We start from the raw sequence: 72,089 nt of genomic DNA on the forward strand, positions 1-72,089 counted from the left end.
ATGGATTATCTTGGCAAAGGTGAAATACTCACTAACAGGGCTGTAAACTAATTTGTGCACCAAATTTGAGAGAAATATGCTTTTTGTGCATATGGAAAATATCCGGGTTCTTTTATTTCAGGTCATGAAAGATGGGACCAACACTTTACATGTTGCGTTTATATTTTTGTTCAGTATACATGTGTAACTGAGTATTTTCAAATAATGTGGCCGGAACCAACTACTTCAATTGGAAATATTTGGAAGTATTTTCAAATAATTTCCTATATATAGCCAACTATTTGAAAGTATTTTCAAATACTTATTTCAAATACCTAGGTTAAATGCATGGAAGTGTATTTGAGTCAATGTATTTGAGTATTTTCAAATAAATGCCAATACTTTCCAAGTTTTTTTCGAAATACATTCCAATATTCAACTACTTGTCTGAATTTGAAAATATCTGAATACTTACTTTGAAATGTATGTGAAAGTAATTTAGATATTATAAATAGTATTTGAACCCAGGTCTCATTTCAAAAGCATGAAATCAAAGCAGAAATGTATCAGTTGCCTATTTATGTATTCAGCATTTGTCTACTTTTGCAGATAATCCACAATAGGGTAGGATTGACCTAATTTACAGATGATCTTGCATGGTGGGTGCTGGTTGCTTTTACAGTTAAACGCATTTCAGTTAACCATCAGATAAAAGCATTACTAAAAAGACTTCAGCAATCAGCTGACTGACACAGGGAGGACCCTGTCTGTCAAAGGATTCTTTGAGTGCTCTTTTCAAAGAAACCACTGTCTGCAAACGAGGCTCATCCCATCCTTCTGTCTGTTCTCTTTAAACCAGATCTGACTTCCGTCCAACCCCCCCAACCGACCCACCCACTGGTGCGGGAGACATTCCTACAGCAAGACGGTTGAATGGCAGCCCTGTTGCATGTCAGCCTAGACGGCAGCAACAGGCAATTTACAAGGTCCCTGCTGTGTGGAACTGTGACCTGGCCCTCCGAGCAGGGGTCCCAGGTGACAAATAAAACACTATCCCCCACAGGAGCAGGCCAAGCCCTAAAGACTTCACAATGCTAATCTAATTGTAGCTCTAACTCCAAGTGGCCAGCTAGCACTATAGTCCTCCCCATCTCTCTCTCTCTCTCTCCTCCCCCCCTCCCCCTCTCTCTCTTTCCGCTAGCCATTCAGAGGACTAGGTACTGCTAATTGGGTAATAAAGGTGTGTGATAAATAGTCTGGTAGAAGGTGGTTTTAATGTGGGGCCTTAAATGGCCACTTAATGTTCATGATGTTTCTCACACAGACATTGTTTGGTAGAAAGATAAAACGTTTTGGCCCTTTTTGAAATGTTACTAATTAAACACTACACAACACATAGGTTGTTCAACACCATTGTTGTGTATAATTGTGTTCCTATGTGTTCTGTTTGACTGCCAAAAGGTGCCTTTACCAAAACAATACAGCACAATTACATCTAACATTAATCAAGTCAATCATGTGAAGAAAAAGAAATACATTCTCGAACCAGATCAACAATTAGGTCGACAAAATGGTCCCAGTGTCCAATGAGAATAATTGTAAATAGGGGCTCTGTCCCTTGGATCAAATGGGCAGGTTCTCAGCAGGCTATCAAGGTTGTTAACGCAGGCTGTAAACCAAACCTCCCTGGGGGTCAAAGGTTGAAATGTTTGGGCTTCAGAGAGACGCCAATGGGTGAAGCATGGCCAGGATTTACAATGAAGCCTGACACACAGTTACCGCCAATGAATCAATGACCTCTCCCCAGCCCCAACCATCAGGGAGTTCCATTCTCAGGAACACACACACTACACCACGCACACACATATAACAAACAGACACACACATGTACGGACACACACAACGTAACAGAAAGCGGAGAAAGCACAGAGATGATAAGGAATAATCTAAAGACTGATGTGGATTGTTGTTGTCAGACTAAATCAAACATACAGTCTGGAATGATAATAACAAACTAATTTGGTCATGACATTTAAAACCATGACCACTGAAAGGGCTGGAAGGAATACTAGTGCCCCGACTTCATAATGACACACAATGATGTAATGCTGTTGGTGAGTTAGAGTTGTCATTTAGGATGCTTAGTTATGTGATTACATTTTATGTAACAGCAATGACGTTTGAATGTATGGGTTAGCCTATGGATTTAATTTAAAACAATCTGTTTTTGCGTGACCCTTATCGAGCTATGTTGTGTTTCACATACTGTAATGTGAACTCAACTTACTGAATGGTTGTCCATTTAGTCCTATGCTTGCTTGGTTGGGACCATGTAAGTCTGGAACTTGTGAAATTACTGTGAGAAAAGAGTAATGAAATCGAAATGTAATTACATTTGATCAATAGTATTTTGCCTCAAAATAAGGGAGGCAGTAATCCCCTGGGCAAATGCTAGATTACGGAGTCTGGCAAAGGGAGATATGTGTCTACCTGAGGTAACCTCCACCTGTAGAGCCAGACAAGACAAGCGCAGCTACCATAGAAATAGAATGTAATTCCTGTTCTGTGGGCCCAGCCATAGTAGGTGTTGATGGAATGGTATAGCATAAAGAGATATTCTAGACTAGAGACTGTAGGCTTACTGTACTGTAGCGATCACAGTCTCAGTCTGTTCTAAGATTAGACCAATAACAATTGCCAGAAACTGTAGAACAAATAGAAAATAAATGGATGTCAACAACATGCCAGTCCAAGTGTATGAATTAGAAACAGCAAGAATTTAGTCTGAGACAGCAGTGTAAATGATAGATGGTGAATGATCCCGTCCATGTTATCCAAATTAGAAAAGCCAGAATGACTTCAACAGGAACTACGGCCGACATAGAGGTTGAAAGGGGAATTTCAAATAATGGAAAGCACAATAGCCACTGTGTGTGTGTCTGAGATGCAGACTTGATAAGAGAAAATGCTTTATGAGAAAATGTGTTTGAAATACCATTATAATAAAGCTCTACAGACTTTTTCAACAGATGGGCTGCAGTGATCAATGCCCAAATTAAAGCAATACATTAATCTGACGTTCCCTATAACGTTTTATAAATGAAATTCCACACACAGACACATAGATAAGAAACTTAACAAGCTTTCCCTCTCAACTTCCTTTTTAATCATTTGGCAAGCAGCAGACTCTGGCAAGCACCTCAGTGTGCCTCTCTCTCCAGTGTGGTCCGCAGGATAAGAGAGGGATGATGATGATCTAGCAGCAAAGTAAAAGAACATTAGGCCCAGACCTTGACTGCTAGAGTGACGTGGGAGAAAGAGGAGAGAGAGAGAGAGAGAGAGAGAGAGAGAGAGAGAGAGAAAGAGAGAGAGAGGAAGAGGAAGAGGAAGAGGATGAGACAGCCTCTTATCAGTGCATGGCTGGGAGCAGAGATTACCTGAAACACACACCTGCTGCGTCAGGGAGTTCTCACTGAACTGAACGGCTGCCCAACCAGGCACCTTGAATGGCAATAACACTAGGAGTGAAAAGAGTGATTACAAAGCACCCGCCATGTAAATACATCATAAATACACAGAGAAGTTGGATTTAGTTCACATCATACCAGGGATTTGATTCCCCCATCTTCAATGGCGAGTCAGGTACACTCAGAAAAAAAGGTGCTGTCTAGAACCAAAAAGGCTTCTTCGGCTGTCCCCATAGGATAACCCTTTGAAGAACCCTTTTTGGTTCCAGGTAGAAATATTTTGAGTTCCATGTCGAACCCTTTCCACAGAGGGTTCTACATGGAACCCAAAATAGTTCTACCTGGAACCAAAAAGGGTTCTACCTGAAACCAAAAGGGGTTCTCATATGGGGACAGCTGTTGAACCCTTTTGGAACCCTTTTTTCTAAGAGTGTACTTTCGAATGCTCATGTTATGGGACTCCTCAAAGATATTGACTCAAATGCTGTCACTGTGGTTCTATGCTATTTGAACATGTTAGAACCATTTACTGCTTGTGTGTATATTCATTGGTTTATTTCCCCCATGTGACAGCTTCATCACAAAATTGGTATGATCTATCGTCTGTCTGACTTGTCTAAGTATTTCAGCACATATTGTAGCAAATGGCAAATATCTAGATGTCAAATTAGTCCACTAATTTGACATCTAGTAAGCTGGTAAGCTGGAACAGTTAACAAGTAAAACAAAAACACAGACTGTTATGTAAGCATAAAGAGGGAATAGTCAATCATTTCTGCTTTAGGATTTAGTATCAAATAATGTTTCTGGAGGGAATGATTGCCCTCTCGTCCCAGTGAGCAACGGCAGCGGAGGGAGCCCCTAGATGAGAGCTATTGTAAGAGCTGCTAATACGAACCAGATGTTAAACTTGTGTCCTCAAATGAATGGGCCTATTGGGAAACCAACGCTGGGTCTCAGGGGACATTCTAGTGAATGCTAAGCTGATTGGTTCGTATTGAAACAACATGGCAAAGATAAACGAAAGATTTTCAAGACAGGGGGTCTCTGGACTCTGAGTCTAAAATAAATCGTTAGTGCTAAAGAAGGATCTTAGCTCATCCTCTAAGGAAAAAATTTAGTTTTGCAAGTGACTGACACACATGATGACTGTGGCGCCAGGGAACCTCGGTCTAGGGCCCAATGTGGGCTGCTGCCTGGGCTGCATGGGAAGTGGAGAGCATCGGGGGTCCAGGCCATGCTTCCTTTGTGCTGATGTCACATAGCATAGAGGCTACAAGGCTGCAGGGTATTACTTTTTCCAAATTGTTATATTTATTTTCCCCTCACGACTTGGACTGACTGTTTTTGGAAGAGAACAGAGCTCAGCTCAACTCAAATGGTCTTGTAAAAAGAAAGAGTAGCAGCAGCATAATACTTTTGTTAATTCAATCTGATAGAAAATATTTCTAAATCTGTAATGGAAAGCATAAGTACAACAGCTTCTCTGATGATACATCTTCTCTTTATATGTTTATTTTCCAACCTAAATCCAGACAGTATGTGAACAATGGCAACAGTGTCATAGGGTAAAAAAATATATAAAACCATAAAACATTTGTTTTTTAAAAGTTTAAACTCCATTATTCCCAACATTTCATCATCCATTTGCATACTAATGTTGTGTATTGTCTTTTAACAATATGAATAAGAATAGAAAGTAAATACATTTGACAATAGCTATTTATTTTCTAGGATCACGGGTAACAAACTAAAATGACTGCAGAATGATTTTTTATTAAGTCTGACTTTCCAAAATCAATGTGTTTGTGGAGCCTCTCTTTACAGCCCATTGGCAACAGGAGTTTGGAGGGGCTTTTTCAACACAGGAAACAGCTCTGTGGTCACAGTTTGCCCCCAAACTACCTCTAGCAGACAACAGTCCTCCCCATATTATACACATTGCAGTTGTTGACATAAGCATAAATTAAATTATTATATACAGCCTATGAATGTGTTATGTATAGGTTATGAATGTGTTATGAAGTCCTAGGTACCCTTCAAATTATCACTGATATTACAGCAAAGCTTTCTGTTCCAGTGAATTAGGGCAGTGATTTTACTGTACCATCTACAGTTAAAATGGTAAAAAATTAAATAAAGTCAAGGTCACAACAGTGACATGTTAATTAGCTTGAGGCAAGCATGTAGCTACAGTAGGTGAGGTAGTTACCGCCGGTGCCATGTCTCTTCCGGCTCTCATAGCTGTGTCGGTGCTTAACAGTACAAATGCGAGGTTCTAAAAAGAGAAGCACACTTCTACACAATAGCTGGAAAGCAGGAGTGCGGCGGTGCTTTCCTCCGTCAGTGGGGCTGGCCCGTCTGTTTTGTAAGCACTTCCATCCTGTGAAAGCCCCTGGTAGACCTCCACCTGCTAGCTAGGCCCAGGGAGGGAGGAAAGGAGAGAGGGAGGGAGGCGCCTGCAAAGCCAGCCTCTCCCCCTCATTTCACTGGCGCCAGCTCTCAATGGGCCCTGCACTTTGATTATTTGTGTTAACAGTTAATGTAGCACCACAGACACATGTGCCAAAGCTGGCTTCACTTCCTCATGCATCACCAACAAATGTGACTTTTATGAGTTCCTTTACACAGGGCCACCCCCTCTTCTCCTCTCGCCGACTCACTCTCTCTCTAACCCTCTACCACTAACTCCTTCCACCCCTCTTTCTAACCCCCCGCCTCCACTTGCTCGCTGCTTGGTTAAGTCCTAATCTCTTCCACATCTTGCATGAGAGAGTTATTTCTGGCTCCTCTGTTCCCAATGTTTGCATTATCAGGAATACATTTCATGTCAATTTATGGTCGGTTAATACCACAGAGATACTTTTTTATTGAGATTTTCTCTCAATCCAGTTGAGAAGAAAAAGCTTAAGCCCCCGCCCCTGAAAAAGAAAAAGCTTCCGTCACATTTTCGGAAAAACGTTTTTCCCCATTTGGATCATGCAGGGCTCACGAAAATAACTGCTGGAAGAATTAAAAGAATAAGTGTTTCATAGCCCTACTTATAGTCAATTACAGGCAGTAAAAGTGCAGACAGTTTAATTCCAAGTTTTATATTATAATAATCATAAGGACTACTGAACCCTTGAGGACCACTGTACTCTGAGAACCAAAGTTTCTAAACCTAATTTTGATACTCTGGTTGCACATGTTCAGTTTCAGTGTAATGGAACAACTACTGTATGTAGGCCTTCTCACAAAAAATCCCCACCCTCGGTTCTCAGTGGAACAACACTCCCAAGGGTGTTTCACAGGGAGAGAGTGAGTAGGGGAGAAAAGCATCTTGAATGACAATGTAGATCAAATTAAATCAAATCAAATTTTATTGGTCACATGCGCCGAATACAACAGGTGCAGACATTACAGTGAAATGCTTACTTACAGCCCTTAACCAACAGTGCATTTATTTTTAACAAAAAAAGTAAAAATAAAACAACAACAAGATGCCTAGTTGAGCTCAGACACTAATACTTAAAGGGACTGGGAAGGGAACAGTGCTGAGATAGCTCAAACTAGCCACAGCACACATGAGCTCATGCCAGAAATATGCTAGCAGAAGGCCACAGGAGCCATGGAAATATTTGGACATATTTTTTCGCTCCCTCTGCTCGTCTGCGATGGTACCAACTGCATCATCTTTTATGGTTAAGAGGCGTTTTCATGTGGCTCGAGGGAGGCAGAGCGTTCAGAAGTTTGGTCTCGTGTTTTTGTCTTATGCCATTGCATTTGAACCGCTCAACATGAGAAAAATGTGACCCATCATGTCCCATAAGGCCGACCCATATGCCTGTTGGATTTCTAACTCTCCATCCAACCATGATACCATGTCCTTTCATAAGTGTCAATAATAAACATTGATTCAGCATATACCATAATGTTGCACAATGAAACAACAGTAAAGAGCTACAAACTGTAAACATAGCATCTGTTTGACCTTGTTTGGTGTTCTCTAGTGTGCAGAGACTCCCGCTAGAGTTGGTTATGAAAACATGAGAATTACTTTGACGTAATCCACTTTGCCCCCTTCTGTGGCAGATGGGGTCTAGTCTGGTCGGGCATACCACTCCTCTGAGCACATGAGAGGTACCATGAAAAGCAGTGCTCCATGTAGGTTTATTTATTTATAACCCGTAATGATGCAGATATGACAGATATGGGCCTGTTACTAAATGACAGGTGAATTCCATTGAAGAGAACAACAACAGCTTAATGTTGTGATGATGTCAGCTCTGTGTCAATGCTTTGGAAAAGTATGTTTTGAAAAGAATAAAGGAACAACAAACCATGAAACATTAAATCAAAGACATTGGGAGGAACCAGAGACAGAGAAGCCTTTATTATCATTCACAGAGTAAGCAACAAGACAGGCAGAATGATGACCAAGCTAACTCAAGCCAAGCCCCGAGGGACAGTGAGGAGTCATTCATGGAGGAAAGCTCTTCTCCTCCTATCCTTTCTTCACTTTTCTCTTCAAGACAACCCCATGGGGACAGTGAGTAAGGAGTCATAGGGGGGAGGCTCTTCTCTTCAAGACAACCAGGGCTGATGATGACTACCAGGCTCCATCCAACACAAAGCCCAGGATTCCCACCTCTTCCTTCCCAGCATTGTCTGACATCCTGCAGGGCCAGGCTCCCTCTCTGTGGCCCTGTGGACGCTGCCTGCCACAATAGCACCAACCAACCAGCCAGTAGGCCCTGGGGACAGACAGCAGCAGTCAGCTCAGCTTGACGGGATGTAACCAATGACTGTTGGGTATGTGACATACTTATTTTCCTCAACAATTAACTACACTATAAAGCCAAACGCCTGACACGACATGACAGTCTAACGTGACATCCTAGTCATGATGTACTCCGGCTGACAGATAGACCTACAGAACTATGAAAACAAACTGTTTATCACACAGTATGTAAAAGTGGCCATATACTATTACCTATGTTGGTGCTGAATATGAACAAAATGTGCTCCCCTTATAAATGTCCTTAAAACATTTTTACGACACAGGTCAATGCGGATACAGAATAACAAACATTTGAAACATAAGCTACATTATATAACATTGAGGGAAATGACATGATGGACTGAACCATCTCAACATGTTGCACATTCCATGTGACGGTAGGGCTAAGAGAAAAGCAGGCTGGACAGTCAGTCTGACTCCTCCAGAGTTTGGTTACCGTTGCACACAGTCCTCCTCTCAATATTAATAATAATATTACTGATGGCACCGTGCTGAGAGAGCAGGATTAGTCTTTATACTGCAGGATGAGAGTCGCCGTCCGGCCACAGCGCTCCCTGCTGTGGCTGCTATACATATGGGATTTGACTTTACTTTCTTAAACACAGCAAAATGGGAAGTCAAACATATTTTTCATTTAAGAGCAATTAAGTGGATACCAGTCAGAATCACTGGCTCCAGCGCGCCGTGGAGCGAGGGAGTTTTTCTTTTTCTGGGTTTTATTACCCATTTCCTTTCCCCTTGCGCCAGCAGCAGGAATGCTCACTTTTCTCTCACTTAGCCACATTTCCAATGCCAGAAACACACATACAGGGAGCATCATGAGCCAGTGCTTCCCTAAACATGTGAGGAGACAATATAAGGGCCCTCTCACACTAGAGAAGTGTTGTGTTCCAACATTTATAGTGAGGTAATTAGAAACATCCAGCTGTAATTTAATAGTTCTCGCAGAGTAGAGACATGAAGTCTACTGACTTTTCTCTCCTCCGTATAAATAGCTTGGAATGCAATAATTATTTAATTTAAAAGTATATATTTTTCAAAATTCAGTCAGTTGATGTGGTGCCCATTTGAATATCACATTGGCCACATATTAAGTGGCAATAAATAGGCCATTTGAATTTATGTTTCAGACAGTATGTTTATTATCATAATACAACATTGGTCATAAGATATCAGAGAACTTCCCCTTGACTAGCTGATATATCATTCTATGGATCTTGTATTCCAATAGCCGAGAGTGGTAAGCACAATGGGTCAGAGTATACACAAGCTGACTGAAGCCTAGCTATCTGCATGATTATTGCACTCTGTCTCTGAAGTGCATGTCAATTGCCCAGGGAGCCAAGAGTGCAAGCAGACATGTGGTTCCAATCTGTCCCTTTTCTCACAGTGAGAAGAGGCAATTCATGTACTAGCTCACTGTAAATACAGCACTTAAAACACACAACAGACCTTCCTTGTTTTCACAGAACCACACATTTTATAAGAGAGCAATTCCCCCATTGGGAGCAATGCCATTTTTTGTTATCATCAACAGCATTTTTTCGCATCTAAAAAATAGATAAACAATTACCCTAATACTGGAAAATATCATGTTCTCTGTTTTTCCACGTTGCCATTGTTGAAACAAATACAGTCTGTGCATCCATTCTTTGAAAATGGGCCTCAAATTGCTTCAAGCTCAGAACAAGTAAATTATCTTTATCAATTTTGTTTGTTTATCCATTTCAACTAGGCCTATTATATGTTCAGACTCAATTTGCACAAGCTCAGCCTCAGACAATCATGGGTAAATCCTGTGAAATGTATACAAAAATGTGTTTCCGATAGACAGACATTCTCCATGACATTCTCCATTTCCATTCATTCCTCCTGTCTTGTGGGCTGTAAAAGAGCCAAAGCTTTTACAGTACTGACAGACGGAAGACGTGACCTTTTGGCCCCGGGGGGCAGAAGGTGAGATCTCTGGGAACCCACTAAGGAGGGCTGGCTCCAGTAGCCAGTCTGTAGACTAGCCTCATGTCCTCCTCACCACATTCCTTCCCAACTTAGATCACTGAAACACTCTCAGGCTGCGTTCAGCTCAGTCACTCAAACCCAAACCAACATTTACTAATTTCACACGCTTTTGAACGGTGGAGACTGGTTGCCTGACTGCATGGGTAGAGAGAGTCTGACAGGACAGAGACACTTGGGGTGTAAAAAGTGAAATAATCTCAGTATAAGCCTCCATTTGAGTTTCCTGCAGAGAAAGAAAGAGCCTTGAGAAAATAAGAAAATGGATTAAATTGATGTCTTTGTTCAGGTGTTCAGAGCTGAAATTCAGATTAGCATGACGGTGCTGGTGGTTAAAGAGCCAGGTGTGGATTTGCGGCTCCTATTATTAAGATGAATCTCTCTTAGGTTAAATACTTTATTATATGGAAAGCATGTTGTACGACAGGTTAAATGGTAAATACAATGCTGTATTTCTTCACATTGCCATTGCTGCCTGTGCCACAGCTATCTCAGCGGGGACCCCATTTTTCCCCAAAAAGTTTATTGCGACACCACCCCAGCCCAAATCTAAGGGCACAACCATAAAATCAGTGAATTTTTACATCAACAAATAACCTTCAATTCGTAGCATTTTCATCTCTTATCAAAATTAAAAGAAACCAATAAATACATTTACTCAATGAAATTGTATTTTTCAAATTATCTTTCTCAAAAACATTTGTATATTGTCCCATACAATAATCTGTACTGTTAATTTTTTATTCCTACATTTATTTTTATTTTCAATTGGCAAACCCAACTTTGAATACCACTGCTGTAAATCAACACATTTCACTGCACCTATACTGTGTATGTGACAATAAAACATATTATTTTTATGGTGAATAGTATGCATGAATATATTCCTGTGTGTGTAACTGGGAATTAGTGGAGAGCTCTTCAGATTTGGGTCAAGTAAATCAGAGTTACAGTAAAGACTTCAAATGAATTACTTATAGTAAATGCATGGTTCTTGGGTCAAAAGAAAAGGTATGCTGGTTGTCCCTACCTTCAACTAGTATATTTAAAAAAGAAGCGTCTAGTCATCCAGCCTCAGCAGCACATCCTGTACCTGTCCAGACAGATAATGATTTATTGCATGTTTGAATAAAGTACAAATAGTATTGTATTGTAATGGCAAATAACTAGTAAAAATACATGATGACCTTACTCTGTTCCAGTGATTGCTAATCCATATACCAACCAACAGCATATAAATCAAATCAAATCAAATCTTATTTGTCAAATACACGTGTTTAGCAGATGTTATTGCGGGTGTAGCGAAATACTTGTGCTTCTAGCTCCGACAGTGCAGTAATATCTAACAAGTAATATCTAACAATTTCACAACATATACCCAATACACACAAATCTAGTAAAGAATGGAATTTAAGAATATATACATACAGTGGGGGAAAAAAGTATTTAGTCAGCCACCAATTGTGCAAGTTCTCCCACTTAAAAAGATGAGAGAGGCCTGTAATTTTCATCATAGGTACACGTCAAATATGACAGACAAAATGAGGAAAAAAAATCCAGAAAATCACATTGTAGGATCTTTAACGAATTTATTTGCAAATTATGGTGGAAAATAAGTATTTGGTCACCTACAAACAAGCAAGATTTCTGGCTCTCACAGACCTGTAACAACTTCTTTAAGAGGCTCCTCTGTCCTCCACTCGTTACCTGTATTAATGGCACCTGTTTGAACTTGTTATCAGTATAAAAGACACCTGTCCACAACCTCAAACAGTCACACTCCAAACTCCACTATGGCCAAGACCAAAGAGCTGTCAAAGGACACCAGAAACAAAATTGTAGACCTGCACCAGGCTGGGAAGACTGAATTTGCAATAGGTAAGCAGCTTGGTTTGAAAAAATCAACTGTGGGAGCAATTATTAGGAAATGGAAGACATACAAGACCACTGATAATCTCCCTCGATCTGGGGCTCCACGCAAGATCTCACCCCGTGGGGTCAAAATGATCACAAGAACGGTGAGTAAAAATCCCAGAACCACACGGGGGGACCTAGTGAATGACCTGCAGAGAGCTGGGACCAAAGTAACAAAGCCTACCATCAGTAACACACTACGCCGCCAGGGACTCAAATCCTGCAGTGCCAGACATGTCCCCCTGCTTAAGCCAGTACATGTCCAGGCCCGTCTGAAGTTTGCTAGAGTGCATTTGGATGATCCAGAAGAGGATTGGGAGAATGTCATATGGTCAGATGAAACCAAAATATAACTTTTTGGTAAAAACTCAACTTGTCGTGTTTGGAGGACAAAGAATGCTGAGTTGCATCCAAAGAACACCATACCTACTGTGAAGCATGGGGGTGGAAACATCATGCTTTGGGGCTGTTTTTCTGCAAAGGGACCAGGACGACTGATCCGTGTAAAGGAAAGAATGAATGGGGCCATATATCGTGAGATTTTGAGTGAAAACCTCCTTCCATCAGCAAGGGCATTGAAGATGAAACGTGGCTGGGTCTTTCAGCATGACAATGATCCCAAACACACCACCCAGGCAACGAAGGAGTGGCTTCGTAAGAAGCATTTCAAGGTCCTGGAGTGGCTTAGCCAGTCTCCAGATCTCAACCCCATAGAAAATCTTTGGAGGGAGTTGAAAGTCTGTGTTGCCCAGCGACAGCCCCAAAACATCGCTGCTCTAGAGGAGATCTGCATGGAGGAATTGGCCAAAATACCAGCAACAGTGTGTGAAAACCTTGTGAAGACTTACAGAAAACGTTTGACCTGTGTCATTGCCAACAAAGGGTATTTAACAAAGTATTGAGAAACTTTTGTTATTGACCAAATACTTATTTTCCACCATAATTTGCAAATAAATTCATAAAAAATCCTACAATGTGATTTTCTGGATTTTCTTTTCTCAATTTGTCTGTCATAGTTGACGTGTACCTATGATGAAAATTACAGGCCTCTCTCATCTTTTTAAGTGGGAGAACTTGCACAATTGGTGGCTGACTAAATACTTTTTTCCCCCACTGTATATGGACAAGCAATGACAGAGCGGCATGGACTAAGACACAGTAGAATATTATAGAATACAGTATATACATATGAGATGTGTAGTGCAAGATATGTAAACATTATTAAAGTGACTAGTGTTCCATTTCTTAAAGTGGCCAGTGATTTCAATAGGCAGCAGCAGCCTCTAATGTGCTAGTGATGGCTATTTAACAGTCTGATGGCCTTGAGATATAAGCTGTTTTTCATTCTCTTGGTCCCAGCTTTGATGCACCTGTACTGACCTCGCCTTCTGGATGATAGCGGGGTGAACAGACAGTGGCTCGGGTGGTTGATGTCCTCACCTCCATATGTATTTGGACAGTGAAGCAAACATTTTAAAATGTGGCTCTGTAATCAATAGCATTTTTGATTTGAGATCAAATGTTTCATATGAGGTGACAGTACAGAATGTTACCTTTTATTTTAGTGTATTTTCATACATATGTTTTACCGTTTCTAAATTAAAGCACTTTATGTACCTAGTCCCCCCTCCATTTGAAGAAGTCATAAGTATTTGGAAAAATGCACTTATAGTGTATTAGAGTAGTCAAACATTCAATGACTACATCAAGCTAAAAACTAGTTGGATGCATTTGCAATTTGTTTTGATTGTGTTTCGAATTTCCCACAGGGCTACTGGCCTGGGACTTCCCTTAAAGTACTGTCAACCACTCCACAACCAGCAGGTCACATCAGGTCAGACATTATATACTAGCAATACTTTCAGTAGGTTACCATCCCTCTAATACTATTGTACCATACTTCCCTTGTTTCCCCATGCAACCATCACAGCCTCTATGGACACAAAACCTGGTAGATAGAGATATATCAGCACACTACACCAACACTACATTCAGCCTCCTGACAAAATTATGGAATAATTGTGTTCTCTATGTGGTTGCATTTAAGTCTCCACCAAGGTCATCTTTTGAGAGAACTAATCTCAAACTTTATTTGGATAGTCTAGATGTTCCATCTTTAGATGCGCTAGATGGTTATACTATAAACAAACTATCTGTGGATAAGCAACTACTTGCTAAGGTTACGGTTAGGTTTAGAATAAAGATTAGGGTAAGGGTTAACGTTAGAGCTAGTAGATAGTTAGTTGAAATGTTACTGACAGTCTGTAGAGCATCTACAGATGGACTATCTAAATAGTGTTACCAAATAATCACTTGCGGGTGTCCAGAATGATGACTTAATCACATAAATTAATAATTTATAGCTTGTACTTTGGACACCAATTCAAAGTCACAATGAGGAGGACACATGGTGACTGCTGGCTAACAGGCCGGCTGCACTGCACAGCACGAGTAGCTAGTGCAATTTGTTATTTATTTTTTATTTAACCTTTATTTAACCAGGTAGGCCAGTTGAGAACAAGTTCTCATTTACAACTGCGACCTGGCCAAGATAAAGCAAAACAGTGCGATAAAAAAACAAAAAAAACAACAGAGTTACACATGGGATAAACAAAACATACAGTCAATAATACAATAGAAAATCTATATACAGTGTGTGCAAATGTAGTAAGTTATGGAGGTAAGGCCATTGTGCAAAATAATTATAATTTAGTATTAACACTGAAGTGATAGATGTGCAGAAGATTATGTGCAAATAGAGATACTGGGGTGCAAATGAGCAAAATAAATAACAATATTGGGATGAGGTAGTTGGGTGGGCTAATTACAGATGGGCTGTGTACAGGTGCAGTGATCGGTAAGCTGCTCTGACAACTGATGCTTAAAGTTGGCAAGCAGCTCAGTCTAAAGCATGTCTCTTTCTAAAGAGTAATGTAAACATGCAGCAATGGAGGCCCTGGAGACAAACCTAAGCAGAATCACACTGCTGCCCCTGGCTTTTAGAACCGTCATGGCCCCTAGAGCAGAAACCACAGCCAGAATAGAAAGCTCTCAGAGAGAATACCCAGTAGTATGATCTCACAGGCATATAGCTCCCTCTAGGGGATAATGATGTCATAGCTGATTTATTATAAAAGGGCTGAAGCTACAGTACATAACAAGAAGGGGTGAATCTTTAATCGTATTTCCTTGATTCGTCAAGGAGAATTTCAATTATTTCCTTGATTCTGCCTTTAGCTCCGTCTCAAATCACACCAGAGGGGAAGGTCCAGAATGGAGAGGACAAGGAATCAAGGAAGGTTCATTGAGATTCAGTCCATCAGGGAAAAGAGATCCTTCAACAGGTCTTCCCACAGCACCTTTTCAAAGCTGGTTTCTTCCCAGCATCAGTACAAATGAACCTTCAAATTATAAGTTGTACAGTAGTGACTTCATGATGTGTAAATCATACCAAAATATGGACTCAAGACATTGCTGACATTTTTCCTGTGTGCTCCTCCAGTAGATATTTCCTTTGTATATTTAGGTTGCTTTAATGAGTTATTATGCTGTTACTGAGATGACCATGCTGGTGTATAGTTCAACACCAGTGTTATTTACAATAAAGAAAATATTCAGAAATGGGATATTGCTTTGTTTTCTTCCTCATCTTTTGGGATACCATTTATCCTGCGTTTTTCTGCTGAGAATATATCCTTTGTTTATGTAAACCTATCAGCCTGAGTTGAGATCTATAAACAAATACAGCAGAGGGAATGAATTAACACGTTTAACAAAGGAAATGTTTGTGGTTATGCTGACATTGAGCTCTCCCATACTGAGGTTATGTGGTGTGTGCGTGTCCTATGTGTATACAATGTGTATGTGTGTGTGATGTCCAGTCCACAATGATATGGGCGGTCTACCCTGCAGTGAATGTGATGCTCAGCCCCAAGACAGTCAAGCTGCTCTCAGTCAGGCCACTGCAGTGGGGGAGATTTATGGTGGTCAGGTCATGTGGAGGACTTGCACGGTGGACTTACAGTCACTAACCATTACAGTCACCCCGGAGTCTCACGTCACAATCCTCTGTAACATGAAAGCTGAACTGTACTGTACTGATACTGACCCTCTCCTGCAACCCAGAGTTCTGACAGACAGTATATGAAAAAGGTGTAAAACAACTGTCCAAAATCATGAATTAATCAGTATTGTTAATCATAATGAATTGCCTTTAACGCATACAACTCATTATTGTATGAAGACGAAAAAGGAGCAAGTAAAAACCCAAGCTAACGGATAGTTTTCTGATTATCTGCTAATACAATGACTTGACTATGGCTTGTCAAATGGCTATTATACACTGTCCAAATAGCCTGACATCCCCATTGTAATTGTTTTGGTGCCAATTGCTAGTGGTTAATCCCTGAACCCCATTTAAAGCATGAAAGCAAATGTCTAAAGGCTAACAAGTGCCAAACCATTCTATAAAGCATTCTATACAGCATCACAGATGGAGATAAAAAAGCTAGAAAATATATTACTGATCTATGACAATCATTGATAGTCCAAGGCATTATTCAGAATTTATTCCATATAACTGCTGCTGTATAATCTTCATCCTCCACAGATATTTCATTATAGATCGAGTAAAAATGGATCCAGTTTGCAACATACAGTATTTCTTAAGACAGTGATTTTAATGTCAGAGAAATCACAATGTCATAAACTTGTCATTTTCACTAGAAGTTAAATACAACAGGTATTTTTTCAGAACAGAACAGGCTCGAACATATGTTACAAGTCAAAGAGTTGCAGAACAGAAACATTATTGGACTCATGTCAAATACAGATAGATATAAAAAAAATCCTTCAAACCTTGTGACACTACTTCTGGCCTAAAGCCATATTTTTAATCTTCATCTATCTGCATGATATGTACCTACAAAATTTGACTAAATTACAAATTAAATGTGGCTTCTGGTCAACTATTTATTAGTTAAAGCATGCCATCATACACACATTTCAATTATTTATTTTAGTGACCTGCCATTCGAAACATAAATTGTTTGACTTGGGTATCCACTTGGTGCCATGCTTCTCTTGTAAAGCCAACTTGATACATCTCACGATCATACAGTTTATGGTCACACTAACTTCAATAGAAGAGGAATAACTTTGTGCACTTGTGGTCTTAAAAAGATAATTTCACTCGCAGTGGGGACATTCTAGAATGAGCGTAGGCTAACTAAAAGGAATGTCCAACCTTGCTCAGTCTAAATTCTTAGAATAGTGCAGTGAGCATCATCACATGATGACTTAAAGGCCTACACAATAATTTCTAAGAGAATAAGGTTTAAGACAGTAGGGGTCAAAAGTAAGCAATCCGTGAACAATTAATTACTGTAGGTTTGTCCTTCTGGTGGTTGTGGAAGTTTCATATTCTCTTTGGACATCATTAGACGCCTTAACTCTTGAAGAACAACTTTAATGCTATAAGAAGTTTGCCATTTAGAAAGAATTGGTATGCTACGTGTATCCACCTGAGAGAGAAAGAGAGGAGAGAGGCAAATTAGTGATCATCCTTTGATGAGCACTATGCACTAGGTTTACCAAAAACATATGTACACTAATAATTCAACAACATATTTAGGCCTATATCATTTGTAAGAGCGAAAAATGTAAATGTGATATTACTTACCATCCCATTGGAATTATTTATGCCATTCATGCTAATTTTTGTTACAAATCTAACAATTGGAGGTGATTCAGGATATTTAGGACCACATTCCACTTTCAGACTGTATATCCTGTTCTCATAATTAGTCTGGAAAACAAAACACAGAAACAAACATTGCTTGGTCCGGGTAAGGGTAAAGGTGATGAGCTATGTTCATTACTGTGCCTGTCTTGACTTACTGGTTATTTTTTTAAAGCATTTTCAACAACAACATTTTGCCAAAGCGTGGTCTTAGAACACACAACTATTACATGTCCACTTCATGGTGGAAATGGCATGGCGAGGTGCTTATGTAACAGAGGTGGTTCGGTAATCAAACCTTGAGTGCTGTGTAACCTTGCCTGAGACTTTTGTTACTTTAGCTCAGCTGGCTAACACAGTCATGTGGTGCGCAGATGTCTCTTACTTACTCCTGCTGCAGTCACACTTACTCGTGCCGGTCCGATGATCATGCCCGTCCACCGCGTTAGCGTCATATCTTCATCGTCTTCAAGGCCCCAGCTGACTGTCCCATCTCCGACACCTTTCTGACCCTCTTCAAGTTCTTCCAACAAGCGAAAATTACGTGGAACTTTAACTCCTGAAATAAAAACAAGACAAGATTTTTAAAACTAGATGAGGCAATCCTGGGGAGGGTTTGTCCATGCTACCCTCAACTGCTAAGGCCACACATTTCACAACAATACCATATCAAACTGCTGACAAGTTAAAAGCAACAAATTCTTAGAACGTACTATTTGCTTGTGGCTGAAAACAAGCAACCAACCAACTGTCACCATCCTTTGTGCTGTATGTCACTGGAATGAATAAGTTTTTCTAATGGATGATGTCAATGTAGGGTACCATTTCAACTGTACACTGATGGTAAGACATCAATCTGACCCCATGAAAGTTCATAATTAAGAGATCATCCTAACACAGTCATGAACCTTATCTATATGTAGCCTATTGAACACTGGATAATTAGTGATGATGGAACAGGACTAACCTCATCCTACATGAATCCAGAGAGGGAATGGTGAGATACAAAGATGTCTATGTGCAATTTTGAGTGGGTGTTTCAGTGTGGGTGTTGTGTTCTGGATCATTCTGCATGCCAGGGTGGAACCAGAGATATGGAACTCTGTGCTTGGCTATGAAACTAATGGCAGGCAGCCGTCATGATTGCTCAAAATCCACCACTGCAATATCAGACCTGGCAGGGGCCAAATTCCTTTATTCTTACAGGTGCAAGACAAACAGCCGACTGCGAAGGGTCATGTGTTAATAAAAAGGGTTGCATAGTAAATGTGTGATATGACGTTTCCTTCAATTAATAAGAAACTTTGGTCTGGCATGCATAATAAACTGCAGCAACTTCACGCCCCACGGCTAGTATATACTCATCTAGTTAGCTAGCTAGTACAACAGTTGCACGAGCGCTAAACTAGCTTCCCCCCTTCTTGGTGCATGTGACGCGCGTGGGAGTAGCTAGCAAACTATTATGAAAACCAGTGGTCTCTTCTAAAATAGTGCAAGTTCTATCTGTTTGCTACTAACTAGCAAGCTAATTGTAATATCTTGCAACTCTAATCCAAGTTAGCAATGCACCCGAGCTAGCTACCTTGCTAACCTTACCCAACTCCTGTACTGTAAGGTTTCTAGCTAAATGTATCAAAGATATGCTACTGGGTGGTAGGCTAGCTAAGCGTTGTCCTACTCCTAGCAAATCATTATGCCAGTGTGTGACCAACTTTGTATAGTTAATGAAAATATACATATCCCAGATAAAAATGATTTGGCTAAATTACAGAGTAACGTTAGCGAATACACCACTGAATTTAGCTAACAAACTAGCCTAGCTAGCTAACGTTAGCCACCACTCGATTGATGGCTAGCATGCTGCAAGCATTTCAGACCCCAGGTTTACCTTTTAAACATTGTTTTCAAGTTAACAGTACACAGTATTTTTTATATTCTGACTCAAATTATATAAATAATACTTAAATCGTTAAATATTTCCCGGAGTGAAGCAGACAAACCTGAGGAGGCCGCCATCTTCTTCAGCCAAATCCAGAAGAACACAAAAAGTGACATAAACGAGGGGTGTGTCAGGTTAGGTATGTCTGCAGAAAACGCTCCCACCGGTTCCTTCCTCGTATTCGACTATACAACTACTAAATTATTTACAATATTTGAAGATACATGTGGCTGACAAGGTGGTCAATCGGAGGAGGTGCGCATTACACCAATTGCATAGCTACGAAATAAACTCAAGAATAATGCTTTGAATATATACACTACCTCAGCTGGTACAGCCAGAAGAGGACGGGCCACCCTTAGACTCAATTTAGGGAGTTTTTGCTTGCTCTTTTTGGTCTAGGTCGGGAAACTAACGCACAACTGCTGAAAAAGGTATTTATAAAATAAAATTGGAATACTGTATATCAATAAATCAAATTAAAAGTGCAGACTGCCTGTCACCATGGCACAACCTGTCATAGTTGTGCATTGTGGCACTGGCATGTTTGTCATCAGCATTCGTCCATGATTAGCATGAGCAAAACGGAGTCACCTTTCTCTGCTAGTCCGATGTTCATTTAAATATTATACACAAATCAATTTATAAAAAAAGGGGAAAAAAGCAACCCTCAAAACATCCCAAATGACATACAAAAGCATTTATTTATTGCTCACCATAATAACATATCAAAGCCACCACACACTAACAGGAATCACAAAGCTAGTCCTGACTTGGAGTAAACATTAACATGGTCAAACATTTTTTACATTTATTCTGTAGAGAGAGAAAGCTGTTGCTACAGGGAAATAAGTGTGAATTGAATGACTGTACAAGGACAGAAGAGCTGTGTTTCTTTACAGCAGGCGAACAGTCTTTCCAGTGACGGTCAGATAGTCTTCATCTGCCAGGGCACGCAGAGCCTCTTCAAACATGTCCTTCGTTATTGCCTGAAAAAGGTAAATAATTGGGGGGGGAAACACAGGGGTCAGATATACACCATATTCAGAAGAAATATGTATTTTAATTGGATGGCAGGCATATCTAAATATTTTTTTAGGATTTTCCTATATAGTTAGTTCTCATCAATAGGAAAAGCAGAGCAGGTAGATACTACTTACGGCTTCAGACTGTCCTCTGAGGTCATCAAACAGTTGCTGGTATTTCATGGCAGGGGTCTTTCCCCTGGACTGGATCATTTTCTTCAGGGCCTGGGCCACTTCCTCCTTACGCTTACGGGCCGTGGCACTCATTCCTGGATTGAGTAAAAACAAGACAGGTTAATACTTGCACCATACTGGGGGGAGGGGCGTTGTAGACAAAGGCTTCCATACCAGTTGTGAGAATGGAGATGTCCACGAAGCCAGTCCTGGGGTCTGTGGCAGACTGCTTGAGGGCCTCACGGTGCAGTCTCTTGGCCTCCTCCACATCAATTGTCTCCACCTTGTCAGAGAAGCGCACCTTGGCATGGGCCTCGGCCAGTCGAATCAGAGACTCCAGCTGCCTGGGGTAGGCAGACACCATCCCCCGCCCGCTGCCAATCTTCCTCATGTCCACATATGCCTGGGAGAGAGAAAGATACCCATACAATCAATCCCATTTCTTTATAAAGCCCTTTTACACTGTTGAATGCTCCCGCAGGATATTTTAGTGCAACGTTTTGATCAGAAGGTCTTTGTCTGGCCTAAACCTAGAACCAGCACATTCACAGAACTCAGGGCCGTAAAATATTTTTCTCCAGCAGCCAGTGTGGATGATGGATTACATTTTTTACTAGCCAGTCACTCAATACTTTTTTAAACCACATGTATCTGGTGGTATGGTGCTAATGTCAGGCCCTGAAGTTACATCTACATCACAACAACTTTTAATTTGGAGCATTTTATTTAAATTATATCATACTTCAATGAGTGCCTGGCTGGCTTCTTCGTTCAGTCTGGGGTTGATGTAGGTGCGAGCATATGCAATGTAGTCCTTCAGCACTGCCATGTCCAGGAACTCTTCCTCGATCTGCTCCTCGCTCTGGTAGTACAGCGCCACCAGGTGGTGAGCCAGGCGACGGTCGTACGCCTCGTCTTGAGGATCCAGCATCAGGAAGATCAGATCAAATCTGTAGGGAAGAAAATGGCATTTCGTTTTTATACACTGCTCAGAAAAATAAAGGGAACACTAAAATAACACATCCTAGATCTGAATGAATGAAATAATCTTATTAAATACTTTTTTCTTTACATAGTTGAATGTGCTGACAACAAAATCACACAAAAATTATCAATGGAAATCAAATGTATCAACCCATGGAGGTCTGGATTTGGAGTCACCCTCAAAATTAAAGTGGAAAACCACACTACAGGCTGATCCAACTTTGATGTAATGTCCTTAAAACAAGTCAAAATGAGGCTCAGTAGTGTGTTTGGCCTCCACGTGCCTGTATGACCTCCCTACAACGCCTGGGCATGCTCCTGATGAGGTGGTGGATGGTCTCCTGAGGGATCTCCTCCCAGACCTGGACTAAAGCATCCGCCAACTCCTGGACAGTCTGTGGTGCAACGTGGCGTTGGTGGATGGAGCGAGACATGATGTCCCAGATGTGCTCAATTGGATTCAGGTCTGGGGAACGGGCGGGCCAGTCCAGTCCATAGCATCAATGCCTTCCTCCTGCAGGAACTGCTGACACACTCCAGCCACATGAGGTCTAGCATTGTCTTGCATTAGGAGGAACCCAGGGCCAACCGCACCAGCATATGGTCTCACAAGGGGTCTGAGGATCTCATCTCGGTACCTAATGGCAGTCAGGCTACCTCTGGCGAGCACATGGAGGGCTGTGCGGCCCCCCAAAGAAATGTCACCCCACACCATGACTGACCCACCGCCAAACCGGTCATGCTGGAGGATGTTGCAGGCAACAGAATGTTCTCCACGGCGTCTCCAGACTCTGTCACGTCTGTCACATGTGCTCAGTGGGAACCTGCTTTCATCTGTGAAGAGCACAGGGCGCCAGTGGCGAATTTGCCAATCTTGGTGTTCTCTGGCAAATGCCAAACGTCCTGCACGGTGTTGGGCTGTAAGCACAACCCCCACCTGTGGACGTTGGGCCCTCATACCACCCTCATGGAGTCTGTTTCTGACCGTTTGAGCAGACACACGTACATTTGTGGCCTGCTGGAGGTCATTTTGCAGGGCTCTGGCAGTGCTCCTCCTGCTCCTCCTTGCACAAAGGCGGAGGTAGCGGTCCTGCTGCTGGGTTGTTGCCCTCTTACGGCCTCCTCCACGTCTCCTGATGTACTGGCCTGTCTCCTGGTAGCGCCTCCATGCTCTGGACACTACGCTGACAGACACAGCAAACCTTCTTGCCACAGCTCGCATTGATGTGCCATCCTGGATGAGCTGCACTACCTGAGCCACTTGTGTGGGTTGTAGACTCCGTCTCATGCTACCACTAGAGTGAAAGCACCGCCAGCATTCAAAAGTGACCAAAACATCAGCCAGGAAGCATAGGAACTGAGAAGTGGTCTGTGGTCACACCTGCTAAACCAGTCCTTTATTGGGGGTGTCTTGCTAATTGCCTATAATTTCCACCTGTTGTCTATTCCATTTGCACAACAGCATGTGAAATGTATTGTCAATCAGTGTTGCTTCCTAAGTGGACAGTTTGATTTCACAGAAGTGTGATTGACTTGGAGTTACATTGTGTTGTTTAAGTGTTCCCTTTATTTTTTTGAGCAGTATATATATATATATGTTTAATGCCTAACATACTCAAATCTTATTGATTTACAACAGTTCATAAGAGTGTTGAGCCAGTAACCAGAAGGTTGCCAGTTTGAATCCCCGAGCTGACTAAGTGAAAAATCTGTTGATGTGCCCTTGAGTAATTGCTCCTGTAAGTCGCTGTGGATAAGAACGTCTGCTAAATGATTAAAATGTAAATGATATGCATGTTCTGAGTGCAATATTTATTTATGCCCACAAAGTGGAGAAGACATTGTTTAGGGTTCAGTGGCCGTCAGTGAAGCGACCTAAATAAGATATTATTGACAATCAATACCATGTACCAACAACAGTGTTCAGAGCTGTTAAGCCATCAGGTAATATTTACCTTGAGAGCAGTGTGTGAGGGAGCTGGATGTTCTCGATGGTCGTCTTCTTGGGGTTCCACTGAGACTCCACGGGATTGGCTGCTGCCAGGACGGAGGTGCGCGCATTGAGCTGGCAAATAATTCCAGCCTGCACAAAGAGAAGAGCTTTGTGAGAAACTACCCTAATTAGATGTTAGCAACACCACATTCAACAGAAGCCTATACGTTTCTCAGAAGTGCATTGGTCATTAGGACTAGTCCTGAGTCTTGTGCTGAAACTTCAACATCAAACAGTCAACTTGTTTTGTCCTTTTCTAAACCCACCTTGGCGATGGAGAGAGTCTGCTGCTCCATGACCTCATGCAGCACAGAGCGTGTGCTGTCACTCATCTTGTCAAACTCATCAATACAGCATATCCCGTTATCACTGAGCACCAGGGCCCCAGTCTGCAGCACCAGCTGCTTGGTCTCTGGGTCCTTCATCACGTAGGCGGTGAGGCCCACGGCGCTGGAGCCCTTCCCAGATGTGTACTGGCCGCGGGGCACCAGGTTGAACACGTACTGCAGCAGCTGGGACTTGGAGGTACCGGGGTCTCCACAGAGCAGGATGTTTACCTCGGCACGGAAGTTACCACGGCCTGTCTGGCTGAAGTCTTTACGGGTGCCCCCGAACAGCTGGAGAAGAATACCCTGTGGAAAAGAGAAAGATTATAGTCCTGGTCATGACTTAAATTAAAGTCAAATCTAAACTCAGGCAAAATTAAACAATTGCTGCTGTAAAATGCCCTGGGAAAAGAATTACAAACTTTATAGTACTGTTCATAGATGTTGAATAAAAGCAAAATCCATAATATGAAAGACTGCAGTTACACATCCCTGGCAGCAGAGGACGCCACACTGCTATGGTCATCTGAAGGGATCGATGGGACAATTGTCCTGTGGCGAGTTTCCCAAAAGCGTTGTCGCACAAACATCTTATATCCATAGCAGGCAATGTAGAAAATATAATCTTAGTGCTGCAATGTTGCTTCCTGGAAACTCATCCTTGACTGATAGTCGATAACCATCCCCACTGACCTTCTTGATGTCCTCTTGTTCGTAGATACTGGGGGCCAGGGCGGAGGAGAGACGCTCGTACACGTCTGGTTTGGCGGCCAGCTCCTTCAGTGTCTGGACGCGCTCCTCAGTGAAAAGCTTCTGGTCTGAATCCTCATCCAGCCCGTGAAGGCGCTTCTCGTCCGTCTTACGGAAGTGGATGACGTCGATGTGGGTCTTGTACACAGACTTCACGTTGCTCTGGCGAGGGTTCTCACGCATAGGCACCGCTCTGTAGATACCTGTGGTGGAGTTGAGGAGTTTAGTAATGACGATAGTCATTTTCTGTTTACCATCAAACGTCACGTTCCAGTGATGTACGCGCATCCCGAACATCAAAAAGCTCTGTAGCTGGATTGCTAACGCTGATGTTGGGAGTCTCAGGACCGTGACAAACTTAACAGTGAGTGAGTGATGACCATAAAAACACGCAAGGCTGATGGCTAAAGCCATGTTCAACAAGTATATTATCCTTCTGGCTTTATCTAGCTCAATTTGGGATATTTTACCTTGCCTTGCTAGGTAATCAATCCTCTGATGACATCTGCGATGTTGTAGATGATAACCATCTAATTACGTGTTTGTTTAACTTGCACAAGCTGCATTTTATGTTGCATGTGATCATATCCACTGCTGGGTAAACAAAGAGGTTTCTGATGACGAACTGTGCGCGCAACTTTTCATGACGGAAAATGGGTCTATAGGACCAAACTGCAATAAGGCACAGCAGCAATATGCATGACTAGGGCCAATAGTTTTTCCTGACCCGTGACCGGACCAGGAAAACTAGGCCCATGGTTATAGGCTTTAAAGGGGCAATCCGCAGTTGAATCAATAAAGTGGGCACCCCACCTCTGTTTTAGTAAAAAAGCTGAGGGATGGGCCTGGAGAAATGTAACCACTTAAAATCATAGACAGAATATTAATGCAAGGACTGACCATCCAAGATATAAAAATGATAGCTTTAAGCATACTGAGGTTATACAGTGTATACAAACACTGAAGTAAAACAAGTTTATATTTTGGTTTCTGACAGTTAAACTAAAGCTCATGAGGCACTTATAAGTTATATTCTTCAAAAATCAATGAGTATATATAATTAATTTATAAGTCCAAAAATGGGTGTAGCAACTGCGGATTGCCCCTTTAACTAGAGCACAGAGTCTTTCCTGGTCAGGTCACATTGAAAGTTAAAAATCCTAGCCCTTCATAGCCTGTGTGACCATGTCACCAACAGCAAAGCTATACATCCATCGATTCACAGCAATTTCTTCTGCGGGTCAAACAGCTCACCAGTGATGTTGATGCGGTCTCCTGGCTGTACTTTGTCGACCAGGTCGTTGTGAGCATACACTATGGTGGTGTGAGGGGTCTGCCCAGCAGGCATGTCATCAGGAGACTCCTGAACTTTGATCTGAAAAAGAGAGAGGAGAAAATTAATCAGAGTGAGAAAACAGGAGCTCTGCTTCTTTAGAGGTGTGGCTGGGAATACACACTTATTTTATTTGTGTACGAACCCAGGAAGATAAGCTCCAATGGGTATCTAAACTAAACCACTATCTCATCAGTTCTGTTCAACAGCATCCAAGAAAATGATATCTTCTATTGAAAGTAAGCAGACTGTCGTACAGTATAAAGACATCCCCCATGCCCTCTCCCTGATAGAGGTCTTCACGTATCCACCTGTACCCAAATATCTAGCGGGCCCGGATCAACAATTCTAAATAATGTCACAGGTCTGGGTTGTATCTGATTGTCACGTGTACGTGTCATTTTAACTGGCTTGTCTGGAAGGACCTGTACAGAGCCGAACGAGACTGCTGAGACTGCTGCAGTAGAGAGTTTGTATCATTTATGCTCCTGCTCTTGCTTTTCACAAGAGTGGCGCGTGTACCTTGTTGTTGGCCAATCATAAGTCGTCAAAGCGGCAATAGGCTACAGTCATACAGCCTCTGTTTGTGGTAAAAGTTAGGAGATATCTAATCAATGGAAGATGGAATTAAAATGACGGAGTTCAAAGTTAAAAGGAAGAAGGATAGGCTACAACGACCAAGAGCCAACAGGCAGGCTGCTACTTTATATTTTCAATGGACTTGTTATTGTGTAGGATGAGAAAGCGCATGGCTCGATTAGCCTAGCTAGCTTAACTAGCTTCTCCTGGTTTGATGCAGTAAAGACAGGTAATACATAATCATATTGGCCGGCAGGGATGTAGCTCAGTTGGTAGAGCATGGCGTTTGCAACGCCAGGGTTGTGGGTTCGATTCCCACGGGGGGCCAGTATAAAAAATCAAATAAAAATAATAATATAATGTATGCACTCACTAACTGTAAGTCGCTCTGGATAAGAGCGTCTGCTAAATTACTAAAATGTAAATGTAAATAAATAACCTAGCTATGGCAGCTATTAGTCTACTACAGTGGCTTGCAAAAGTATTCACCCCCCTTGGCATTTTTCCTATTTTGTTGCCTTACAACCTGGAATTAAAATGGATTTGTTTGCATCATTTGATTTACACCACATGCCTACCACTTTGAAGATGCAAAATATTTTTTCTTGTGAAACAAACAAGAAATAAGACAAAAAAACAGAAAACTTGAGCGTGCATAACTATATAAGTTATTTTTTTCATTCCACTTCACCAATTTGGACTATTTTATGTATGTCCATTACATGAAATCCAAATAAAAATCCATTTAAATTACAGGTGGCAATGCAACAAAATAGGAAGAACGGCCAAGGGGATGAATACTTTTGCAAGGCACTGTATAGCACGAGTCGACTTGGTTGGTTGCAGTCTCTCCCTCCCTCCTCACTGGGTCACTTGCTCACACTCACAGTAGCCTACACACACAGCATGGCCCCTGCTAGAGCGTCACTTCTCTCTACCTCCTCTCACACTCACAGTAGCCTACACACACAGCATGGCCCCTGCTAGAGCGTCACTTCTCTCTACCTCCTCTCACACTCACAGTAGCCTACACACACAGCATGGCCCCTGCTAGAGCGTCACTTCTCTCTACCTCCTCTCACACTCACAGTAGCCTACACACACAGCATGGCCCCTGCTAGAGCGTCACTTCTCTCTACCTCCTCTCACACTCACAGTAGCCTACACACACAGCATGGCCCCTGCTAGAGCGTCACTTCTCTCTACCTCCTCTCACACTCACAGTAGCCTACACACACAGCATGGCCCCTGCTAGAGCGTCACTTCTCTCTACCTCCTCTCACACTCACAGTAGCCTACACACACAGCATGGCCCCTGCTAGAGCGTCACTTCTCTCTACCTCTCCCTCGCGCTTTATCAGCTCCGGTTAATAAAGTAGCTTAAAAATTTGACTTTGCTGCTTCCCTCACTCGGATCAGACCTGGATCCGACCAGGTCTATACGGAACGGGTCTAGTTGTCCTCGGGTCCGTATATTTAAATGTATTGGTGTCTTGTACTACTATAAAAAACAACTTCTGGTGCCTTCTACCTCTCCCCATAGCTCACCATCTGTTTGTCGGAGAAGGCCGAGCGGTTGTGGATGAGGGCCAGGCTGTGGGTGGTGTTACAGTTGCGGCACACTGCGGGTTCTGCTATGCGGCCACGGTCCACCTCCACGCGGGTAGAGAAGGCACACACCTGGCACTGGAAGAAGGCCTCCTGCATCTCTGGGATCAGCTGGGAGGTCCTGATCACCATGCCGCTGATAGTGATCATCTGATCAATGTCTGGGAGGAGAGGCAGCGAGGCAAGATTAGTTTTTAATACAATCAGTAAGCACCAGACCTGGGTTCAAATAGATCTTGTTTTTGTTTCAAACATTTTATAGTTGTACTTGATTGAGCTTGCCCAGAGCAATGGAACCAATGGAATAGTACCAAAAGTGCAAACCATCTGGCACTCTAGGCTGCAGGCTCAAATGCTCGAAATTGAAAGAAAACAAATACATGATTCACTCTTCATATGGTTGTGCAATAGATCTGCATGGGTTGTTCAGGGAATCTAGACATCCATAATATGACATGACCTAGACCAGGGGTCTCCAACAGGTAGATCTTGAGCTCCCGGCTACTATCCAATCAAAGCCACATTGACATTATCCCACCCCTGGTTAGCCACTGTTGGTTAAAAAGCCAAACGTAACAACATCTGCCAATTAATTTCCAGCAATATTGCCAATCTGTCTGTCTGTTTGGTGAACGCGTTTGTCTATCACTCTACATGTAACCAGTTAGTGATGATAACAGTCTTGTGGGTAGACAGAAAGACACTCTCCAAAAACCTTCTCAATTAAATGACATAACTACAGTGCATTCGGAAAGTATTCAGACCCCTTGACTTTTTCCACATTTTGTTACAGCCTTATTCTAAAATGGATTAAATTGGTTTTTTTCCCCACTCATCAATCTACACACACAATACCCCATAATGACAAAGCAAAACCAGGTATTTAGAAATTATTGCAAATGTATATTTAAAAAAATTGAAGTTGAAGTATTCAGACCCTTTACTCAGTACTTTGTTGAAGCGCCTTTGGCAGAGATTACAGCCTTCTTGGGTATGACGCTACAAGCTTTGCACACCTGTATTTGGGGAGTTTCTCCCATTCTTCTCTGCAGATCCTCTCAAGGTTGGATGGGGAGCATCACTGCACAGCTATTTTCAGGTCTCTCCAGAGATGTTCGATCAGGTTCAAGTCCGGGCTCTGGCTGGGTCACTCAGGGACATTCAGAGACTTGTCCCGAAGCCACTCCTGCGTTGTCTTGGCTGTGTGCTTAGGGTCATTGTCCTGTTGGAAGGTGAACCGTCGCCCCAGTCGGAGGTCCCACTCTGGAGCAGATTTTCATCAAGGATCTCTCGGTACTTAGCTCAGTTCATCTTTCCCTCGATCCTGACTAGTCTCCCAGTCTCTGCTGCTGAAAATCATCCCCACAGCATGATGCTGCCACCACCATGCTTCACCGTAGAGATGGTGCCAGGTTGCCTCCAGACGTGGCGCTTGGCATTCAGGCCAAAGAGTTCAATCTTGGTTTCATCAGACCAGAGAATCTTGTTTCTCATGGTCTGAGAGTCTTTAGGTGCCTTTTGGCAAACTCCAAGCGGGCTGTCATGTGCCTTTTACTGAGGAGTGGCTTCCGTCTGGCCACTCTACCATAAAGGTCTGATTGGTGGAGTGCTGCACAGATGGTTGTCCTTCTGGAAGGTTCTCCCATCTCCACAGAGCAACTCTGGAGTTCAGTCAGAGTGACCATCAGGTTCTTGGTCACCTCCCTGACTAAGGCCCTTCTCCCCCGATTGCTCACTTTGGCCGAGCGGCCAGCTCTAGAGTCTTGGTGATTCTAAACTTCTTCCATTTAAGAATGATGGAGGCCACTGTATCCTTGGGGACCTTCAATGCTGCAGACATGTTTTGGTATCCTTCCCTAGAGCTGTGCTTCCACACAAGCCTGTCTCGGAGTTCTACGGACAATTCCTTCCACCTCATGGCTTGCAAAGCCAGGGTTGTGGGTTCGATTCCCACGGGGGGCCAGTATGAAAAATGTATGCACTCACTAACTGTAAGTCGCTCTGGATAAGAGCGTCTGCTAAATGACTAAAATATAAATGTAAAATGTTTTTGCTCTGACATGCACTGTCAACTGTGGGACCTTATATAGACAGGTGTGTGCCTTTCCAAATCATGTCCAATCAATTGAATTTACCACAGGTGGACTCCAATCAAGTTGTAGAAACATCTCAAGAGTGATCAATGGAAACAGGATGCACCCGAACTCAATTTCAAGTCTCATAGCAAAGGGTCGGAATACGGTAAATAAGGTTTTTTGTTTTTGTTTTTGTAATGTGCAAAAAAATCTAAAAACCTGTTTTTGCTTTGTCATTATGTGGTATTGTGTGTAGATGATCAAATTTTTTTTTTATTCAATTTTAGAATACGGCTGTAACATAACAAAATGTGGAAAAAGTCAAGAGGTCTGAATACCTTCCAAATGCACTGTACATCATGATTATTTGTATTAATTGTGTGGCAATTGTTTTGCAAACTCTGCCATGACGTGCTGCAGCAGTAGGCCTAACAGCAGAAACATCGCTAGACTACCACATTAGTCTCTTGCTAGATGCGCAATTAAAGGGCAATTACACTCAAATCTACAAATGTTTTCCTTTTTCTTCCTAGTCCTCAAATTGTCTTCTGTGATTTTAGCTCAGAACATCAATTTTCGTTGTTTGTCTATGAATAATTGTAATATTGAGAGTAAAAAACAGAAGAAAAACAATCATAAACCAGGAAAGAAAATACATCTAATTTTATGGGCCCCACTTAAAAAGTAGTTTATTACCATTATTATACCAGCTATAGACAGAAAACACACCTCTTGTACACCAATGACCCAGGGAAGAGTTGCAGGGTAGAGGAGAAGAATGTACCTATTTGAAAGCTATAAAAAATATATGCAGTAGCTCACGATATGTTTAATTTTTTTAAGAAGCTCTCATGCAAAAAAAAAGGTTGGAGACCCCTGGTCTAGACTCTTACCTTCAGGGTTCAGGCTCCTCATGTTCCTGGTCTTCAGGGCGTTGTATGGCCGCACCTGGATCTGGTGTTCCAAGATGGAGTCTGGGAAACGTTCGAAGAACAGCTCATTGACTGCCATGTCAAATGTAGGTATGACTTCCTGCGATAGAGATATAGGAGAAACGTTATGAATCACCATTTTTATTGGTATGCCCACATCATTAAACATATTGTATCTCTATGGGTAGGCCCATGGTAATAAATTGCAGACAAAAATGTTGCAGATAAATATTACAGAAAACCACCTGTGCTTGCCGTCACAATTTGATTTAATACGGTCATAAGCGAACATGTTTTAACTTCGCATTCATAGCTCACTATCCTCCATCAATATTAATGTTGGAGACCGTCTGGCACGTGTATGCGTGTGTATTTACCTGGGGGTAGGAGATGAGCTGCCTGTACAGGTCTGCATCAAAGGACTGCACATGGCTGCAGTTGACATTCAGCACAGGCTCACCAATCACACTGATCTAGAGGGACGACAGAAATGATAAGCAAAATGTTGAATTGCTAGTCTCAAGAATACCTCAAGAACATCAAATAGAAGAAATCCAGCAAAGGACTAGAGGTAAATGCTTGATCACTGTTCTTGGTGTCACACAGATGGGAGACCCTACCTCCTCCAGCTTCTGCATGTAGAGAGGCTCATTCAAGTCCAAACCAGCATTCTCATCCTCATTAGAAGTGGGGTCAATGAACCTCTGCAGGAATCGCTGTAGGAAAATGAACAACAGAAGCATTCAGATAACTTTATCTTCTATAGATCTAACAATAGATTTAACTAAACTTTTCTTTATCAATTACATCTTATTTATTTTTCTACACCAATGAAAGCACAGGCTTAACTTCCATACCTGAAACTTCTCCTTGCACGTTCCCACATTGACATCAGTGCCCCAGATAACCAACTTCTGTCCCGCTGCCTGCTCACTGGCTACTGCACCATCTGCACTTGGCTGGTGGAGTAGAAAATGTCCTAAACTGTTAGAGATTTGCTAACGGTATCATTCAATATCTAAATAGCATTAGCTATTACAGATTTGCTAATGGTATCATTCTACAGTGGGGAAAAAAAGTATTTAGTCAGCCACCAATTGTGCAAGTTCTCCCACTTAAAAAGATGAGAGAGGCCTGTAATTTTCATCATAGGTACACGTCAACTATGACAGACAAAATGAGGAAAAATTTTCCAGAAAATCACATTGTAGGATTTTTTATGAATTTATTTGCAAATTATGGTGGAAAATAAGTATTTGGTCAATAACAAAAGTTTCTCAATACTTTGTTATATACCCTTTGTTGGCAATGACACAGGTCAAACGTTTTCTGTAAGTCTTCACAAGGTTTTCAAACACTGTTGCTGGTATTTTGGCCCATTCCTCCATGCAGATCTCCTCTAGAGCAGTGATGTTTTGGGGCTGTCGCTGGGCAACACAGACTTTCAACTCCCTCCAAATATGTTCTATGGGGTTAAGATCTGGAGACTGGCTAGGCCACTCCAGGACCTTGAAATGCTTCTTACGAAACCACTCCTTCGCCCGGGCGGTGTGTCTGGGATCATTGTCATGCTGAAAGACCCAGCCACGTTTCATCTTCAATGCCCTTGCTGATGGAAGGAGGTTTTCACTCAAAATCTCACGATACATGGCCCCATTCATTCTTTCCTTTACACGGATCAGTCGTCCTGGTCCCTTTGCAGAAAAACAGCCCCAAAGCATGATGTTTCCACCCCCATGCTTCACAGTAGGTATGGTGTTCTTTGGATGCAACTCAGCATTCTTTGTCCTCCAAACACGACGAGTTGAGTTTTTACCAAAAAGTTCTATTTTGGTTTCATCTGACCATATGACATTCTCCCAATCCTCTTCTGGATCATCCAAATGCACTCTAGCAAACTTCAGACGGGCCTGGACATGTACTGGCTTAAGCAGGGGGACACGTCTGGCACTGCAGGATTTGAGACCCTGGTGGCGTAGTGTGTTACTGATGGTAGGCTTTGTTACTTTGGTCCCAGCTCTCTGCAGGTCATTCACTAGGTCCCCCGCTGTGGTTCTGGGATTTTTGCTCACCGTTCTTGTGATCATTTTGACCCCACGGGGTGAGATCTTGCGTGGAGCCCCAGATCGAGGGAGATTATCAGTGGTCTTGTATGTCTTCCATTTCCTAATAATTGCTCCCACAGTTGATTTCTTCAAACCAAGCTGCTTACCTATTGCAGATTCAGTCTTCCCAGCCTGGTGCAGGTCTACAATTTTGTTTCTGGTGTCCTTTGACAGCTCTTTGGTCTTGGCCATAGTGGAGTTTGAAGTGTGACTGTTTGAGGTTGTGGACAGGTGTCTTTTATACTGATAACAAGTTCAAACAGGTGCCATTAATGCAGGTAACGAGTGGAGGACAGAGGAGCCTCTTAAAGAAGAAGTTACAGGTCTGTGAGAGCCAGAAATCTTGCTTGTTTGTAGGTGACCAAATACTTATTTTCCACCATAATTTGCAAATAAATTCATTAAAAATCATACAATGTGATTTTCTGGATTTTTTTCCCTCATTTTGTCTGTCATAGTTGACGTGTACCTATGATGAAAATTACAGGCCTCTCTCATCTTTTTAAGTGGGAGAACTTGCACAATTGGTGGCTGACTAAATACTTATTTCCCCCACTGTATATCAATCTAGCATTAGCAGTTATAGATTTCCTGACTATCATTCTCCATATAGGAGTGTTTCCCTACTCACCGGCTCGGAGAGGAGGTCCACCTGGGGGGCCTTCCTGACGGAGCCCAGGTCAGGGCGCTGTCTGACTGGGGTGCCACGCACGCCACTGCGGGGGGTCCCCTCCACCCTGGAGCTAGGGGTCCCATACATCAGAGGGGAGCTCATGTCCACCTCACTGGGGAGAACTGGGGAGAAGAGGATAGGACATTGACATGACATTCAGAGTGATATCACAGTCAGCATCTCAGTTCATTTGTTTTTTTGCAGTTGTGCTGCACAAATGATCTGTGCCTGTATCCACAAAGCATCTCAGAGTAGAAGTGCTGATCTAGGATCTGTCCATATAATCATTTTCATTATGACCTAAAATACTAAACTGATCCTAGATCAGCACTCCTATTCTGAGACGCTTTGTGGATACGGGCCCTGATGTCACAAAGCCTGGAGAAGTGTTTGTGTACCAGAAATGGCCATTTTTGCAACTACAAAAAGGACTATCTCAAATAGCATCCAGCAGCATTCTGTGTGTCAATGATGGTGAGGCGGTTACCTGAGCGACGTGGGCTGGAGAACAGAGAGGTGTCATGGACTGCAGGGCTGGCAATATCTGTGGCTGGAGATGTGGGCATGGCTGGCAGATCCCCGTTGGATGAGTCCTGACCTCGTCGCCGCTGGGAAGGAGGAGAGACCAGGCCATCACTGCTTGCTACAGAGACAGAAAAAATACATATATCCGAGTCAACAAATCAACATAATCACTGTAAATATGGGTTATGGGACTCAGATAACGTTTCTGTACAACTTACGAGTGGCTGGAATGTTGTCCCTGCTGCGCTTGCTTCCACCGGGAGTTGATGTTGGTGAAGACATCCTGAATGATCACAGGTCCTAGAAATTAAATCTGGTTGATTAGCTAGAACAGTCAACAAAAACAAAAAGTTAAATACATACATGCGTCATTGACTCGTACAATAACATTATGCAACCAGCATGTAACATAGCTGAGTTGAGCTACAGTTAGCTAATAATAACAACGCCAGGCTAGTTATTGGTACTTGCATCTTTTTGACATGTGCAATGAAAGTGAAACAATGCATCCTACCCAGCTAGCTAACGTTAGCTAGCTAGCTAGCTAGCTAGCTAGCTAACGTTAGCTAGCTAGCTAGCTGGGTAGTTGACTAGAAACTTCCGAAAAACGTGTAAACTATAAAGAAAATATTTATTCTAAATCCTTAACTAGTTACTTCCTCTAAATACAGCATCATCATCCTAATCATGTTTAATTAAATACCATAATAGCTGGCATGTTCAAGACAACTGTAAACAGTAACGATAACTAGCTAGTAACGTTATAGAGTGCAAGACTGAGACACTCAGCCGAGGAAACCCAGTATAGTACTGAGCGATTTTACTTTAAGTCCCAAACACATATAGGTAATCTGAATTCGCTTTAATAACATAAAAGATTCAATACGAAATGACCCATGTAGTTAATTTAACTTTTGATACTTTAGAAATATCTTATAATTACTTTTCTTACCTTCTGTAGGATGTAGCTTTGTCGTGCCGCTGCAATGAATTTGGCGCGAAATTGTGGTTAGTACGTAATATTCCCGGGAAAATTTGCACCAATAGCAAAGCAAAACTATTGAGCGCTAACCATTAGCAGTTGCACATCGAGGGGGTTCAGGTGTTAATGTCTTAGATCAGTAAATACGGTTGTTAACATTTTTCATGAAGTAAATGAATAATTGTATTTGTTGTAGAATTTAATTATTATTTTCAAGACTAGACCCATTATTTTCATTGTAATAACTGTGTGTGTACCTAAAATGGCTGGGTAATCACACCCATTCTGATTTCGTTTCGCCCTACATATTTCCCAATCAGGGGCCATAGTGTCAATTTTTGCCAGAAGGTTGCATATGTGCCATGAGAAATGTCTACGTTTTCTGAATATCATCGCTGGAAAAAGACAGAATGCATATCCGTAGTTTTTCATGGGAATGACATGAAACATACATTCTGGGAACACATCAAACATGCAGAATTGCTCTTATAAGTAATGACTTTGCATTCCCTGCTATATAGTAATATATCAAATGAATAACAATTATAATTTCCAGGGCCATCATGGACATTGAATTTCATTCCCGTAGACAACTGCGTATTTTGAACAGCAATTGTTTAACACCAAATTTGTGAATACAAATATACTGAACAAAAATATAAACGCAACATGCAACAATTTCAAAGATTTTTTACAGTTCATATGAGGAAATCAGTCAATTGAAATAAAATAATTCGGCCCTAATCTATGGATTTCACTTGACTGGGCAGGGGTGCAGCCATGGGTGGGCCTTGGAGAGCATAGATCCACCCACTTGGGAGCCAAGCCGACCCACTAGGGGTCCAAATATAATCCAAAAGTAGTGTGAAATGCACTCATAAGCAACATGTAAATAGATGTTTTTTCTGCTGGCGTTCTATAAAAACTCCCCCGTGTTCTGCCACCAATTTGCTCGCATCGCCCTCGTGCGGCAATGTTTGCAAACACAGAAAGGGTCTATAAACTCTGGCTTGGTAAACACTCGTAGTAAAGAGGCGACCACGTGATTCAAACTCGACTCTACTGGTTTGTCAAAGGGGGAGTTAAACCTTTGACGTAAGCAGGGGAAAGATACAAAATACACTCCGCGAAATACAGACGCTTCAGAGAAGTTAGATACAGATCATAACCTACAGTGACTATACAGCCACTATTTTAGGATAAACCTAAACACCACTTGAAAGAAGCAACGGTGTGGAAAAGGAAGATAAGCTCCAGTAATACAGAGTGAGCGTGATACATTGTTGCATTGTATCAAGCTTGTTACAACTACCTGGCTACTAACGAAATCTATTGACGTCTGATCCCACGACGGCAGAAAGCAGAGTCCATGTGCGACATATACAGCCTGGATTATCAGTGCTTGTCTCCACAATGCAACATGAGTTGGGCGGTGGAGCCTACCAACTTCTACGACAACAATCAGCTGTGCAGCGGTCTCCAGGGGGTCTGCAAACCAGGTAGAGGTGATCATGCCACGGGCGAGGAAAGCACCATGGCCAAGCTAAGTACAGCCCCTGCAATGTACGACGACGAGAGTGCCATCGACTTCAGCTCCTACATCGAGTCGATGACAGCAGTGCCACATCTGGAACTCTGCAACGATGAACTTTTCCTTGACTTATTCAACACTGTGAAGCAAGAAAAGACCGACTTATGCATGCCAGCCTCGACTACGTCGTCCAGCAACATGCAACATATGTCAAGTTGTTCAACCAACGCATACGCACTTGGAAGCCAAAAAGAGTTCGAGAGGAAGCTCAAGGGGGGATTTGAGAAGGGGGGCATCAGCGCACCGATCAAGCAGGAATCGGACTGGAGCGAGAGTGACATGTCCTCGTCGTTACCTTCCCAGATAGAAACCTGCGAAAAGACCTCCGTGAGCCGTCTCATGGGACAACCAACTCCGCCAACAACCCCAGAGCCCCTCTCAAGCCACTCCAGTGTCAGCTCAGCCCAGTCTTCCCCTCGGAAGGTCGGCAAGGTCAGAGGGAAAAATAATGTTGACAGGTACAGTCATGAGTACCACCAGAGACGCGAGAGGAATAACGTTGCTGTGAGGAAAAGCAGGGACAAGGCAAAGCAACGCAACGTGGAAATGCAGCAAAAGATGCTTGAACTGGGTTCAGAGAATGACAGATTACACAAAACCATCGATCAGCTAAACCGTGAGCTCACTGGGCTGAGGGATTTCTTCAAGCAGCTTCCCAATCACAACTCCTCGTTTGTGGGGACCACGGGTGGGGACAGCCGGTGACAAATTGTCACTTTCTAATGAACTGAACTGAACTTTTGAAATACATACCTCAACACACTTTTATTACCATCTGTGTAACAGATGCATTACAAACAAGCTTACATTTATGGCACTGGAAATGTACTGGAAACCGGATGCCTACCCCCATATTGCTGCCGTAATCTTTTTTGGGAAAAATGTTTTTGTATATTAAATTATTTTACCACTTCATTTACATATTGTTATAGCAGATATGATACGTTTCATAATTCCAAACTTTGTATAAGACCCAGAGCATGCTCGAATTTTTATATAGTTTGTATAAAAAAAAAACGTGAAATATGTCTATATGGAATCTCTAATAAAAGTGCTGAAAAGTCATACAAATCAACTGGTCTATGTGTGTGTTTGGGATGCAGAGATTATTAGTACACATCAGTGATTATAAATGACTTGGCATGGTTAAAGTGGGTTTTATGTGGATCTGGTGGTGCCAAGAATCTACCTCAGTTGGAGTTGGGCCACATCTGTAGAATGATATTTTCACAGCTATTTGAATAAAGTACAGAAAAAGGATAAAACAAATAACTATATATACACTTTAACATAATACAATGTTTATTGACTGAGTATAAGCACCATTCATCTTCAGAGATATATTAGGAGGTAGATATTCTAGGAAACACAGAGAAACGTGTGGCTATTTACAGCAAACAGGCATATTTTACAGTCACCAGTTGGACCCACGTGGGCCAAGTTTGACATATGTTGCTCCTCTGGTCTGTCAGTTCTAACCTTGTGCTATCACGTCCTGGGTCCTAACGTATCAGTAACACACAAACAGATCAATTTTTTCACAGATTATTCACATTCTGTACAGAGAGAGCCTGTGGGGCAGGGGCCAGGCTGGTCTGGGCTGAGGAGGCCTCAATCTTACAGATTGATTTAATGGGGTCCCACTCCTCACTTTGACAGCCTCAGAGGCAGATGTCTTCCAGGCAGACGCACAGGGCAGGTTTCCTGGTGATCACACAGACGTATGCGATGAGGGGGCCTACCTCCCTCCCCAACACATTCTCCACCTCGTAACCTGGAAACTCCAGCACATGGGCAATCAAAACCTAACCATGGATCTATAGTTAGGCTATGGTCTTACATACAAGTTAGACATGCTCAATGAGAACAACAGTTGGGGCTAAGCTAACCATCAAATGTCAATGTTACTCTTATCATATAGTTTCTGACGACAAAACACAGTATTGTTATTATTAGATTGGCGGGGGGAAAACACCCAATGCAAAAATTCAATACACAATATATGTATTGGGTACTGTATGTGGTGCTGATCCACTTCAGTTAACCTGGATTATTGGGTTGCCCTGATTCTCAATAATGGATGTAAGCCAAGAATATACCAAGAATGCTGGATGGTATTTGATGGTCAGAGCCATACATTTAGATATATGGCTTTGATGGTGGTATGTGGTGATACTGGTGGTTGTATATTAGAACGCAATATAGATCCAACTTCAGCGACACTATTATCATGTGGCTTCTCTTACAGTATTGATCTGTGTGAGTGAGTCAGGCCATTGTTCTAAACAGATCGCTTATCACAGTCTAACTATGAGATATTGGACAGATGACAATGATGTCACTGTGTCAGCAAACATACTGAGTCTGTTCTGACACATGGGAGGATCCAGATGCTGTACAGGTGCACTTACCCACACTTAACTGAAAGATAAGCACTGTCTACATCAATAAAAGGAAGGTAATGTACCGTATATTACATAACAGGTGAGCGAGAGAAAACTCACCTCATGGCCAGAGGCTGCAGAGTTCAACACAGACTTGATGGTGCTCTGCTGGAACTAGAAAACAGCAGAGAGAGATGATAATCGCCATACTAGGTATTTGAATGGTCTGTACTGGACCATCAAACTACAGTTCTTCATATATTACAGCACATGCATTATAAGAATGTTATAAGATATTATAAGCATGGACTTTATTTCAGAGCGTTTTTCAACAGTTTCACATTCCCATAACGATATGATCGAAGACTTTATTTGACAGCGACACTGTAAGAAAATACAGAAGTATGAGGATACCCTTCAAGTAATAAGATGTTTTGAGCTCACACCTTGATTAAGATTAGATTTGATCAACCTTCCCTTTCTGCTACTATATGCTTATACACTGCTATCACACATTGAAATACAGACATTTGCCGATACACATTCACATAACTAAAACTCTAAATCCCAGACTCTCACCAGCGAATCACAAGCCACACCATGGAATGCTTGACTGGAGACAACACAGACATAAGGTGTTATAATGCAGATGACTTCAAATTTCAACCATAATACCGAAGTTCCCTCTGGGAAAAATTAAGTTATTATATTCTATTATATTGGTAAACCAATAAGATTTAATCAGTTTATTAGGCTTATCCACAATAGCTCATCAGCAGGTGCATTGAAGACACAGCCTTTGGGGTGCCATCTCCAAGCGGTCGCTCCCACACAAGCTGCAGACTGGCCAGGAGTAGGCCGTGTCTTCATCCACACCAACTATCACACCCTGCAAACACCAACAAAACCATCAGCACCAGCCAGAGAAACAAACCACTACAGGACACCACACTGACTAACCTGGCTCACATAGGCAAGGAACATAGGCGGAAACTGAGACTTAGTGGTGTAAACATCTTATCAATATTCCACAGTGGTTTGGCTTAAAAACTAAAGATATAACAAGCTCTATAAGGAAATACATGTTTTATTCTTATCTGTGAGATGATCTGGATAGCAAGCGTTTACTCCCTTAACCGAACTGACACAATTTCAGTTAACGACCCGAGATGTGGCCCAACACACACAAACACTCGTACACACACGCACACCACCTTATGTAAGTTACAGTGCCTTCAGAAAGTATTTTCCCTAAAGAATTTGTCTTAGAGCCTCAATTTAAAATGGATTAAATTGAGATTTTGTATCACTGGCCTACACACAATACCCCATAATGTGAAAGTGGAATTATGTTTTTAGAAAATTGTACAAATTATTTAAAAATGAAAAGCTGAAATGTCTTGATTCAATAAGTATTCAACCCCTTTGTTATGGCAAGCCCAAATACGTTTAGGAGTAAAAATGTGCTTAACAAGTCACATAATAAGTTGCATGGGTTCACTCTGTGTGCAATAGTAGTGTTTAACATGATTTCTTGAATGACTACCTCATCTCTGTACCCCACACATACAATTATCTGTAAGGTCCCTCAGTCGAGCAGTGAATTTCAAACAGATTCAACATAAGACCAGGGAGGATATCCAATGCCTCACAAAGAAGGGCACCTATTGGTAGATGGGTAAAAACAAAAAAAAGCAGACATTGAATATCCCTTAGAGCATGGTGAAGTTATTAATTACACTTTGGATGGTGTATCAATACCCTAGTCACTACAAAGATACAGGCGTCCTTCCTAACTCAGTTGCTGGAGAGGAAGGAAATCATTCAGGGATTTCACCATGAGATCAATGGTGACTTTAAAACAGTTACAGAGTTTAATGGCTGTGATAGGAGAAAACTGAGGATGGATCAACATCATTGTAGTTACTCCACAATACTAACCTGAATGACAGAGTGAAAAGAAGGAAGCCTGTACAGAATACAAATTATATACACTGGAGTTGCTTACCAAGACGACACTGAATGTTCCCGAGTGGCCTAGTTACAGTTTTGACTTAAATCTGCTTGAAAATCTATGGCAAGACTTGAAAATGGCTGTCTAGTAATGATCGACAACCAACTTGACAGAGTTTGAAGAATTATAAAAATAATAATGTGCAAATATTGTACAATCTAGGTGTTCAAAGCTCTTAGAGATTTACCCAGAAAGACTCAGAGCTGTAATAGCTGCCAAAGGTGATTCTAACATGTATTGACTCGGGGGTGTGAATACTTATGTAAATGGTAATAATACTGCATTTCATTTTCAATAAATTTGCAAACAATTCTTACAAACATGTTTTCATTTTGTCATTATGGGGTATTGTGTTGAGATGGGTGAAAAACAAATCAATTTAATCAATTTTGAATTCAGCCTGTAACACAACAAAATGTGGAATAAGTCAAGGGATATGAATACTTTCTGAGGGCACCGTAGATCATTTCCAACTTGATTAAAAAAACTCTGAGCCTTCCCACAGAGCCAGGCAAGCTGCCAGAAGTTAGAAGTTACTTACGAGTGTAGATAAAGATATATTATACCCTATTCAATACTACAGAGCCAAGCAGAGCTGTACCGTGCTGGCCTGGTTACCATAGTGGCTGGAACCGTGCAGGAAAGGAACATTTGAAGAAGCAAAAAACGATCTGAGCCAGGACAGCATGGTTCGGGTTGGTGTAAATGTGCGATTCAGGCATTGGTGTTTGTTGTATTATTCAGCCAGCTGATCAAACATGGAAGACCAGTGAGGGAGTCCTGAACTAATCCAGAGGGTTCACAGTTTCACCTTTGATCTCTCCTGTGACACAGGATGTTAACAGATGCTTCTTATCGTGATTTACTCAACTTTCCCTACATTTGCATTTAAAATAGACTGTAGTGTAGACAGACAGTGAATGGATTTTGTGCCAGTATCTTAAGGGCTTAAGTTATTCTGTAGTTTGATTTGATCACTTAAAGGAAAACTCCACCCAAAAACTATCTTTTGGTATTTGTTTCATCAGTCCATTGTTGATATAGTCCCAAAATGTTTTGCATGTCAGCATTCACATTTTCAAGATATGTAACTGTCAAAATACAGAAATCTGGCATCATCACATGATGCAAAATGCATCATACAGGCCAGATTTGAAAACTTGATTGATGACATACAAAACATTTTGGGACTATATCAACAATGGACTAATGAAACAAACACCAAAATATAGTTTTTGGGTGGAGTTTTCTTTTAATCAGATTAATATCAGCATCATTGGAAGGGTGTCTATTATCTCTTAATTACCGTTAGTAAATAGAGAAAGAGCAGCTTCTCCTGAGTGATAAGTCATTCAATAAACACATACCAAAACATATTGGATTAACCCAATAAAAAGAATACAAACCAAGTCAATTTTACTCACAAATGACTTTGCATTTATACCAACAAGGTTTGAGTGTTAAAAAGTACATTCCTTGAATTATTTGTTATTCAGTCCACAGCTAGCTATATTGGTGGGCCTTAAAAGTTTGTCAGAATCAGTGGCTCAACTGCTTGAGGGAAACTGTGAATAACAGCGGAAGAACACAGTGCATTCGACTAACCACAAGAACGCCTCTCTGTTTCTCACAAAGCAACACATACAAATAGGCTACAGCCACAAAACACTCAAAATAACAACTGTTTGTCTTTCTGTAACAAAACAACATCTGGGCCAACCCTGACAAATAATTTATTAAGGTGGAGAGCATGACTTTCAAGCCACAAAGGTGAATGACGTGTACAGTATATACAGTGGGGGAAAAAAGTATTTAGTCAGCCACCAATTGTGCAAGTTCTCCCACTTAAAAAGATGAGAGAGGCCTGTAATTTTCATCATAGGTACACGTCAACTATGACAGACAAATTGAGAAGAAAAATCCAGAAAATCACATTGTAGGATTTTTTATGAATTTATTTGCAAATTATGGTGGAAAATAAGTATTTGGTCACCTACACACAAGCAAGATTTCTGGCTCTCACAGACCTGTGACTTCTTCTTTAAGAGGCTCCTCTGTCCTCCACTCGTTACCTGTATTAATGACACCTGTTTGAACTTGTTATCAGTATAAAAGACACCTGTCCACAACCTCAAACAGTCACACTCCAAACTCCACTATGGCCAAGACCAAAGAGCTGTCAAAGGACACCAGAAACAAAATTGTAGACCTGCTCCAGGCTGGGAAGACTGAATCTGCAATAGGTAAGCAGCTTGGTTTGAAGACATCAACTGTGGGAGCAATTATTAGGAAATGGAAGACATACAAGACCACTGATAATCTCCCTCGATCTGGGGCTCCACGCAAGATCTCACCCCGTGGGGTCAAAATGATCACAAGAACGGTGAGCAAAAATCCCAGAACCACACGGGGGGACCTAGTGAATGACCTGCAGAGAGCTGGGACCAAAGTAACAAAGCCTACCATCAGTAACACACTACGCCGCCAGGGACTCAAATCCTGCAGTGCCAGACGTGTCCCCCTGCTTAAGCCAGTACATGTCCAGGCCCGTCTGAAGTTTGCTAGAGTGCATTTGGATGATCCAGAAGAGGATTGGGAGAATGTCATATGGTCAGATGAAACCAAAATATAACTTTTTGGTAAAAACTCAACTCGTCGTGTTTGGAGGACAAAGAATGCTGAGTTGCATCCAAAGAACACCATACCTACTGTGAAGTATGGGGGTGGAAACATCATGCTTTGGGGCTGTTTTTCTGCAAAGGGACCAGGACAACTGATCCGTGTAAAGGAAATAATGAATGGGGCCATGTATCGTGAAATTTTGAGTGAAAACCTCCTTCCATCAGCAAGGGCATTGAAGATGAAACGTGGCTGGGTCTTTCAGCATGACAATGATCCCAAACACACCGCCCGGGCAACGAAGGAGTGGCTTCGTAAGAAGCATTTCACGGTCCTGGAGTGGCCTAGCCAGTCTCCAGATCTCAACCCCATAGAAAATCTTTGGAGGGAGTTGAAAGTCCGTGTTGCCCAGCGACAGCCCCAGAACATCACTGCTCTAGAGGAGATCTGCATGGAGGAATGGGCCAAAATACCAGAAATAGTGTGTGAAAACCTTGTGAAGACTTACAGAAAACGTTTGACCTGTGTCATTGCCAACAAAGGGTATATAGCAAAGTATTGAGAAACTTTTGTTATTGACCAAATACTTATTTTCCACCATAATGTGCAAATAAATTCATTAAAAATCCTACAATGTGATTTTCTGGATTTTTCTTCCTCATTTTGTCTGTCATAGTTGACGTGTACCTATGATGAAAATTACAGGCCTCTCTCATCTTTTTAGGTGGGAGAACTTGCACAATTGGTGGCTGACTAAATACTTATTTTCCCCACTGTATACTGACTGAGAACATGCAAAGAGAGTAAGGTGGTGTTTCTGGGCTCAGGGGATCCCGCCTCACAGGCTGTGGTAAAGCCTGGGGCTGGGCTTGAGGTTGAGGCTGAGGTAAGTACTGGGTCTGGGACAATGGTAGTGACCATGGGCCCACTGTGCTCTCAGTATCTGGGCAGCACACAGATACCAGAGGCTGTAGCTGCACAACTGACTGCTCCACACACAGGATCACACCTGAACATGGAGAGAAATAATGGCATAGCATCATAAAAAAGTAGTTTGAACCTGACATTGGAGGTGCTAAAAGACAACAACCTTGCACTTGTCTTTTCCTAATAGCAGTGACTTAGCAGATATTTTCTTTATTGAGAAAATGTACTTACTACGACTGTGATATGTGGTTGTCTCACCTAGCAATCTTAAGATGAATGCACTAACTAAATTGCTCTGGATAAGAGTGTCTGCTAAATTACTAAAATGTAAAATGTGCTGCATGGTGCCCCACCCGGGCTGCTGCTGCTCCTGCAGACTGGGCTCAGTTACCACCAGCCAAACCTCCTCTGGGCTCTGATCCACATCACTACTTTGAGAATGGAGGGGAGAGGGATGGGTGGAGAGAGAGAGAGAGAGTGGGGGATGGGGATAGTGGGTTTCATTCATATATCAGCCAAGATCATAATAAAGAGAGCAAGAGAAAAAGGGAGAGGGGATCAGTCATTACTGCAGATTAATAGTGAGAGAGATAGACAGAGAGAGACAGAGAGAGATAGACAGAGAGAGACAGAGAGAGATAGACAGAGAGAGACAGAGGGAGAGAGACAGAGAGAGAGAGAGGGAGAGAGAAAGAAATGAGCGTGAGAGACTATGAGCTTACTTGGAAAGTACAATTCTAAGTGCGCAGCACTCCCTTATGTGCTGCCTCAATACACACACACACACACACACACACACACACACACACACACACACACACACACACACACACACACACACACACACACACACACACTGCTGACTCCAGTCCCTTAGGCAGTGTAAGACACTTATTAAGTGTCTTAGTGAATAAACACGTTTCTGTCTATCTGTTTGTGCATCAAATAAAAAGCATGAGGCTCTGCTGGCTCAGTGTGGTTGCTCTGATTCATTTACTTGATGACTGGCATGAAAAACAGAGTGGTATAGACAGAAAGCGTTTTTCTCCCTCCCAGAGGTCAAAGTGTAAAGGTTTCACTGATCAATGGTAAAGAATGCCTGGTAGATAGGTTAGTATGCATACAGATAGTGAAGGCTGCTCTCTACGTCAGTTGTTGCCTCTTGTCTTATCAACAGTCAGTTCAAATCACAAGCGTCTGTCCACCACAGCAGGACGTGATCATATTCCTGTAAACTATTCAGTTGATTTACATCTACACATCTCTAATATGATACATATCACAGATGACAGTTTCTCAGTGATGTCTATACATTCTTATTGAATTCCAAGATGCATTTGAAAGTACCTGCATTCTTTTGTGGATGACAGCTACAGCGATGGCTGCTGAGCTCACACTGAAACATATAACAGGTAGTTACTTACTACAATTCATATTTGATTTCTACTGGTTCAAGAAAGAGTCAGAGTAAAGGAAAAATGTGTAATCTGGTGTTAACAACTCAATACATGTTTGGAGGAATAATACAGGAGGTAAAAACAAAGAGGAGAGATGAAAGCATCTCAAACTGTTGAGTTGGGTTAGACTTCCGTTTTGTGTGTGTACAGTTGAAGTCGGAAGTTTACATACACCTTAGCCATACATTTAAACTCAGTTTTTCACAATTCCTGACATTTAATCCTAGTAAAAATTCCCTGTCTTAGGTCAGTTCGGATCACCACATTTAAACTCAGTGTAACGATCCCGGCTGTCTGAGTCGGGGTCTGGTCGTAATCTCCAGTTTCCCGAGGGTTCGGGAACGCTCCGGGGAGCGCTCTGGTTTCCGCACCTGCTTCCTATTAGCAATCTGCACACCTGGGCCTAATCAGCACCTTTCTTAGGCTCTGGCCCAACATCCAGTTCCTGCCGGATCGTTAGCCATGAACAGTAGGTGTACTGTGTATCAGTTCAAGAGTATCTTGCGTGAGTTTTGGTTATTTTGTACTTTGTTGAGTTTTGTGTTCTTACCTCCGTTTTTGTTCCACCTGCAGTCACACGTCCGGAACCTTCACTCCACCTCTGCCTGATGGTCGGCGGCTGCCGAGCCATCACTGGACCCAGACTGCACCCCCAACTACTCAACCACGCCGCCCGCTCTGTCCCTGGATTATACTGCACCTTTTTGTCGTATCTAATAAACCCTCACCTTCGTTTCAACTCTCCTTGTCCTGGTCTGCTTTTGGGTTCTGGCTGAGGGAACTGTGACAGAACGATCCGGCCAATTATGAACCCAGCGGACCTGGACTCTGTTCGCCATGCCATTACCCAGCAGGAGAAGATGTTGGGCCATCATGGCATGGTACTACAGGAGATCGCGTTGTCAGTTCGGAACCTTTCTACCGGCCTGACGGAGGTCCAGAACCAACGCCAGTGTCCGGTGGAGGACTCACTACCGGTTTCACCCATCTCGCCTGCCGCTTCTGAAGTTGTGTCCCTCCGTGAGCCCAAGGTCCCGACGCCGGATAAATATGAGGGGGAGCTGGGAAGATGCCGTTCCCTTCCTTATGCAGTGTGGATTAGTGTTCGATCTACAGCCCTACTCTTATGCCACTGACAAGGCTAGGATAGCCTTTTTGATTGAGTTGCTGCGTGGTCGAGCGCTGGAGTGGGCTTCAGCCGTTTGGGAACGACAGGATCCCTGCATGGCTTCATACCAGGGGTTCACGGCCGAGATGAGGAAGCTCTTCGACCATTCCGTCCGAGGGGAGGGACGCAGCTAGGCGTCTGTTTTCTCTTCACCAAGGAACTCGCAGCGTGGCCGACTTCGTGATCGAGTTCAAGACGTTGGCTGTGGAGAGTGGGTGGAACGAGGAGTCTTTGCAAGCGGCCTTTTACCAGGGCCTGTCGGAGCAGCTCAAGGATGAGTTGATCTCCTATCCGAGCCTAGTGACCTGGACAGCTTGGTAGCCTTGTCTATTCGGGTGGATAATCGAGTCCGAGAGCGAAGGAGGGAGAAGCAATGGGGTCCGTCCAATCGATCAGCTTCTCAGTTCCCAGTCGGATCGGGTGGTGGACCAGAACACGTCGATCATTCTCCACCACTAAGGATTAGTAGAGAGGACCTCTCTCCCGATTCTGAACCCATGCACGTGGGGCGGCACGGGTTAACCAAGGAGGAGCGTCAACATAGACGTAAGACCAACTGCTGCCTCTACTGTGGTCGCTCGGGACATTACATCTCCACTGGTTCCCGGCGGTCGTCAAACTGCCCGGCTCGCTAAAGTTGGGAGGACTTTTAGCGAGCCAGTTTCAACCTCTCAGTACCTCTGTCAGACCCCGCTTCCCGGCTACCCTTGTGAACAGGAATCAGAGCTTAGCGCTTAACGCTTTTATCGATTCAGGTGCCGATGGAAGCTTTCGATGCCGAGTTGGTGGAACAGCTGGGGCTTTCCAAGGAGCAATTGCCGGAAGCCATTGAAGCGACCACTCTGAACGGCAGTAGTCTGGCACGTATCACGATGAGGACTGAACCGGTTAAGATGCGGTTGTCGGGGAATCATTCGGAGATGATTTCATTTTTCATTCTGCCGTCTTCCCATGTTCCTCTGGTCCTTGGATACCCCTGGCTGAAGGAACACAATCCCACGTTCGATTGGGCGACGGGCAAGGTAACGAGTTGGAGCCTTGATTGTCATGCTAACTGTCTCAAGACTGCCTGCCCCCATTCGGTTCCCAGTCAGGTGATTGAGGCTAAACCCCCAGATTTGTCCCTGGTTCCCGAGACATATCACGATTTGGGGGAAGTTTTCAGTAAGCAGAAGGCTCTGTCACTTCCTCCCCACCGACCATATGATTGTGCCATCAACCTGGTTCCTGGAGCTGTCTACCCCAAGGGAAGGTTATACAGTATCTCCCGACCTGAACGTGAGGCGTTGGAGACCTACATCAAGGAGTCCCTAGCTGCTGGTCTCGTTCGTCCCTCGTCATCACCCCCTGGGGGCAGGATTCTTCTTTGTGGGAAAGAAGGATGGCTCTCTTCGACCGTGTATTGATTATCGGGGGTTGAATGACATCACGGTCAAGAACAAGTATCCCCTGCCCTTGATGAGTTCTGCCTTCGACTCCTTACAGGGTGCTACGGTGTTCACCAAGCTAGACCTACGCAATGCGTATCACCTGGTCCGGATCAGAGAGGGGGACGAGTGGTTGACGGGTTTCAATACACCGATGGGTCACCGAGTATCAGGTGATGCCGTTTGGACTGACCAATGCTCCAGCGGTATTCCAGAGTATGGTGAACGACGTCCTGAGAGATATGATCGGTCTCTTCGTGTTTGTTTACCTGGACGACATTCTGATCTTCTCGAAGGAACCTTCCGACCACGTCCAGCATGTCCGGCAGGTTCTGCAGCGATTGTTGGAGAATCGTCTGTTCGTGAAGGCCGAGAAGTGCGAGTTTCACGCCCACACTACATCCTTTCTCGGGTACATCATCTCCAGGGGTGAGATTAGGATGGATCAGGAGAAGGTTAGAGCGGTTCTGGAATGGGTCCAGCCCGGTACGAGATTGCAACTCCAGAGATTTTTGGGGTTTGCGAATTTCTACCGCAGATTCATCCCGGGGATTACAGCCGTGTGGCCGCTCCATTAACTGCCTTGACTTCCAGTATCAGGACCTTCAAGTGGAATCCGGAGGCGGATCGTGCGTTTCTGGATTTGAAGAGGCGATTCACCAACGCACCGATTCTCTCTCAACCGGACACGGCCCGTCAGTTCGTCGTTGAAGTGGACGCGTCGGATGTGGGAGTTGGCGCCATCCTGTCGCAGCGATGCTCCACGGACAGTAAACTCCATCCCTGCGCCTACTACTCGTCGCCTTTCGCCTGCAGAGAGGAATTACGATGTGGGTAACCGGGAGCTTCTCGCGGTGAAACTTGCCTTGGAGGAGTGGCGCCACTGGTTGGAGGGGGCGGAGCAACCGTTTATTGTCTGGACTGACCACAAGAATCTCGCTTACGTGCAATCGGCTAAACGCGTCTCAACTCCCGTCAGGCCAGGTGGGCGTTGTTTTTCGGACGATTCAAGTTTGCCCTGACGTTCCGACCTGGATCTAAGAACGGCAAGGCGGACGCCTTGTCCCGGATGTTCTCCAAGACGGAGGAGAGTGGGTCCAAGACCGAGACTATTCTCCCCCGGAACTGCGTCGTGGGAGCAGTGATGTGGAAGATTGAGGAGGAGGTGCTGGCGGCCCTTCGGACTCAGCCCGGTCCCGGTAACGGTCCACCCGGTCGGTTGTTTGTGCCTGAGTCGGTTCGTCCTGCTGTCCTCAAATGGTCCCACGCCAGCAAGATGGCTTGTCACCCCCGGCGTGGCTCGGACTATGGCGTTTCTTCGCAGACGTTTTTGGTGGCCTGCCATGGCCGAGGATACTCGGGGTTTTGTTGCTGCCTGTCCAGTGTGTGCGCAGAATAAGAGTACCAATCGGCCCAGCTCTGGACTACTTCATCCCCTTCCTATTCCCCGGCGTCCATGGTCGCATCTGGCCCTGGACTTCGTCACGGGGTTGCCCGCTTCTGAGGGGAACACGGTCGTTCTGACTATCGTGGACAGATTCAGCAAGTTCGCCCACTTTGTGCCTATTGCCAAGCTTCCCTCTGCCTCGGAGACGTCCGAGATCCTGGTTAGGGAGGTTTTCAGGGTCCACGGTTTGCCCAGTGATATCGTTTCCGACCGTGGCCCTCAGTTTACCTCTGCTGTCTGGAAGTCCTTCTGTTTGGCCATTGGAGCTACAGTCAGTCTCACATCTGGTTTTCACCCCCAATCCAATGGTCAGGCGGAGAGAGCCAACCAGAAGATGGAATCCACGCTACGCTGTCTGGTCTCTTCCAACCCCACCTCCTGGGCCTCTCAGTTGCCTTGGGTTGAGTATGCCCACAATACTCTCCCCTACATCTGCCACTGGGATGTCTCCCTTCCAGTGCCTGTATGGCTACCAACCTCCCCTGTTCCCTTCTCAGGAGAAGGAGCTCTCAGTGCCTTCTGTTCAGGCCCATATTGGCGTTGCCACCGGACCTGGCATCGGGCCAGAAAGGCACTCCTTAGAGGTTCGGACCGGTATCAGCTCCAGGCGAATCGTCGCCGGATCCCCGCTCCCACCTATACCATCGGAGATAGGGGTTTGGTTGGCCACACGGGATCTTCCGTTACGGACTGAGTCTAGGAAGTTGTTACCGAAGTTTATTGGTCCGTTTGTGGTGGAGAAGGTGATCAATCCAGTGGCAGTGCGACTCAAACTACCGAGGACGCTCAGAGTCCATCCCACCTTTCATGTCTCCTGCCTCAAGCCTGTCTTCCTCAGTCCTCTGTTGCCTCCTCCGCCTCCTCCTCCTCCTCCTCGGATGATCGGAGGTGGTCCTGCCTACACGGTGCGTCGCATTATGGATTCCAGACGGCGGGGCCGGGGTTTCCAGTATCTCGTGGACTGGGAGGGGTATGGTCCTGAGGAGAGGAGTTGGATTCCGCGGCGACAGGTCCTAGATGCGGATCTCATCAGGGACTTTTACCGCCTCCATCCTGGCGCTCCGGGAGTCCGCCCGGTGGCGTTCGTCGGAGGGGGGTACTGTAACGATCCCGGCTGTCTGAGTCGGGGTCTGGTCGTAATCTCCAGTTTCCCGAGGGTTCGGGAACGCTCCGGGGAGCGCTCTGGTTTCCGCACCTGCTTCCTATTAGCAATCTGCACACCTGGGCCTAATCAGCACCTTTCTTAGGCTCTGGCCCAACATCCAGTTCCTGCCGGATCGTTAGCCATGAACAGTAGGTGTACTGTGTATCAGTTCAAGAGTATCTTGCGTGAGTTTTGGTTATTTTGTACTTTGTTGAGTTTTGTGTTCTTACCTCCGTTTTTGTTCCACCTGCAGTCACACGTCCGGAACCTTCACTCCACCTCTGCCTGATGGTCGGCGGCTGCCGAGCCATCACTGGACCCAGACTGCACCCCCAACTACTCAACCACGCCGCCCGCTCTGTCCCTGGATTATACTGCACCTTTTTGTCGTATCTAATAAACCCTCACCTTCGTTCAACTCTCCTTGTCCTGGTCTGCTTTTGGGTTCTGGCTGAGGGAACTGTGACACTCAGTTTTTCACAATTCCTGACATTTAATCCTAGTAAAGATTCCCTGTCTTAGGTCAGTTAGAATCACCACTTTATTTAAAGAATGTGAAATGTCAGAATAATAGTAGAGAGAATTATTTGTTTCAGCTTTTATTTCTTTCATCACATTCCCTGCGGGTCAGAAGTTTACATTCACTCAATTAGTATTTGGTAGCATTGCCTTTAAATTGTTTAACTTGGGTCAAACGTTTCGGATAGTCTTCCACAAGCTTCCCACAATTAGTTGGGTGAATTTTGGCCCATTCCTCCAGACAGAGCTGGTGTAACTGAGTCAGGTTTGTAGGCCTCCTTGCTCACAGACGCTTTTTCAGTTCTGCCCACACATTTTCTATAGGATTGAGGTCAGGGCTTTGTGATGCCACTCCAATACCTTGACTTTGTTGTCCTTAAGCCATTTTGCCACAACTTTGGAAGTATGCTTGGGGTCATTGTCCATTTGGAAGACCCATTTGTGACCAAGCTTGAACTTCCTGACTGATGTCTTGAGATGTTGCTTCAATATATCCACATAATTTTCCTTCCTCATGATGCCATCTATTTTGTGAAGTGCAACAGTCCCTCCTGCAGCAAAGCACCCACACAGCATGATGCTGCCACCCCCGTGCTTCACGGTTGGGATGGTGTTCTTCGGCTTGCAAGCATCCCCCTTTTTCCTCCAAACATAACGATGGTCATTATGGCCAAACAGTTCTGTTTTTGTTTCATCAGACCAGAGGACATTTCTAAAAAAAAGTACGATCTTTGTCCCTATGTGCAGTTGCAAACCGTAGTCTGGCTTTTTTATGGCGGTTTTGGAGCAGTGGCTTCTTCCTTCCTGAGCGGTCTTTCAGGTTATGTCGATATAGGACTGGTTTTACTGTGGCTATAGATACTTTTTTACCCGTTTCCTCCAGCATCTTCACAAGGTCCTTTGCTGTTGTTCTGGGATTGATTTGCACTTTTCCCACCAAAGTACGTTAATCTCTAGGATGAGTGGTATGACGGCTGCGTGGTCCCATGGTGTTTATACTTGCGTACTATTGGTTGTACAGATGAACATGGTACCTTCAGGTCGTTTGGAAATTTCTCCCAAGGATGAACCAGACTTGTGGAGGTCTAAAAAAAATGTCTGAGGTCTTGGATGATTTATTTTGATTTTCCCATGTTGTCAAGCAAAGAGGCACTGAGTTTGAAGGTAGGCCTTGAAATACATCCACAGGTACACCTCCAATTGACTCAAATAATGTAAATTAGCCTATCAGAAGCTTCTAAAGCCATGACATCATTTTCTGGAATTTTCCAAGCTGTTTAAAGGCACAGTCAACTTAGTGTATGTAAACTTCTGACCCACTGGAATTGTGATACAGTGAATTATAAGTGAAATAATCTGTCTGTAAACAATTGTTGGAAAAATTACTTGTTTCATGCACAAAGTAGATGTCCTAAACGACTTGCCAAAAACTATAGTTTGTTAACAAGAAATTTGTGGCGTGGTTGAAAAACGAGTTTTAATGACTCAAACCTAAGTGTATGTAAACTTCCGACTTCAACTGTATATGTATACGTGTGTGTGTGTGTGTGTGTGTGTGTGTGTGTGTGTGTGTGTGTGTGTGTGTGTGTGTGTGTGTGTATGTATGTATGTATGTGTGTCACTAGTTACCTGCAGTATGTTTCAGGGTTTGTTGTGTAGGAGGCAGGTATAGAGGGGATAAAGGCTGTCGACTTCCAAGGTCTTTGCTGTTTGAACATAAAAGAGATTGACTGCCGACCCTCTGTTCAGAGGTGCTACGTACTGTCGGCAGGCAAACATTTGACAATCCAACCGGTGTGGCTTTAATTCAGTCAGTTCTCATAGGCAGTTTCTTATGCTCACATAAATGAACCATAATACCATGGGTTCTCCATATAAATGAGAGGGGCATCACAGGTGGCCAGAGGCTGTCTATCAGGTTTAAGAGTCTGGTACACCTGTGAGAGAGAAGATGAAGAAGACAGTGAGGTACAAGCTATACAGAGAGGGAGGTGCAACAACATCACAGTTGTTTTCACTTCTATGGAATCACAGATCTGTTAAGACAGGGCACTTTATAGTTTCACAGAATCAACAGAAAGCATGCTGAGACTGGTGCGATACACACACACCTCCCTTTATCACTATCAATCTCACACACACTGAAAAGAGGAACATAGAACAAACACCCTATGTAAATCACATACAAAAACAAGTATAGCTTCTATTGGTTTCAATTGACAATTTGAGGGTTTGGATGTTGCAAAACCTTTTAAAAAAACAATACCATCCCCACCCCAAAAACAAAATAAATGAAACTCAGTGTGTGAAAGGTGGAGTTGGTGCTACTATTCCTCCTCCTGCTGTCACTCAGTCTGTTGTTAGGAACCAGTTCCCCAGGTCCTAATCAAAGCGTATCTGTGTACATAACTGGCTCTGCAGCCCAGGCTGGTACAACAGGTCAGGGTAAAGACTGAGCTCACCTCACACATCATTTTGTTACTGAGATCTGATTGTAGCATTATTGTAGCTTTCTACAAGTGGGAGTATGTGAGTACTGAAAAGGGGGAGTCAAGGACAACAGTAACATTTGTCATAATGACTAGACATGATTATAGCAGCTTTATGTAATTGTTAATTTAATGATGGTTAAAATGTGGAGGTTTTTAAGTGCCAACACATTATCAATAACACTTGTTTAAGCCTTGATAGAGAGGCGTTTAAAAAGACTGAACACCAGCTATTGTATATGACATGGATGTTTTCTTTTGCACAGTATAAAATGGTGGCTACATGTGTTTGGCGCAATCCCAAATTGACCCCTAAACCCTACGCACTTCTGGAGATCTGAGAGAATTTAACAGGTGTACGCAATATGGTTATCACACCACCTTGACCTCTGAAAGGCTAGGTGGAAGTTTCACCATATCGCTTTCACCTGTCCAATCCTCTCAGATCTCCACATGTGCAGTGGGTGTAGGGTGTAGGGGTCGATTTGGGATTGGGCCTTTGTTTTTGCTCCTGAAGGTGATATATCCACCATGGCTGACTGTAAACAACACCCTGCAGCATTATGGGATGCTGTCCGGCAAACCGGGATGATTCCAGAAGTAAATTAAGATGAGCACGCACTCTAACCCCTCCTCTAAATGTCCCCACACCAGTTCTCCAAACTGTTACTAATCTGAGCTCCTGACTGTGGAAAGTAACTCATAGGTCCAGTGCGTGCACCGATGATGTATCACTTTACATGTAAACATGGGACAGTGACATGGCAGGATGATCAGCGGGCGGCCATCTTGAACTCAGGTTGGAAAGTTCTTATGAGAGGTACATAGGTTAAATGAGGGCAGTGGAAACTGTCCATGGCTTTCATATCGCCGACACATTTGGCAGCTATCATACATTCACAGTTCACACCTGTTTTTGTAGCTTTAGCTTCAGGCTCAGATATCAGATATCACAGGCCTTAGCCCAGAGCTGTGTTAGCCCTGCTAGGGAGACTCGCAAATAATCACCAAAATCTTAATACATACACGTGTACAGGAAAATACAAACCTTGGACTAACTATAGTCTGTATCCCTGAGTTGAAGTTCAGGTGAAATGGCCTACATTATTTGGTGTGTGTGTGTGTGTGTGAGTCTGTGTCCGTAGGTGTGTGTGCGACTCTCTCCGACTTCCTGGTGTAGAGGGGAAGGAGGTCTTGGCAGGGCAGGGTGTGGAGCTGGACCACACTGAACATCCCCTAGCCGTCCTGGACCAGCGCACACAGCCTAAGACCAATCCACAAAGAAACAGGGAGAATGGAGTGAAATAAACTGAGGGTTGCAAGAAAAGGATGTTGTTTACCAGTCCATTGTCTATCATTTAAAATCTGTATTCGTATAATAATTGGTGTTGGTGATAGCGTAAGAATATAATATTAATTGAACAAACATTCTGAACCAAACCCACTGTTTTGAACCAAGCCCAAAACCACTGCTTTGAACCAAACCCAAACCCACTGCTTTGTGAATAGGGCTAATGTTGAAGTGTGTGAGGTTGGTGGCTGGTTTGACAGGCTGGCTGCTGAGAGAGAGGACCTTTGGCCTAGTAAACAAGATGTGCTGCACTGCTACTGCATACTGCTGCTCCCAGCGACCAAGGAGTAAAAGGACATAGCAGGAGTTACTAGGAGGTATCAGAAAGAGTTACTAGGACTAACAGAGGGATATCAGAGGGAGTTTGCAGGAGGAGTTACCAGGACTAACAGAGGGATATCAGAGGGAGTTAGCAGGAGTTATTAGGAGGTGTCAGAAAGAGTTACTAGGACTAACAGAGGGATATCGGAAGGAAGTTAGCAGGAGGAGTTACTAGGACTAACAGAGGGATTGTGGCAGGTGATTTCGGACGGAGTCAGGCGCAGGAGGGTAAATCACAGAATATACAGTTTAATCAGGAACACAGCGATACGCATCAATGCGTAATACACTCCTTGGAGAAAACAAGGCACACAGGTGAATATCCCGGCGATACGAATACAAAGTAGCTCCACCGAGCTATAATACCTCCACAATAAACAATCACACACAAAGACAAGGGGGCAGAGGGAACACTTATACAGGTACTGATGAGGGTTAATGAACCAGGTGTGTGTAATAAACAAAACAAAACTAATGGAATGATGAGATGAGGCACGGCAGTGGCTAGAAGAACGGTGACGATGAACGCCGAAGCCTGCCCGAACAAGGAGGGGAGGCAGCTTCAGAGGAAGTTGTGACAGTACCCCCCACACACTTGACGCGCAGCTCCAGCAGCACGCCGACACCGGCCTTTGGGACGGCCAGGAGGATGCGGAGCAGGTGGAAATCCCGCAACAGGGAGGGATCGAGGATATCCCTTACCGGGACCCAGCACTGCTCCTCCAGACCGTACCCCTCCCCCTCCACGAGGTACTGAAGGCCCCCCACCCGACGCCTCGAATCCAGGATGGAACGGACTTGGGTATGCCGGGGCCCCCTCGATGTCCAGAGAGGGCGGAGGGACCTCCCGCACCTCAGACTCCTGGAGCGGACCAGCCACCACCAGCCTGAGGAGAGACACATGTAACGAGAGGTTAATACGGTAATCTGGAGGGAGTAGTAACCTATAGGTAACCTCGTTTATTCTCCTCAGAACTTTGAACGGCCCCACAAACTGCGGGCTCAGCTTCCAGCAGGGCAGGCAGAGGGGCAGATTCCGATCACCCGGTACAAAGACCGGGGCCTCACTGCGGTAGCGCTCAGTGTTGGCCTTCTGGCGACACACGACGCACTGGAGGTGGACGTGAGCAGCGTTCCACGTCTCCTCCGCACGCCAAAAACCAGTAATCCAGAGCTTCGGTCTGGCTCTGATGCCACGGTGCCAGAACCGGCTAATAACCTAAAACACATTAAAATGGCGATAGGTTAGTGGAGGAGTGGCAGAGAGAGTTCTGGGCATATTCGTCCCATGGCAAGAACACCGACCACTCCCCCGGCTGGTCCTGGCAGTAGGACCACAGGAACCTACCCACATCCTGATTCACCCGTTCCACCTGCCCATTAGACTCAGGGTGAAACCCAGAGGTCAGGCTGACCGAGACCCCCAGACGTTCCATGAACGCCTTCTAGACCCTAGATGTAAACTGGGGTCCCCATTCAGACGCTATGTTCTCTGGCACCCCGTAGTGCCAGAAGACGTGAGTAAACAGGGCCTCCGCAGTCTGCAGGGCCATGGGGAGACCGGGCAGAGAAAGTAAGCAGCAGGCTTTAGAAAAGCGGTTCACAACGACCAGGATGGTGGTGTTACCCTGAGAGAGGGGAAGATCAGTGAGAAAGTCAATACACAAGTGGGAGATGGCCGTTGTGGAACTGGTAAGGGATGTAACTTACCCACTGGGAGGTTAGTTAACCCTAACCCTAACCCTAACCCTTTCTCTGGGCGCACACCGGGCAGGAGGAGACATACACCCTCACGTCCTTAGCCAAGGTAGGCCACCAGTACTTCCCGGTCAGGCAGCGCACTGTACGAACGATACCTGGGTGACCAGAGGAGGGGGACGTGTGTGCCCAATAGATCAGACGGTCACGGAGAAGAGATGGCACGTACCGCAGCCCAGCTGGGCACTGAGGTGGAGATGGCTCTGTGCTTAATGTCCGCTCTATGTCCACGTCCACCGCCCACACTACCGGCGCCACAATGCAGGAGGCCGGGAGTATGGGGGTGTTGTCTATGGGCCTCTCCTCTGTGTCGTACAGCTGTGACAGTGCGTTTGCCTTCACGTTCTTTGTACCCGGTATGTAGGACAGTGTAAAATCAAACCGGGTGAAGAACAGGGCCCACCTAGCCTGGCAAGGGTTCAGCCTCCTCGCTGCCCAGATGTACTCCAGGTTACGGTGGTCAGTCCAGACGAGGAAAGGGTGTTTCGCCCCCTCGAGCCAGTGCCTCCACACGGTCAGGGCTCCCAACAGCTCCCGATCACCAACGTCGTAGTTCTGCCCTGCCAGGCTGAGCTTCTTAGAGAAGAAGGCACAGGGGCGGAGCTTGGGTGGTGCGCCCGAGCGATAAGATAGGACAGCGCATATCCCTACCTCGGATGCATCCACCTCCACTACGAACGATAATGATGGATCGGTATGGGCCAGCACCGGGGATGAGGTGAACAGAGCCCTCAGGTTACTGAAAGCCCTGTCAGCCTCAGCAGACCAGCGGAGCCGGGACGGCCCACCCTTCAACAGAGAGGTGATGGGAGCTGCGACCTTGCCAAAGCCCCGGATAAACCTCAGACAGTAATTGGCAAAGCCAATAAAGCGCTGCACCTCCTTTACCGTGGTTGGAGTCGGCCAATTACGCATGGCTGAAATGCGATCTCCCTCCATCTCCACACCTGAGGTGGTGATGCGGTATCCGAGGAAGGAGACGGACTGTTGGAAAAACAGACACTTTTCTGTCTTGGCATAAAGGTAATGTTCCAACAGTCGGCCCAGCACTTTGCAAACCAGGGACACATGCTCGGCGTGCGTAGCGGAAATACACCAGAATGGCATCGATGTAGACCACCACACCGCGACCAAGCATGTCCCAAAACACCTCGTTCACAAAGGACTGGACTCCTGTTGGACATGTTGTCAGAAACCACTGCAGAGTCTCACCTGATGGAGAAGGAGCTGGAAGAGGTGTGAGGGGAATGGCACCTCCTTACCTTCAGGCTCTGATCAGACCCTACACCCAAACAAGGGCACTACGTTCATCCACCTCTGGCCTGCTAGCCCCCCTACCTCTATGGAAGTACAGTTCCCGTTCAGCCCAGTCAAAGCTATTCGCTGCTCTGGCACCCCAATGGTGGAACAAGCTCCCCCACGACGCCAGGACAGCGGAGTCACTGACCACCTTCCGGAGACACTTGAAACCCTACCTCTTTAAGGAATACCTGGAATGGTATAACAGTAATCCTTCTACCCCACCCCCACCCCCCATAAAAAAAAAGAAAAAAAAAGGAGTGGTTGTCCCACTGGCTATCCTAAGTTGAATGCACCAATTTGTAAGCCGCTCTGGAGAAGAGCGTCTGCTTAATGACTTACATGTAAATGTTAAATGACTGGAAGACTGATGGAGCATTCATCAAACCGTACGGCATCACCAGGTATTTGTAATGCCCCGTGTTTGTGCTGATGCAGTCTTCCACTCGTCACCTTCTCGGTCACGCACCAGGTTGTACGCACTCTGGAGATCTAATTTTGTGAAGAAGCGTGACCCATGCATTGACTCGATTACAGATGGGATGAGGGGTAGAGGATAACTATAATGAATTGACCCCTTGTTAAGTGCTCGGTAATCAATGCAAGGGCGCAGACCTCCGTCTTTCTTCTTCACAAAAAATAAACTTGAGGAGGCGGGCGAAGTGGAGGGACGTATGAACCCCTGGCGCAGGGACTCGGAGACGTATATCTCCATCGCCTCCGTTTCAGCCTGCGACAGGGGATATACATACTCCTGGGGGTCACAGCGTCTACCCGGAGGTTTATCGCGCAATCCCTCACCCAATGAGGTGGTAATTTGGTCGTCTGCGTTTTGGAAAACGCGTGCGCCAAATCGAGGTATTCGGGGGGAATGGGCACGGTAGTGTCTGGAATTTCCACCAACGGAAACAGCTAGACACCTACCCTGACACTCTCGCGACCACCTCGTGAGAACCCTCTGCGGCCATGAAAAGGTGGGGTTGTGTAGTGCTAACCAGGGAAGACCCAACACAACAGGGAAATCGGGAGACTCAATAATAAAAAACGTGACTTGCTCTCTATGGGTCTCTTGCGTAACCATCGTGACTGGTTAACAAAACCTGTAACTTCCCTAACAAAACCTGACCCTAATGGTCGACTGTCAAGTGCTTTGATGGACAATGGAATGGGTAGGGAAACCAATGTAATACAGAGACTATTAGCCAAAGCTCGGTCCATAAAGTTCCCAGCTGCGCCTGAATCGACCAGCGCCTTACTCTGGGGAACTACCGGGTAATCAGGGAAGTTGACGTGTATGGTGCAGTGCGCAGCAGAGGGCTCTGAACGAGTGTGGGTTTGTGCTACCTGGGGTGACGTGAGAGTGCCCTGCCTTCCGCCTCCAGACCCGGCAGAACCCTGACGACAGCGTGCAGCAGAATGTCCTCTCCTGCCACAAGAGTGACACTGGAGCTGTCGTCCTCTGTTCTCCCGGATCGCTGCACCACCTAGCTTCAACGGAACAGAATCCGGGTTGAAAGGGGGTGAAACGGGCAGGCCCCTTCCAGGACGTCCTCTTGAAGCCAGCAGGTTGTCCAACCGGATGGCCATGTCCACCAGCTGGTCGAAAGTCAACATGGTATCCCAGCAGGCTAGCTCCCTTTGGACGTCCTCTCGCAGGCTGCACCGGAAGCTGTTGATGAGGGCCCGCTCGTTCCAGGGCAAAGTCCTGCGCAGTCCTCGTCCCCTGCCTCAGTTGGACCAGTAGCTTGCCCGCCTCTCTACCTTCGGGCGGGTGATCGAAGACTGCCCGGAAGAGGCGAGCAAACTCCATGTAGTTGTCCAACGTGTCTCCTCCTTCACTCCAGACCGCGTTGGCCCACTCCAGGGCTTTCCCCGAGAGGCAGGAGACGAGGGCGGACACCTTCTCCCGCTTCGATGGAGCCGGGCTGATGGTTGAGAAGTAGAGATCCAGCTGCAGGAGGAATCCCTGGCAGCGGGCAGCTGTCCCGTCATACTCCCACGGTCGGGATAGGTGAATCCCTCTGGGTGCTGGGGTGTGGGTGGCTGGATCCGTTTACTCAGCTGGTCCCGAAGGGACGGGTCCTCTCCTCTCCAGGCGTTGGACGACCTGGAGAACCCGATCCATCGCTTCTCCCAAGCTGGCTAGCATAGTAGAATGCTCCCGAACCCACGCCACGACTCCAGGCATGTTCTCTTCTCCTGCTGACTCCATGTTCAGGTGTGTGATTCTGTGGCGGGTGATTTCGTACGGAGTCAGGCGCAGGAGGGTAAATCACAGAATACATAGTTTAATCAGGAACACAGCGGTACGCATTAATGCGGAATACATTCCAGTGCGGTAAATACGGCGAAAACAAGGCACACGGGTGAATATCCCGGTGATACAAATACAAAGTAGCTCCACCGAGCTAAAATACCTCCACAATAAACAATCACACACAAAGACAAGGGGGCAGAGGGAACACTTATACAGGTACTGATGAGGGGATATGAACCAGTTGTGTGTAATAAACAAGACAAAACAAATGGAATGATGAGATGAGGAGCGGCAGTGGCTAGAAGGCCGGTGACGACGAACGCTGAAGCCTGCCCGAACAAGGAGGGGAGGCAGCTTCGGAGGAATTCGTGACAGGGATATCAGAGGGATTTAGCAGGATGAGTTACTAGGACTAAGAGGGATATCAGAGGGAGTCAGCAGGAGGCGTTAGTAGGAGGAGTTAATATGAGGAGTTAGCAGTAAGCTTTGGCAGAAAGAGAAGGCAGAAAGAGATAGGAGTTCAAGTCCAGACACAGCCCCTGTACTTACCAGTCCTAAGAGGGAGGTTAAAGACAGGTTAAAGACAACATGGAGGGGACTGCTTCTCTTAGTGCTCTATGGGGGAGGAGGAGGAGGAGGAGGAGGAGAAGGGAGAGGCTCGTAACAGACAAATGTTCAAGGCTATCCATGCATATTTATTTTACAGACACTAGGAACATTTTGAGTCTGTTGGTTTACATTCTAGTCACCTGATTGGCTATATAAATTGTGTTGTTAAACATTGGTCTGTCTGTGTTCATTTCAAGGGACCTGAAAATATCTCACTACATTCTTCACATCACACCACTTTGCTAGGGAACGGTACAGCATTTTATTAAAGTGTTGTTTTAACTTGTTTGGTAATTGACAATTAACAATCTAAATCCTACTCAAGTATAGCAGGCAATGGATGAGTCCAATAAACAAAGAAGAAATATCAGTCTACTACACTCTTTGGCAAAGTTTCAATCACTCAATAAGGCAAATAAGGTAATCATCCTCCATGCTTATACTGTCATTATTTATAAGAGTATATACAGTGGGGGAAAAAAGTATTTAGTCAGCCACCAATTGTGCAAGTTCTCCCACTTAAAAAGATGAGAGAGGCCTGTAATTTTCATCATAGGTACACGTCAACTATGACAGACAAAATGAGAATTTATTTGCAAATTATGGTGGAAAATAAGTATTTGGTCAATAACAAACGTTTCTCAATACTTTGTTATATACCCTTTGTTGACAATGACACAGGTCAAACGTTTTCTGTAAGTCTTCACAAGGTTTTCACACACTGTTGCTGGTATTTTGGCCCATTCCTCCATGCAGATCTCCTCTAGAGCAGTGATGTTTTGGGGCTGTCGCTGGGCAACACAGACTTTCAACTCCCTCCAAAGATTTTCTATGGGGTTGAGATCTGGAGACTGGCTAGGCCACTCCAGGACCTTGAAATGCTTCTTACGAAGCCACTCCTTCGTTGCCCGGGCGGTGTGTTTGGGATCATTGTCATGCTGAAAGACCCAGCCACGTTTCATCTTCAATGCCCTGGTGCAGGTCTACAATTTTGTTTCTGGTGTCCTTTGACAGCTCTTTGGTCTTGGCCATAGTGGAGTTTGGAGTGTGACTGTTTGAGGTTGTGGACAGGTGTCTTTTATACTGATAACAAGTTCAAACAGGTGCCATTAATACAGGTAACGAGTGGAGGACAGAGGAGCCTCTTAAAGAAGAAGTTACAGGTCTGTGAGAGCCAGAAATCTTGCTTGTTTGTAGGTGACCAAATACTTATTTTCCACCATAATTTGCAAATAAATTCATAAAAAATCCTACAATGTGATTTTCTGGATTTTTTTTCCTCATTTGTCTGTCATAGTTGACGTGTACCTATGATGAAAATTACAGGCCTCTCTCATCTTTTTAAGTGGGATAACTTGCACAATTGGTGGCTGACTAAATACTTTTTTCCCCCACTGTACTTATCAGAGGATAGTTACGTGACAATTAACACCCCCATCCTTAGCGCCTGCATTATTGTTTGCCACTTGGCCTAAAATTGGATGTCCATGCTGTATCAATATTTCAATAATAAATAATTTGATTTTTCCATTGTGTTAATGATGGCGGATTGATTGATTTCCAAGTTTTTAGTACACATTTTTTCAAGATGAGTGATGAGACGAGAATTGTCCAGCCCATTGTGTATCTCACTACACCCAAATGTACCATGCCTTGAAATTTGCAGACAGACGGATTAAAAGTAAGTTTACAATGTAATACTTCTGACAGCCAACTATCTAGCTCTGCCCACAACTTCTGGACTTTTACGATTTATAAACAAACCAACAACGAAGGCAGGGACAGAGAAGTAGTCTAATATGAAATTGTTTACAGTGACACTAAATATAGTGTTGACGGGTCTCCTATTACAGCTAGTATCTCTTTGTGCTGTGGTCAAGACATTTGTGCATTTGTTTATCTTAGTTACCAAACACACATTTATAGCTACATTCATTTGGAAGATTTATCATTTTGGGTGGAACTAAATAAAAAGACCCCTTACTCTCTGACTAAAACTGACAATCACTTCTAATTTCTGAATGTTAACAAAATTGACCTGAAATCAGAGTCTAATCCAGAATAGCTCACTTTGTCCACAATGGCCTAAACAGTCACTGTTTTAGAGTCAACTGTGGCACAAAACTTAGGCCAAAACAAGTTTATAATTTTTTCGACAGCAGAGCAGGTTCAAACCTGAAAAACCTAAAGTGAAAGCTGATCTGTGAGTAGATAGAGACAGAGTTGGGGAGAGGGGTGAGAGAGAGGAGTCTTGTGGTATTACCACCTTGACATAAACAACCACCCACCCGCCCAGCTTCTAAACTAAAACTATCCCCCATTCAGCCTTTTTAGCCTTCTCTAATGTCAAACATGTAATGTGTGGTGTACCGCAGGGCAGCTCTCTAGGCCCTCAACTCTTTTCTATTTTTACCAATGACCTGCCACTGGCATTAAACAAAGCATGTGTGTCCATGTATTCTGATGATTCAACCATAGACGCATCAGCAACCACAACTAATGAAGTCACTGAAACCCTTAACAAATTGCAGTCTGTTTTGGAATGGGTGGCCAGTAATAAACTGGTCCTGAACATCTCTAAAACTAAGAGCATTGTATTTGGTACAAATCATTCCCTAAGTTCTAGACCTCAGCTGAATCTGGTAATGAATGGTGTGGCTGTTGAACAAGTTGAGGAGACAAAATTATTTGGCGTTACCTTAGATTGTAAACTATCATGGTCAAAACATATAGATTCAATGGTTGTAAAGATGGGGAGAGGTCTGTCCGTAATAAAGAGATGCTCTGCTTTTTTGACACCACACTCAAAAAAGTTGATTATTGTCCAGTCGTGTGGTCGAGTGCTGCAAGGAAATACCTAGTTAAGCTGCAGCTGGCCCAAAACAGAGCGGCATGTCTTGCTCTTCATTGTAATCAGAGGGCTGATATAAATACTATGCATGCCAGTCTCTCTTGGCTAAGAGTTGAAGAGAGACTGACTGCATCACTTCTTCTTTTTATAAGAAACATTAATGTGTTGAAAATCCCAAATGGTTTGCATAGTCAACTCACACACAGCTCTGACACACACACGTACTCCACCAGACATGCCACCAGGGGTCTTTTCACAGTCCCCAAATCCAGAACAAATTCAAGAAAGCGTACAGCCCACCCAACTACCTCATCCCTATATTGTTATTTAATTTGCTCTTTTGCACCCCAGTATCTCTATTTGCACATAATCTCTTGCACATCTAGCATTCCAGTGTTAATACTATTGTAATTATTCTGCACTATAGCCCATTTATTGCCTTACCTCCATAACTTGCTACATTTGCACACACTGTATATATATTTTCTGTTGTATTTTCTGACTTTATGTTTTTTTTTTTCTTTACCCCATATGTAACTCTGTGTTGTTTTTATTGCACTACTTTGCTTTATCTTGGCCAGGTCGCAGTTGTAAATGAGAACCTGTTCTCAACTGGCTTACCTGGTTAAATAAAGGTGAAATAAAAAAAATAAAAAAATAAAATATAGAGCCATTATTGCATGGAACTCCGTTCCATCTCATATTGCTCAAATAAACAGCAAACCTGGTTTAAAAAAACAGATAAAGCAACACCTCACGGCACAACGCCTCTCCCCTATTTGACCTAGATAGTTTGTGTGTATGTATTGATATGTAGGCTACGTGTACCTTTAACATTTTTTTATGTAATTCTGTTCTTGAGCTGTTCTTGTCTATTAATGTTCTGTATTATTTCATGTTTTGTATGGACCCCAGGAAGAGTAGCTGCTGTTTTTGCAACAGCTAATGGGGATCCTAGTAAAATACCAAATACCAAAATACTTCCTCAAACAGTCACAGACTGATTTCGGGAATTTGTGAGAAATCACAGGAATTCTCAGCAACTCGGGGGTTCTTCCAGTAATTACATCCATTGAGCACACATGCCTCCTCACACATTGACACACCCACACACCACTTGGCCGACCCCACAGTAAGTAAGCGACCCACACACTAAGAACACAGCCGAGAGGCCTCATTGGCAGGAGGTGTGAAGGCGGGATTCCTTCCTCTGTGCAGTCCACCAATCACGTCGCAGAGCGTGATAAACATGCGCGTAACAGGATCCCTGCAGCACATTGTGTTCCCTGCTCTACTGTGAAAAAACCCAGCCTCCTCCTCCTCTCCTCCCCCCTCTCCTCTCTCTCTCCCTCTTGTCCTCCTCTCTCCCTCCTCTCCTCTCTACTCTTCACTCCCTCCCTGCAAACAGTTAATCTTCTTGTTTATTCAATTCCGAATTTACTGGAACTAAACATCTTCTTCTTCGAGTGCAAATATAATCCTGGTTTCCTCTGTCCCCTGTGTATGTGAAAAGAACAGGCTATAAATCCAACAACAAAAAGACCAGAGAAAAGTAGCTGAACAGACGAGTGAGTCATATAGATTGGGGACTGGGTACAAGGTCTTCAGGTCACCCATCCTACTTCCTTTAGCTAGACCAGGGACGGTCAACTTCGATGGGGGTGGGGCCACAAAAAAATCAGAACTCATCATGAGGGGCCACAGTGGCACACTGCATACCCACATCCATACCCACACATGCAGTCAGGGCCGACCCTAGCCTTTTGGTGGTCCTAAGTGAAATTTTGTTGGGCCCCCCCCCACCTTGTGAGCAAAACACTTTAGCCCCCCCTTCGACAGCTGAGAGAAAAAAATATACGTTTTAGAGTTAATTTCCTGCAATTCTACACATTTTGCCATAGGGTGGAGAGAAATGTTTGCCGTTTTTAATATAATATCTTAGTGAGAGTGACTAACAAAATCAATGGGGGCCCCCCGGTCGGTAATTCGACTATGTTTTCTACAAGTTTAGATAGCTGGCCACTAGACTAACTTACTAATATAAAAAATGTTAGCGGACAAAGGCTAATTTAGTGACTGTCAGTGACTGACAGAGAAAAACTGCTTATGCACAACAAAATTTCAAAATTGCAGCTTGTGTATTCTACTATTCTAACTCTCAACAGTAAATTGAGACCCCAACTGAGTTCCCAAAAAAATCTAACAAATATTTTGGGGGGAATTTTTGGCGGGCCTACAAAAGGGGGGCTGCGGCGGATGCCAGTTGCCCATCCCTGAGCTAGACGACTTAATGGGGCCATTGGGCCAGTGGGTTATAGACTAGGCCTACATTACACTAACATATATATATATTTTAAACTCAGCTCCCAATCCCTCAATAATGATTGCTTAAAACAAACACAAAATTAAAATAACAGAACCAAGATTCCTTCAAATGTTGCATTACTACACCCAAAAAACACATGACTACATTATCATTTCAGTTGATTAAATGGAAACAATATTTAAAATTGGGCAAATTCCTATTACTCAACAAAGTGTGCACTATGGACACTGAATAACAGGCTCAAGCAGAGAGGCAGGCAGGGGTCTAATCTGAAATCCCAGACCTCAATGCCATATCCCATATCCTTGACCCCCCCCCACACCTGAGCCAGCTCAATCTGGTTGTGGAATAGTGAGGCTGAAGGCTGTGCATTGTGTTTCCAAAGTGTGCATGCTGTGCCTGTGTGTGTGTGTGTTTCCTGTGAGAGGTGTTGTTTGTTTATCAGTGGTACCAGCATGGCAGGAGCAGAGGTGTCAAATTACTACTGCCGGTCATGTGACAGCTTAGTCAGCTGACCGGGACTCTCCCCTTCCTTCTACCCTAACATACCACGCCAGTCCTCACATGCACCTCACTGTGTTCCCAACACAAAGACACCCCTCCATACCCCGCCCCAAAAATCATGGCCTTACTTTTCAGCAGCAGGATAGTACAAAAACAACAGGCCAGGGGAGGGCCAGGGAATGGAACAAAAGGTCATATACTACATGCATGCATAAGGCAGGCAGGCAGGCCAGGGTTGGGCTGAAGTGTGCTAGTGTGTTCATTAACCAACCCGACAAGACCACTCAGATCACACCCCTCAGTCACTTTAAAGTCACAGAGAGTACTAAAAGTAATAACAAAGCATGGTAGCGATTCAACAATATGACTCCTAAATAAATATATTACTGCAAATGGCAGAAGCCATGCTCTCACAGCCCAGTACTTTATTCTAGTCCAGTGCAATTTGTATATACTGTAGATGTATTTAGGTGATATGCATTTGCTGTTATGATTTTCATGTTTGTCTGATTTTAAAACTGCTGCAAGCCAATTTCCCATTGTGGGATAATAAAATGAACTACAACTAGTACTTTTAACGACCATCCCTTCTATCTTGAGCTCCAGTCCAGGGTCCACATTCAGGCAACTGTCAAGCCTGCCTAACATAAAAAAACAACAGCTAAAAAACAAGCTTTCCCCTAAAGCAAATAGCCATTGTTCTCTGAACAAGGGAATTAAAATGGACACATGGGGGTGTAGTGAGATACCTGATGGGTTAGATGATTCTCTTCTCATCACTCATCTTGAAAAAAGTATCCTAAAAACATGGAAATTAATCAATCCGCCATCATTAACACAATGGAAAAATATAATGATTTATTATTTAAATGTTGAAAGTGCGTGGGCTACGAAGAGAAACAAAATGGTGCAGTTTCAGGCCATGTGGCAAACAATAATGCAGGCACTAGGGATGGGGTTGTGAGCATGCAGGTCTGGGCACATGAGATGTAATCGTTGTTTGTGTGTGTCTGTAAGTTGTTGTTCGTATGTGTATGTTTGTATTTGGTGTGAAAAAATATATTTACAAAATAAACAATAAACTATTATAAAAATCAATAAATGGAAATTGGTTTCATGTAGGCAGCCATTCAATCAAAGGTTAGAATGGGCAATACTAGGCATCCCCTCCCTCATCTCTGGGATGCTGCAGCCCAGCCAGGCCCCAACAGGACCCTCCGTGGAGCTCCACAACACAGCATGTAGGACTACATTTTCTTTAGTTCCAGAGAATTGGCCTGGTGGAGCACGACTCACAGCACAGCAGGCCTGGATTAAATTAGAAATGTTTGTGTCCTTTGTCAAGCAATGCCATATGGCTGGAGAGTGGAGACAGAGAGAGCCCTCTGTGGAGGGGGTCTGTTCAGTTAACAATAGCTAGAAACTCAACAGGGGCACATGTTGCCACCAAGGGGAACCAAGGCAAATGTCAGAGAAGAGGCAGAGAAATTTGCTGCATAAAATAATCATTGAGGGCATAAACATTGCATATGATTGAAAACCAAAATGATATTATAAAGGGAAATTCAATCAAATTCTGAGGAGGAAGTACATGGCCTTTCATGGGTAACACACAGTTTGGGCTTCAGTAACAAGAGCACCAGTTCTAAAAAAAAAAAAGAAGAAGAAAAGAGCGGCTGGGAGATCGTTGGTTCAAATCCGTCTCGAAAGACCATGAAAAAGACCTGGATGGGTTTTGTACAACAAGATAAGATGTGATATCTATACTCTACCTGCTTTTGCCTTTCTGGAGAGATGTTCAGATCTGCCAGATGCTCTGAACTTGAGAAAAGCCCCAATGGATTGCTCTCTGACGGGGGTAATGTAGACCCTCTGGACTACCACCTAGCCTGGCCCAGGCCCTCTATGGCCTCCAGGAGGGAGTCACACTCCACACTTTGTAGAGTGCAGGGCAGACCATCAAAATGATATGATAAATCAAAACTAGGTTCACAACAATAGAATAGAAAATAATAGAATTGAATCGAGCTTTATTGTCAATCCAAGGTCAGATATCTGCCAGTAAATGTAATGAAACCCAACCTACCTGGTTGACCGCACTATCTCCCTCTGGTGAGTTCTTGTTGATCTCAAACTGGCCAAACGACCTGGTCATAGAGTATGGGATGCATCTCTCTACTGGAACCAGGGCCCTGGGGAGGGACATGCTGGCTTGTTTGGTGTCAGAGTAGACCTTCTGGCTGAAGTGTGTGTTGAGAATAACGTTATTGTGTTCACCCTCGATCATGAGACTTTGCCTGCAAAGAGTGGAAGGGGAATCTGTTTGAAATACAGAACATAATTCCAAACTAACATAAAACTACAGAAGGAACTTAAGTTACATTATCTGTAAAATAAGCAATATTCAGGTTTTAAGGTGGGTGGAAAGGGTTGAGTAAATGTATAGAGGGGACTAGGGGAGCTCTGTTCTTGCATAAGACTGCAGGCAGAGGCAGGAAGGCTGAAGAAGATGTAGATAGATTGATAAGCAGGCAGCCGCCTCCACCTCCATTGGTCTCCTCACTCTCTAAACACCCTACCCCCAGGCACGTAGGAGATTCAGGTGGGTTAAACTGCCCCCATGCTCCATGGAAAAATACAACTAAACTGATAAGTTTGGAATCTTTCACTGTATACAAAAGGTGCCTTTTTATTTTCCACAACAGTGAATTCAGACACGGGCTGCTCAGAATACTGTGAAAAGCAAAATCCCGACCAAACGTACTTCACAGTACGATCCAAAACTCTCAGTCAGAGAAAGTTTAGCCCTGGTTCTTTGTTTCGCTGTTATTTTGATTACATGCTCAATTCAAATTTGGAATAATACCCTACAGTCGATTCGGAAAGTATTCTGACCCCTTGACTCTTTACACATTTTGTTACGTTACCGCATTATTCTAAAATGGATTAAATTGTTTCCCCCCCCCATCAATCTACACACAATACCCCATAATGACAAAGCAAAAACAGGTTTTTAGACATTTTTGCAAATGTATAAAAAAATAAAAATATGAAATATGACATTTACATAAGTATTCAGACCCTTTAATCAGTACTTTGTTGAAGCACCTTTGGCAGTGATTACAGCCTCAAGTCTTCTTGGGTATGACGCTACAAGCTTGGCACTCCTGTATTTGGGGAGTTTCTCCCATTCTTCTCTGCAGATCCTATCAAGCTCTGTCAGGTTGGATGGGGAGCGTCGCTGCACAGCTATTTTCAGGTCTCTCCAGAGATGTCAGATCGGGTTCAAGTCCGGGCTCTGGCTGGGCCACTCAAGGACATTCAGAGACTTGTCCCGAAGCCACTCCTGCGTTGTCTTGGCTATGTGCTTAGGCTCGTTGTCCTGTTGGAAGGTGAACCTTCGCCCCAGTCTGAGGTCCTGAGCGGTCTGGAGCAAGTTTTCATCAAGGATCTCTCTGTACTTTGCGCCATTCATCTTTCCCTCGATCCTGACTAGTCTCCCTGCCGCTGAAAAACATCCCCACAGCATGATGCTGCCACCACCATGCTTCACCGTAGGGATGGTGCCAGGTTTCCTCCAGACGTGACGCTTGGCATTCAGGCCAAAGATTTCAATTTGGTTGAATCAGACCAGAGAATCTTGTTTCTCATGGTCTGAGAGTCCTTTAGTTGCCTTTTGGCAAACTCCAAGCGGGCTGTCATGTGCCTTTCCCTGACGAGTGGCT

The 72,089-nt window shown here is 44.0% G+C and overlaps 3 protein-coding genes across 5 annotated transcripts; 1 reads left to right on the forward strand and 2 right to left on the reverse strand.

Annotated features, from left to right (window-relative positions):
- Nucleotides 1-16,817: 16,817 nt before the first annotated feature.
- Nucleotides 16,818-20,131, reverse strand: ube2v2 (ubiquitin-conjugating enzyme E2 variant 2). Of its 2 annotated transcripts, none has more exons than XM_041842322.2 (4): nt 19,900-20,131; nt 18,310-18,458; nt 17,840-17,965; nt 16,818-17,681 (listed from the first exon to the last, which is right to left on the reverse strand). In XM_041842322.2, the coding sequence occupies exons 1-4, from the start codon at nt 19,952-19,954 to the stop codon at nt 17,535-17,537; spliced, it is 477 nt and encodes a 158-aa protein (XP_041698256.1). In that variant the 5' UTR covers nt 19,955-20,131; the 3' UTR covers nt 16,818-17,534. The 2 variants fall into 2 exon arrangements, with proteins under 2 accessions (XP_041698256.1, XP_041698254.1); XM_041842320.2 differs by having other exon boundaries at nt 18,289-18,458; nt 19,900-20,130.
- A 392-nt stretch (nt 20,132-20,523) lies between these two features.
- Nucleotides 20,524-35,966, reverse strand: LOC121535342 (DNA replication licensing factor mcm4). 2 transcript variants are annotated; one of them, XM_041842319.1, is made up of 17 exons: nt 35,873-35,966; nt 35,139-35,220; nt 34,883-35,038; nt 34,354-34,517; nt 32,475-32,576; nt 32,238-32,333; nt 31,995-32,090; nt 31,579-31,717; nt 28,551-28,771; nt 26,345-26,465; nt 25,034-25,293; nt 24,281-24,646; nt 23,977-24,104; nt 21,780-21,987; nt 21,212-21,440; nt 20,999-21,132; nt 20,524-20,827 (listed from the first exon to the last, which is right to left on the reverse strand). In XM_041842319.1, the coding sequence occupies exons 2-17, from the start codon at nt 35,200-35,202 to the stop codon at nt 20,735-20,737; spliced, it is 2,577 nt and encodes an 858-aa protein (XP_041698253.1). In that variant the 5' UTR covers nt 35,203-35,220; nt 35,873-35,966; the 3' UTR covers nt 20,524-20,734. The 2 variants fall into 2 exon arrangements, with proteins under 2 accessions (XP_041698253.1, XP_041698252.1); XM_041842318.1 differs by having other exon boundaries at nt 35,139-35,245; nt 35,873-35,963.
- A 1,046-nt stretch (nt 35,967-37,012) lies between these two features.
- Nucleotides 37,013-38,568, forward strand: LOC121534652 (CCAAT/enhancer-binding protein delta-like). The gene has a single exon (XM_041841233.2). It carries the CDS (start codon nt 37,272-37,274, stop codon nt 38,196-38,198), a length of 927 nt encoding a protein of 308 aa, XP_041697167.1. The 5' UTR covers nt 37,013-37,271; the 3' UTR covers nt 38,199-38,568.
- The last annotated feature ends 33,521 nt before the right edge of the window (nt 38,569-72,089 follow it).

The sequence above is a fragment of the Coregonus clupeaformis genome, chromosome 21 (assembly GCF_020615455.1).
Source record: "Coregonus clupeaformis isolate EN_2021a chromosome 21, ASM2061545v1, whole genome shotgun sequence".
Taxonomy (NCBI): domain Eukaryota; kingdom Metazoa; phylum Chordata; class Actinopteri; order Salmoniformes; family Salmonidae; genus Coregonus; species Coregonus clupeaformis.

What these genes read in the sequence shown, in the direction of transcription:
- ube2v2 (XM_041842320.2), bottom strand. Translation starts at nt 19,954, where the DNA reads ATGTCACTTTTTGTGTTCTTCTGGATTTGGCTGAAGAAGATGGCGGCC. An exon ending in GAAGATGGCGGCCTCCTCAG is followed by an intron (nt 18,459 to 19,899) that starts GTTTGTCTGCTT and finishes TTTTTATTTCAG; the next exon opens with GAGTTAAAGTTCCACGTAAT. An exon ending in TAAGTGTGACTGCAGCAGGA is followed by an intron (nt 17,966 to 18,288) that starts GTAAGTAAGAGA and finishes TTTGTTTTCCAG; the next exon opens with ACTAATTATGAGAACAGGAT.
- LOC121535342 (XM_041842319.1), bottom strand. Translation starts at nt 35,202, where the DNA reads ATGTCTTCACCAACATCAACTCCCGGTGGAAGCAAGCGCAGCAGGGAC. An exon ending in TGGACCTCCTCTCCGAGCCG is followed by an intron (nt 32,577 to 34,353) that starts GTGAGTAGGGAA and finishes CTACTCCACCAG; the next exon opens with CCAAGTGCAGATGGTGCAGT. An exon ending in CCTCACACACTGCTCTCAAG is followed by an intron (nt 21,988 to 23,976) that starts GTAAATATTACC and finishes TCTTCCCTACAG; the next exon opens with ATTTGATCTGATCTTCCTGA.
- LOC121534652 (XM_041841233.2), top strand. Translation starts at nt 37,272, where the DNA reads ATGTGCGACATATACAGCCTGGATTATCAGTGCTTGTCTCCACAATGC.